This window comes from Dama dama, chromosome 5 (genome assembly GCF_033118175.1).
Source record: "Dama dama isolate Ldn47 chromosome 5, ASM3311817v1, whole genome shotgun sequence".
In the NCBI taxonomy this organism is placed as follows: Eukaryota; Metazoa; Chordata; class Mammalia; order Artiodactyla; family Cervidae; genus Dama; species Dama dama.
This window is the reverse complement of record NC_083685.1, coordinates 43556339-43628427: the sequence shown is the minus strand read 5'-3', so window position 1 is coordinate 43628427 and position 72089 is coordinate 43556339.

Here is a 72089-nt window from a genome sequence, read left to right as displayed (position 1 = left end):
ATATTCCTGACCCAGGGATAGAACCTGTGTCTCCTATATCGGCAGGCAGATTCTTTACCACTGAGTCACCAGGGAAGCCCTTGGGTGAACTTAGATAACTTTTAATATCTCTTAGGCCTCTACTCCTTCATGTTTTCCAAAGAGCCTTATGGGTAGAGACTGGCCATGCCCCCATGGCCCCTGAGGCCTCTCTCTACTCAGGGAGCAGACTTCTCTCTCTAGGACTGTGTAACTCCAGCAGATCTCTGCTGGACCTCTCTCCAGCTCTTAATTGTTCAAGACAATATAATCACATAAACATGCTGTTTATATTAGAAAGTCATTGTATTAGTTCTATATTGCTATGTAACAATTTATCCTGAAACTTAGTTTAAGCAAATATTTATAATCTCACATAGCTTCTGCAAGTCAGAAATTTAGAACTTCAGCCACACGTCTCTGATGGTGGGTTTCTTACAAGCCACTCATATGACTGCTGACAGTAGACCTTACTTCCTCACTGGCTTTTGGACAGTGGCCTCAGGTTCCTGCCACAAAAACCTCCCTCTAGGGCTCCTATGACATGGTAGAAGTGAACCAAGAGAAAAGGGCAAGAGAGAAGGCATGACCAAGATGGAAATTGTAGTGTCTTTTACAAATGAATCTCAGATGTGAAATACTACCAATTATGCTAAGTTGTATTTACCACTCAGGTTAGCCTAATACAACATTAGGAAAATTACACAAAAGCATGGCCCTGTCAGGAGGTGGAGATCATTGGGGGGCATCTTGGAAGGTGGCTATCACACCATTTAAATGTAAGTTTGTACTTTATTAATATGTCAGTGTTGTTACTATAGATAGATTTCTCCAGATATTCTAGAAGGATAGAAATTTCAAATACATTATAAACAAAAACAGGGAATCAAAAATGCATAGAATTTGATGAGGAAAAATAAGAAATATAAATCTAGAAGATAATGGAGATTTTGCATCCATGGATAGAGTTATGATGACATGAAAACATCAAGAAACTTGATATGGAGAGAAATCAATGAATTTTGTTCTGAGAATGTTAAGTGTCAGATGACAATAAGGTACTTAAATAATATATCTATAGTTGATATTTGGAAATTTGACACTACCCCTCCAGGGAGACTTCAGAGATAAAATGAAAGTCTGGGCATTATAGGCTTTATTGTGGAGGGAATATAATCTAGAAACTGAACTAGTAACCAAATAATTAACGAACAGGAAAAAAATTATGAGCAAGAAAGAAAAGAAAAAAGCTTTCATGGTGAAAAGGAAAAGGAGAAATTATTACATTTTAGTTGATGAAACAATGAGAAGAAAAAAAAATTCCAAGAATAGGTTTGCAAACATCAAGGACACACTCACATTCCCAAATAAGAAAACTGTTTCTTCTTGGGCTAAGATGTCAGGATCTAAGTACTACCCACCTCTGGCATCCTGGGTCCCTATATTATTATTAAATAAGATTAATTTTTATGAGATTTTTACTCCCAGTTTTAAAAGAAAACAATTCTACAAACTTTAGAGCAGCAAGTAGCAAATTAAATTGGAAACCAGCTTGTGTAGCATTCACCTTCTGTCAGCACAACACTGCCTTCAGCTGTAAAACTGATTGACGCGATTCCAAATGGAAAAGGTATGGGAGGCTGAATATAAAGGGAAACATTTGACTGTGGATTTAAAATATATGAGAGGAGAAAATATCTGAATAAATATACTTCTGCTTAACATTTATTGAAACAAGGTAAGATGCTAACATGTTGATTTAAATGTCTTGTGTCTTTTTATGCTACAAGACAAAGGGCTGCTATATATTATATTTATATATATATATATATATATATATATATTTTTTTTTTTTTTTTAACAAAGTCATTTCGTAGAGTCAGGGACTGAAACGGTCTCTCCTTTTGACCATGATTCTCAGTGAGTAGTAGCAGTGGGTGTCTTTAAGCATCTTGTTTTCCTAATTCCCAGACCCTCAGGAGACTTAGGGCTTCCCAAGTGGCTCAGTGGTAAAGAAACTGCCTGCCAATGGAGGATCTTCTGCAGGAGACGCGGGTTTGATCCCCATATCGGGAAGATCCCCTGGAGGAGTAAATGGCCACCCACTCCATTATTCTTGACTGGAGAATCCCATGGACAGAGAAGCCTGGTGGGCTATAGTCCATGGGGTTGCAAAAGAGTCAGACACGACTCATGAGCGATTAACACTTTCAGGAGACTTAAACCTACTCAGAAAAGTGAGGGGTTCCACTGAAAATATGGAACCAGGGGTCTGAGTAGTCCTCCTTCCTGGACAGTTGAGCATTTAAGTCATTCAGTATCTAGCTGAGCAGATATCTCAGAAGTCTTAGGCCATCTTACCCATATTATGAATATGAATGTGGAGAAGTAAGGAGAATGAATAACAGACAGGATGATTAGGGTGAAGGATTACTGCAGCAGCTATGCTGATGGCAGAGCTAGGCAATATGTGACTCTAGAGCCTGGGACCCAAACCCTACAGAGAAAGAAGAAAGGATGGCAGTTGTGAAAATCCAGGGCATGTTCACTCCCCATAGCCTAAGATGCAAGAGTGTTATGAGTTCAACTCTCCATTTTCGACTAATTTTTTTTCTGTAAGGTAGGAAAAAAATCTTCGCCTACCTTTCTGTATTCTTCTACTGGTCTAAGAATTACATTGACATGAGAAAAATTAAAAAGAGAAAATCAAACAAATGTTCAGTGACATGTACATGCGGGAGAGACCCAGAAAAACTGAGTTACTTGCCAAGAAAGCCAAAATTCTCACCTTGAACACTAGCTAAAGACAACAGAGGGTGCTTGCCAGAGTGGTTTGAGACTTCAGAGGGAAAGAAGGCAACTTACATGGAGATGGAAAAGCAAATGTTTGGTAAACATATATTTGTTAAGCCATTCAGGGATGGTGGGACACACAGTAGACTCTGATCTCTGAGCTCCTCTGAGTCTTCCCCATCACACCCAGCCCACGCTCTCTGTAGATGTCTCTGGTGATAGCTCTATTCTGAGAACTGGTCATTTATCTAAATTCTTTAGGTAGTTATGGGAATGTAACAAGAAAACTTCCTAAGTCTTCTGTTTGTTAAAATTAATCATCCTAATTTAATCCTCAGGCCAAGGAGACTCATTTTGTGTAGGCAAATTTTGCTCCCCTACACTTCCAATGAATGCAACTCTAGCAGTGGATGGTCATAAAATCAGCCACAGTATATTATACCAATTATGAACAGAGCCTCTGAGGTCAGATAAATAGAAGTTAAATCCTGACTCAACATCTTATTTGCAGCGTGACTGGGGTAGCTTCTTGACTCTATAAATCTCAGTTTCTTACATATCATGGAATTGTTGTAAGGTGTAAGTTGTTATAAGGTATAAGACAGTTGCCATTTACTGAATAATTCCCAAGTCCTTCACAAATATCATCTTTTGTAAATCTGTGAAACAAACCCCTGAGTGGGCCATTTACAGATGAGGTAACTGACAGAGAGGATGGGTAACATTCCCAACACTGCCAAATTAGTGAGCTAATAGAGCTTGTCTCAAACTCAGATATGCTTAATTCTGCAGTGTACACTTTTGACCCCTGCCTGACAAAGGGTAAGCACTTAGATATCTATTGCTATCATTATTAAAGTTAAAGACTGAAAACTAAAAAGCACAAAATCACTGAGGGTAATATTAATTATGTACTATCATTATTGCTCCAATAACAATTATATACACTGAGTAGCAGCATATGATCAAGGCCTTTGCATAACTAACCTCATTCAACAGTCAAACATCTTTTTGTGGCTAGAATTACTACATAGGGAAACAATAATCTTTACTAAAAGAATACTTAGAATTAACAAACTTTATTATCTCAGAATTGAGGAAGAACAGACTAAGGTACATGTGGATACAGAAAAATTAAGCTCCTCAAAACAAGCCAGTTCTACAGGATTTGAATCGTATCCACTGTAGCTGCCCACAGTACACTCTGAAAAGAATTTAGGATGAAAAACAGAATGAAGCACTGTTTGCTTTGGACAAGCAGACTCTTAGATAGTTAGATGCATGCCTCAGGAAGAATTTCAGTGACCCCAGATTCCTACATTTTCCCAGACATAGAAAAACACTAAAATCATTAAGTTGAGGTATCTATTCTTTGGGATTAGCAGTAACCTTTGACCAAGATGTATGCTGGATAAAGGAGCCTGGTGGGCTATAGTCCAAAGAGTCACAGAGTCAGACATGACTAAAGTGACTTAGCATGCATGCATGCTTGAACCTCATGTATTTCCTAGACAAAAAAGAAAAACAAATCATCTATAAACTGGCTTCTCCTCTACTTCATCAGAGCAGTTTACTCACAGCTCCTGAGTGGCTGGCTCCCAGGCTATATTCCTCAGTAAGACCCAGAATAAAACATAAAACATAAAATTCACAACTCACATGTTGCGAATTTTTCTTTAAGTTGACATACAGAATATTGAAGTAATTTAGTCATGGTCACACATCTAGTAAATGAAGGAGCCAAAATTCAAAACCATACCTGTGTGACTGCAGAACCTACGTGTGTAGTCTCTCAGTCATGTCTGACTCTTTGAGACCCACTGGACTGTAGCCCGCCAGACTTCTCTATCCATGGGATTCTCCAGGCAAGAATACTGGAGTGGGTTGCCATTTCCTTCTCCAGGGCATCTGCCTGACCCAGGGCTCAAACCCAAGCCTCCTGGATTACAAGTGGAATCTTAACCACTGAGCCAAGGGTGGAGCCCGTAAAATCTACATATTCTAGCACTTATCCATGGAATATACTGCCTACCACCACTTGAACACAACTGTTCTCCTTCTCAATCAAGGTCTTGCTATTTATTAAATTTGTTTTTATGTGTGTGTATATGTATTCAAACAGTTTTATTCATATTTCAGTATTCAAAAACTGAGTTCATAATGTACTTACCATTTCATGCTGTTGTTTTCTTCTAGAATTCCCTCATAACTTTTTTCTATATTCTCCTTCAATTGCCATAATTATATTTTATTTCATTCATGCATAATAGTCTATACAGTAATGTTTTAAAACTGAGAAAGTCATTCTTCTATGATTCAACATTTCTTTTAGCTTGTATTCAATTTTGCCTGACACAGACAGCTCTGCAACAAATTCCTATGTATATGTATATAACATTTTTAGCTATCAAATTATTTTTCAACCTAAATTTTCAGATGAGATTCTTCAAGTATGTGAACATGTGTATGACTTCTCATGGATAATACCAAAAATGTGTTCTTGAAATCACACCACGACATTCTCCAATGCTAACATCAAAGGAAAATGTAAATAAAACAATTATTAAGAAAAATAATTTTGTTTGTTCATGACTATATATATTCTAATGTTGCTATGATAGCCAGTAGAATGCACATGGCTTGAGAGCAGGCACTCAGTAGAAGGGATGGGTATACACAATTCCCATGATTGCTCTGTACCCTCAGCCCCAGCAGCACATGTAAATGTCTTGCCAAGCCTTCTAATTAGAGGCCACTGGAAAGCACACCTAACTGACCCTGAAGTCGACAGGGAACACTCATCCTTGGGCTCATTAGCATTACGCCACAACCAATAGAGCTAATTTTCCAACTAATGCATCACAGCAGGTACTTAATAAGTTCTTGTTTACCATCTAAGGTCTTTTGCTCACCCCATATGCCCACATTCTCTCCCCTGCTCCTCAGAGTCCCCAATAACCTCAGACTACAAGTTTTACAAACACAGTTTCATTTTTATCTAAGAGCTTCCCAAGACCTAACTCTGTGAAAGATCTTTTCATTTTGGAGAGGATAGAAAAGGATTTTATTTTACCAACACGAGCCATTATTTCAATGGTTCTATGATCTGTTTGTATCATTGTGCTTCATCTCTCTTGAACTTCTGAATTTAGCACTTATCTTGAATACTACAGGCTTGAATATCATGTTAATTAGTGATCATATGTAATAAAATAGAAGTATTTTTACACTCGGAAAACTTAGCTTAGTGTTGCACGTAATGATGGTTATTTTCTTAGGTAACAGTATTTTTTTCCCCTTAATTGATGCGTTGCAGCTCAACTGGGAGCACAAGGAACTTGCTCTCAACTAGAAGTTGGAAGAATGCTGCCTTCAACCTGCTAGTCAGAGAACAACCAATGAGGGAAGAGTCCAAGCAGGAGAACATAAGAGACTGTACTTGCCTTTGAGACAACATGTAAAATCCCAGAAATAACAGGTATTTTTTGCAGAAGGCTGCATTCCTACATTATGTGGATGAATTCTGGAGCCAATTAAATTTTGCTTATTGCTGCAAAAATGGCTATAGATTCATGAGACCCAAGGAAACTCTAGTGAGTTACAGATAGATGTAATATTAAGGCAGATGTCAATGTGCAGATGTAGATGCAAAGTATGTCAATATCAGTGAAGATGTAGGCAAATGTGTACATCCGGCAATAAGCTGACATCTGACCTCTACTTCTAAATTTGTATGGATTTATTTATAAAATGGAAACTATAATTTTTTTCTCATTGGAAATCAAATAAATTATTTTTATTTTTTGTGACACAGTAACTGAATATAAGCAGAATTTAATTATTGATGACTTGATATTTTAAATATATACCTGACAAAATACTTGTGATTTGAAATGATATTCTCAGACCAAATAATTCAGACTAGTTTAGAGTCTACTTTTCAAGAAAGAAAGCAAGGTAACAAGTTCAATGCTAAAACTTCCACACCATTGTGATTCTATAACATCAGCTCTTCGTTAGTCACAGATTAGACAGGTCATAAATAAGTTAGGACAACTTGGGGCTTAATCTTATCACTGAGTTCTGGCCTTGTTTAGCTTTTTACTTCCAAGGGACATCTCATGAGACAATGTTCTGTGAAATATCAAATTTTTAAACCTTATAAGAAGTCTATAGACTAGTTTTCAATCAGAATCCATGTGTAATATGTTTGCCTTAATTGCTGCTATAACCTTTCTTATTAAATGTTGATATTGTCATGAATACTTAGCAACTTTAACACAGCAAACCTATAAACTGATTTTAACCCATATGAAATCCCAGTAACTCAGTTATTTTAAGCTATTTATAAGCAATGTGAAAAAGAGAATGAATTTCATATACAAATTGATGTTTTATTTAGAGTTTTTTGTAATTCACTTAATGTAAAAAAAATTCAATTTATAGATTCTTTCATATTAATGAAACATATCTGCATTTTGAAAGGAAACTAAAGGCTGAAGTGAGAATTATATCTTTAATGTGATATTATCACCTTTTTTTATACTGCAGGTAAAATATATGCAATTGTTTAAATGTATGGAAAAACACCCCAGAGTAAATGTCATTTGGTTAGTCCATTTACAGATCCTTTTAGGTTTCAAATAAAACACATTTAATTTCTAGGTAAAGTTTTCATGACATAGTTATTCAAAAACACCCTGTTATCAAAGGTACTTTCTCTTTATTTCCAGTTCTTTTTACACTTATTAAGGAGGCAGATATTTGTTGTAGGTGCTAATGAGAAAGAAAGTACACCCTTCTTTTAGAGGTTTACTATACAGAAAATAAATCAAAATGTAAGCATATCATCACAGTTTAGTGTGGTAAGAGCTAAGACAGAGGTGTGGACAAAGGTTTTACAAGTGTATCATTGTGTACCTTTAATTACTTTTTATAGCACAGGCATATGCTTCTGTTTTCCTCAGTATATGAAACAATACAGTCTCCCACTTTTCTCTCTTTTAACAAGGCCCTCTTACTCTTCAGGGCAAGCATAAGAGAGGGCCAAGGTTAAATTTTGCTTCCCTATAATGATGTTGAAAGTAAAAGTGAAGTTGTTCAGTCGTGTCTGACTCTTTGCAACCCCATGGACTGAAGTTCACGGGATTTTCCAGGCAAAAATACTGGAGTGAGATGTCATTTCCTTCTCCAATAACGACGTTGAGGAGGTAACGTTTATTCACTTGCTTTGAACTAAGAGCTATGAAGAAGGCATTTCTTGTTTTGATCTAGGACCCTGCACTTCGATTGGCCCCCACTTTGAAAATGATTCTAAAAAGAAATTTCAGATATACTCAGGTAACAATATTTGCATAAAAACAAAGCCATCTTGATTGACAGGGATATCATTCCAGTACAAAACAATATATTTTACATGTATTCATGTTTTCACAGACAATGATGACAATCCAAGCTTCAAGTACCTTTCTGATGTGTAATTGATTGTTGTTTGGCAATTTATTAAGGTTTCAAACAGTTTTTTAAAAGTAAGTCAAGAGGCAATACTTATATGGATTTGCACACTTGACGGTTTTTCACTTTTATAACTTAGTGTGGACATTTCTGTATATTAAAAATACAGATTTTTAATTGTCAACTCAAATTTTCCCCTTACGAAACTATGCAGAATTAACTTGCTTGTGTCAAACAATAGTCAGTTTTGAGGCTGCAAAGAACAAAGAGCTTTATTTGGGGTCTTAGGAATTGCAATTCAAGAGACAGATTCAGGTAAATCACAAAGAGTGTTCTGGGGAAGACAAGAGTTTTGAAGGGGCTTATAAAGACAAAAGTCACAAGATTGTTAAAATTGTCTTTCAAGAATTATGACTGGCTTTGATGAGAAAAGGAAATATCTGTCCTGGGGGTAGGCTGTCATGAGTTATTTAGAGCAAGGGTCCAATAAGTATCTTGAGTTTCAATGTTTCTGGAACATTGTACAGACGTTCTGGATGCCTGTGTTAAGATAGTAAGTGGCCCACAGCTCAGATTGCATCTGAAGTGAAACTAACATCAATCCCACTTCCTCAGTGGCCTCTGGCTCCATTTCTGAGAGCTCTCTCTTAGCAATATCGACTCCATTTTGATTTTCCTTTCACACTTGAATATTTTGTATTGATTTCTGAAAAGTCCAGATATTGTCCCTGCTATATACTTTAACTATAAAAATCATTTTAAAAACATGATGTCTTCCCTTACCCATCAGGCAAAATGTTATCCAACTCTTAGACCACAGCTACTGGTTACAGAAGCTTACCTGAAATTATTCCCTAAAACAAAAACCCTCACAGAGAAAATAAAAATTCCCCATTGTTACATACTTTACATATATTTGTTGATAACCCTGCTCTTGAAGTTTGTAATAAGTGTTGGTTTAAATGGATGCTCATACCACTCAATTGGGCCTCAGTACCTTGCATAATACTGTAGCTAGATCATATTATGAATGAATAAATCACCAGATATTAAAATAACAAATTTAAAGATGAAATATTTCTTCATGTCCTCTTCAATACTTTTATGTAAACTATAGAGATTATAGTCAGAAAGTAAATTTTAAATCTAACTAGAATAACAAAGACCATATTTTTTCAAAAAAAGGAATAAGATCCTTTGTGCTTACTGTGATATCATTACATTAAAAAATAAGCCAGCAGGAATAAAGAGGAAGTTTTAGGATTTTTCTCATTAACTTTGCATGCTTATTAGTTTCTGAATTAGGACTCTGCTCTTGTCTTTTTTTTTTTTTTTAACAAAGATTTAGTTTTAGTTTATAGAAGTGAAGAGGAAGCAGGATATAGAAGGAATTGATGAGGGAGATTGCACTACTAAGAACCGTGGTTTATGGTGGTGATAAACATAAGTCAAAGCGTTCAACAAACTTGACATTGATTTTTATGCAATGAACAGATGGTGAAACACATAAAAATACTTAAAAGTAAATACTGTAACATGGGGAAATACTTAGGCTTTTATGTTAATTGCAAAAGGAGGATATACACTTTTATGATCATTACTCATATATGGAATAAATATTTATTAACCCTACTATGTGCACAACATTTTACTATTTGCTAGGAATACAGTGATACTAAGACAGAAAGAATGCTTTACTAATACCTTCCCATTTTTGTTGTTTATTTCTTACAGCAAACTTCCTAGAACTTACTTTCTCATACCACAATCTTGTGAACAAAACTTCTTTTCCAGGGCTATTTAAATCTATGCATGCATGTGTTTTATCAGTTCTAAAGTTTTCTAGTCCTTATTCTTAAAAATATTGCCTCAGTTTTGGGTTTTATCTTCTCTGAACTGTGCTTGGAACTGTGAAATAAATTGATGAATTATCACTTAGAATAACGAATAAAGAGAAGAATGATAGTCCATGCCTCTGAAGAAGTATAAGACAACGAGATTTTCTTGGGAAAAATAAGAGTTCTAAACTAAACTGCTGCCGCCACCCTGTAAGACCACATGGAAGGTTTTAGAATAATTAAAGTGTGTACATTCTATGGTGGCCCAAAGGCAAAAATGCAGATAAAACCAAGGAGGGTCTGGGAATGCAGGAACACAAAAACCAGACCCTTATTGTCCTTCCCTCCCCCATGTTGTAACTATTAACAGATTTCAGGTCCTCCTGAGCAGTATAACCTGTCTCCCCTCCTACTGCAAAGAGAGAAGGTATTTGCCTTACTCTCCCCTCCAACCAGTATCTGTGCCTCATCCAGTCAGCAAATGACTCACAAGACCCCTGTCCCACTCCTTGTACCCTGGGTATAAAAGTGGACTAAGGACCCCTGTTCACCGTTGGTTCTCCCTTGAGCTGGCCTGATGTTCTAACAGATCTCCCACTCTAATAAACTTTATTTCCCTCTCATTCTGTCTCATGTCTGGAAATTCTTTTCCAACCTGCGCCTGGACCACGACACATTCTATGACCTGGGGGTTGAACTCCAAGTCCACACATGGTTCTGCTGGGATATTTATGATGGTATTGCAGGTGGGTCAAGGAATCTGAGGATAACTCAGATGTTTATCCCTGAAGAAATGACAAGAACACTGAACTGATTGTTGCTAAAAAGTGTCTAGCAAACTATAGATACATCCTGTAATATTATCCAGACCTGCAAATTATAGTGTTGAATAAAGAGATTAAGAAACAGAATAAGGGACCAGTTAGTTAATTTAAAATAAATATAAACATATAAGACACTTAAAGAAAAATTTAAGGGTATCAAACATCTCAGCAAGCATAAGTGGGATGAGTAGAGATCAGGGGAGAGAGGAAAGTCAAAAAACAAGAGACTGGATTTCCACAAACTGAGAGAAACAATGAGCTGTGAATCGAAAATGGGATTAGCTCTACTCTGCACAGGGAGGCCAAGTGAAACAATCAATTGAGAAAATAAGACACCTAGGTGGGAGCTAATTACAAAATAAGAAATTTTTTTTTTTTCCTTCAGAATTTTACTGTGAAGTCAATGCTCTCTTTTTTGTCTGGATTCTTTTTGTTGTCTATTCCTCTTCCACAGTTTTAATCCACCCTAAAGGCTGAGAAGGTTAACACCATAGAAAATAATTTAAAGAGAAAGTGCCATTGAAATATAAAAAAGAAACATTCTGCATCACTCTGAGCATTTTTTATGGCAATGAAATTCTCTTCATTCAAAAAGCATCTTTTAATATTTTAATTAGGGTACTATGTTATCTGAAAAGAACATCTGATTTTAGAAATGCAAATGAGGGTATGCTATGAAACAAAGATGCAGAACTAAAAAGGTAATGTGCAGTTCAACAACTAGCAATGAAGAGAAAGAATATGGGGAAGGATCAAAGAAATAACATGATTTTTAAGTGAAAATTGTACTAACATTTTTCAAATTTAGCAATTTGACAAGGTTAATGACAGTCATAATACACTTTTTAGTTTAAAATGCAATAATTATTTTTTGGCTAATATACTAGAAATCAATCAAAGTGCATATATTTATTGACAGTAACCAGAACACTAACTGACCTGGTATACGGTCCCCATAGCGCCCCCTGCTGGGTGGATAAGTGCACAGGACTCCATTCAGTTGTGTGGGTTCTCCTCTTTTTACTTTTTCTTTTTTGCTCATTGCTACAAAGCAAAGAAGATAATAATTGTAGACTATGCTATAAAATACAGTTGAGTTTCACAGTTTTCCCATTTTAAACCTGTGGGAATTGAGCCTCTTAAAGGTTAAACCACTTGGCCCAGTGACAGAGCTGAGACTGAAATCCAGGTCTCCACTGAAAGCCCACATTTTCAACAGCTGGTCCACACCTCCTTGGGACTGTAACTTAGGGCTTCCTCATTCCTACAGGAGAATTTTGGTCACATCTTTTTTCCTTTTTGAATTAAATCTGTGCCGTTTCTTTTTTTCTAATAGGAAAGGAAACCTGACTAGAAGAAAAATTTCAATAGAGCCATGAGATTCTTCCTTAAGCAGGAGAATAATTATGATAGGACATAGTTCAGGAAAGAAACCTTAGTAAAAACTAACAGCAGAAGTGGAAGAAGAGAGAGGCATCCTGGAGGCATAATAAGTAAAAAAGCCATAAGGTGAAGGGGGAGCTACATGGATCAAGACAGAAAATTTTTCCTGAAATGGATTTATATTACCAACAGTGCTGAGCCCCCAGTCCTACAAGCCTGCAGATCAGGGCCTATGTTGCTTACTCATCAACAAATCCTTTATGCCCAGGACACATCCAATATTCAGGATCCACCAGCAGAGGAGGGCAAGGAAGAGTAGAATGGGAGAACAAAATCATGCAAGTTGGAAAAGGATGCACTCAGGTAAGGGATTAAGGAACTATACAGGTTTCACGAGGGGCTGTCTATCATCTCACATTTCAGGTTCAAATTCTGAGTTGCTTTCTCTCAGGACTACTGTTGAACTCCATGGTTAAGCTCCATTTTGGAGTTTGGATTAGTTATTAAGAGAAAAACAACCAACTTACAAAGAAGTTATGTGAAAGATGATAATGTTCTGTGTACATTTATGATTAATGTTTATGATGAGACTGAATAGGGTGATAGTTATATCTGCTCTTTAGGGTCATGCAGACCTTGGCAAAATACTTGACATGCTGAAAACTCATATTATTTGTGAAAGAAGAATAAAAGTGCCCATCTCACAGAAATTTTGTGAAGTTTAAGGTCGATGCGTATAAAGAAAGTGCTTTGCACAATCGTGGCGGGCTTCTCTGGTGGCTCAGACCCTAAAGAATCTGCCTGCAATGCAGGAGACCCAGGTTCAAGCCCTGGAATGGGAAGGTCCCCTGGAGAAGGGAATGGCTACCCACTGCAGTATTCTTGCCTGAAGAATTCCATGGACAGAGGAATCTGGCAGGCTACTGTCCATGGGGTCACAGAATTTTTGAGAAGTTGAATTTAGATGAAAACAAAGAAAGTGCTTTGCACAATTCTTGACCTATATAGCGAGTGGCCAATGAGCATTGCTATTAAAAGTAGTAGTAGTGATAATAGCGTAGCATTAAGTATTTGCAACAAGGGGAAAATTCTTTAGTGTGTGCTGATGATTCAAGAGTCTTTCTCAATAGTAAATAAAAGATATGTGTAAACAAAAATAGGTTCAAGTCACATGACGTTGGTTATTGCAGTCTTCAGAATGAATGACTTCCTCCAGTGAGAAAGGCCATAGAAAAGACTGAGTCCTACATCCTGAGTGCCTCTCCAAGTGCAAGGGGAGAAAACAAAACCTGGTCAAAGATATAGTGTGTCAAACTAGATGTCACCACATTATAGAGGCTTACAGGGAAGAAGTTTTAGATAGATAATACTAAACAGAGTCAGAAAAACACAGTCAAATGAAGATTGAGAAAACAGAGAAAAGAGCCTATGGTTTTAAAAGAAGGAAGCAAACTCATTTGTAAGTAACATAAAGAATCCTTTAGTATATTTTACATAAAACAAGGACTGTCTTTGCTGTGAAACCTAAAAACTATGTGGAATATGGTAAACTTTGAAAGAAGATAGTCTGTTAGTCTCTCCCATCAGAAAGCTTCCATAAGTCTCATCCTTCTCCATCATAGGGCAGAGAGAATGAAAACCACAATCACAGAAGACTAACCAAACTTATCACATGGACCACAGCCTTGTCTAACTCAATGAAACCATGAGCCATGTCGTATAGGGCCACCCAAGACAGATGGATCATGGTGGAGAGTTCTGACAAAACATGGTCCACTAGAGAAGGGAATGGCAAACCACTTCCGTATTCTTGCCTTGAGATCCCCATGAACAGTATGACAAGGCAAAAAGATAGGACACTGAAAGATGAACTCCCCAGGTCGGTAGGTCCCCAATATGCTCCTGGATATCAGTGGAGAAATAACTCTACAAAGAATGAAGAGATGGAGCCAAAGCAAAAGCAACACCCAGTTGCGGATGTGACTGCTGATGGAAGCAAAGTTCAATGCTGTAAAGAACAATATTGCATAGGAACATTGAATGTTAGGTCCATGAATCAAGGAAAATTGGAAGTGGTCAAACAGGAGATGGCAAGAGTTGAACATCGCCAATTTAGGAATCAGTGAACTAAAATGGACTGGATTGGGCGAATTTAACTCAGATGACCATTATATCTACTACTGTGGGCAAGAATCCCTTAGAAGAAGTGGAGTAGCCATCACAGTCAACAAAAGAGCCCAAAATGCAGTACTTGGGTGCAATCTCAAAAATGACAGAATGATCTCTGTTCATTTCCAAGGCAAACCATTCAATATCACAGTAATCCAAGTCTATGCCCCAACCAGCAATACTGAAGAAGCTGAAGTTGAACAGTTCTGTGAAGACCTACAAGACTTTCTAGAACTAACACCCAAAACAGATATCCTTTCCATCATAGGAGACTGTAATGCAAAAGAGAAACCTGAAGTAACAGGCAAATTTTGCCTTAGAGTACAAAATGAGGTAGGGCAAAGGCTAACCGAATTTTGCCAAGATAATACACTGGTCAGAGCAAAACCCTCTTCTTACAACACAAGAGAAGACCCTACACATGGACATCACCAGATGGTCAACACCGAAATCAGATTGATTATATTCTTTGCAGCCAAAGATAGAGAAGCTCTATACAGTCAGCAAAAAAGAGTGGGAGCTGACTGTGACTCAGATCATGAACTCCTTATTGCCAAATTCAGACTTAAATTGAATAAAGTAGGGAAAACCACTAGACCATTCAGGTATGACCTAAATAAAATTCCTTAAAATTATACAGTGGGAGTGAGACATAGATTCAAGGGATTAGATCTGATATACAGAGTGCCTAAAGAACTATGGATGGAGGTTTGTGACATTGTACAGGAGGCAGTGATCAAGACCATCCCAAACAAAAAGCAATGTAAAAAGGTAAAACAGCTGTCTGAGGAGTTCTTACAAATAGCTGAGAAAAGAAGAGAAGGCAAAGGCAAAGGAGAAAAGGAAAGATATACCCATTAAATGCAGAGTTCCAAAGGATAGCAAGGAGAGATAAGAAAGTCTTCTTCAGTGATCAATGCAAAGAAATAGATAAAAACAACAGAATGGGAAAGACTAGAGATCTCTTCAGGAAAATTAGAGATACCAAGGGATCATTTCATGCGAAGATGGGCTCAATAAAGGACAGAAATGGTGTGGACCTAACAGAAGGAGAAGATATTAAAAAGAGGTGGCAAGAGTACACAGAACAACTATACAAAAAGATCTTCTTGACCGAGATAACCATGATGGTGTGATCACTCACCTAAAGCCAGACATCCTGGCATGCAAAGTCAAGTGGGACTTAGGAAGCAGCACTATGAACAAAGGTAGTGGAGGTGATGGAATTCCAATTGAGCTCTTTCAAATTCTAAGAGATGATGCTGTGAAAATGCTGCACTCAATACGCCAGCAAATTTGGAAAACTCAGCAGTGGCCACAGGACTGAAAAGGTCAATTTTCATTCCAATCCCAAAGAAAGACAATGCAAAGAATGTTCAAGCTACCACACAATTGCACTCATCTAACACTAGCAAAGTAATGCTCAAAATTCTCCAAGCCATGCTTTAACAGTACAAGAATTGTGAACTTCCAGAAGTTTAAGCTGGATTTAGAAAAGGCATAGGAACCAGAAATCAAATTGCCAACATCTGTTGGATCATCAAAAAAGCAAGAGGGTTCCAGAAAAACATTGACTTCTGCTTTATTGACTATGGCAAAGTCTTTGACTGTGTGGACCACAAGTGTGGAAAATTCTTCAAGAGATGGGATACTAGACCACATTACCTGCCTCCTGAGAAATCTGTATGCAGGTCAATAAGCACCAGTTAGAGCAGGACAGGGAACAACAGACTGGTTCCAAATCAGGAAAGGAGCACCTCAAGGCCGTATATTGTCACCCTGCTTATTTAACTTCTATGCAGAGTACATCATGTGAAATGCAAGGCTGGATGAAGAACAAGCTGAAATCAAGATTGCTGGGAGAAATATCAATAACCTCAGATATGCAGATGACAACCCTTATGGCAGAAAGTGAAGAAGAACTAAAGAGCATCTTGATGAAAGTGAAAGAGCAGAGTGAAAAAGTTGGAATAAAACTCAACCTTCACTAAGATTGTGGAATCAGGTCCCATCACTTCATGGCAAATAGATGGGGAAACAATGGAAATAGTGACAGACTTTATTCTGGGGGGCTCCAAAATCACTGCAGATGGAGATCACAGCCACAAAATTAAAAGATGCTTGCTCCTTGGAAGAAAAGGTATGACCAACCTAGGCAACATATTAAAAAGCAGAGACATTACTTTGCTGACAAAAGTCTGTCTAAGCTATGTTTTTTCCAATAGTCATGTACGGATGTGAGAGTCGGACTATAAAGAAAGCTGAGCACTGAAGAATTAATGCTTTTGAACTGTGGTGTTGGAGAAAACCCTTGAGAGTCCCTTGGACTGCAAGAAGATTCACCAGTCCATCCTAAAGGAAATCAGTCCTAAATATTCATTGGAAGGACTGATGCTGAAGCTGAAACTCCAATACTTTGGCTACCTGATGTGAAGAACTGACTTACTGGAAAAGACCCTGATGCTAGGAAAGATGAAGGCAGGAGGAGAAGGGGACAACAGAGGATGAGATGGTTGGATGGCATCAACGACTCAATTGACATGAGTTTGAGCAAGCTCCAGGCATTGGTGATGGACAGTGAAGCCTCTCGTGCTGCAGTCCATGGGGTCACAAAGAGTTGGACACTAATGAGTGACTGACTAAAAGCTAATTTTCCTTAGAAGTTAATTACTCACAACTGAATCTATGATATTATAAACAGAAAAAAAATTTTGATACATAATAGAGAATGGATAAATGAATTAAAGTATGTCTAGCATTGGACTGTTAAGCAGCCATTAATGTAATGCTTTTTCACAATTAATGACATGGGAAAATTTCCAATGACAGGGTAACCTGAAAAATGCAAGATTTTGATAAATGCATATACACCTGCATGTATATACACATGTTTGTGTGTTTGTTAGATGCTCAGTCATATCCACCTTTTTATGAACCCAGGGACTGTAGCCAGCCAGGCTCTTCTGTTCATGGAATTCTCCAGGCAAGAATACTGGAGTGGGTAGCCATTACCTTCTCTAGGGGATCTTCCCAACTCAGGGATCAAACCTGAGTCTCCTACATTGCAGGCAGATTCTTAACTGTCTGAGCCACCATAGAAACCCATACACACACAGACACACACACATATATATACTGAACTGCAAGATTGAAAGCATACATACTGATATATGATTATATAAATAGTAAAAAGAATTTTTTAAAAAATAGTGCAATGTTATCAATAGGATTAGAAATAATTCCTTCTGTGCATTTGCAAAATATTCCCTGGGTTCTATATCCATGAATTACTTTCATTATAAGAAAAAGAGTATTTTTAAAAATACAAACTCTACATGAGTAGCAACACAACTCATATTAAACTCTGTGTCAATGGAAATGGCTCTATAGGAAATGTTTCCCAAATATCTGCTGCAGTTTTGTAACTGAAATTAGACAACAACGGGCAAAAACAATTCTTTAAGGATGACGTGACCCATACCTTGGGTGGCATACCCTTCCTGGTGGCTCTGTGGCAAAGAATGTGCCTGCCAATGCAGTAGACGCGGGTTCGATCCATGGGTCAGGAAGATCCTCTTGAGAAGGAATTGGCAACCTACTCTTGTATTCTTTTATTTTGTTTCCATTTATTTTTATTAGTTGGAGGCTATTTACTTTACAATATTGTAGTGGTTTTTGTCATACATTGACATGAATCAGCCATGGATTTACGTGTATTCCCCATCCCGATCCCCCCTCCCACCTCCCTCTCCACCCAATTCCTCTGGGTCTTCCCAGTGCACCAGGCCCGAGCACTTGTCTCATGCATCCAGCCTGGGCTGCTGATCTATTTCACCCTAGGTAATATACATGTTTCGATGCTGTTCTCTCAAAACATCCCACCCTCGCCTTCTCCCACAGAGTCCAAAATTCTGTTCTGTACATTTGTGTCTCTTTTTCTGTTTTGCATATAGGATTATCCTTACCATCTTTCTAAATTCCATATATATGCATTAGTATACTGTATTGGTCTTTATCTTTCTGGCTTACTTCACTCTGTATGATGGGCTCCAGTTTCATCCATCTCATTAGAACTGATTCAAATGAATTCTTTTTAATGGCTGAGTAATATTCCATGGTGTATATGTACCACAGCTTCCTTATCCATTTGTCTGCTGATGGGCATTCTTGCCTAGAAAATCCCATGGACAGAGGAGCCTGGTGGGCTGCAGTCATGGGGTTGCAACTGAGCAACTGAACATACATGCACAACCCATACCTTCTACATCCCCTGCAATAAGCAGCAATAAATGGCTTACACAGTCAGTAAAGCAAAGATGCAGGATGATCTCCTGAAAATCACGTCCTGCATGTGAGTGGGGTGTTTTGCCTCACTGTTGGTGTGAATGTAACATAGATAAAGTTACTTCCTGTTACCCAACCTACCTGTCCATACACTGCCTATTCACCAGTGACCATGTGTAAAGGTGCAGATTCTGACCTATATTACTGAAACCACAGAGACTTTATAATTTCCAAAGTAGCAATATGTATCTTATACATGCTAATTTTACTTCAGTTATTTAGCTTTATCTTCCACCTTATATCTACTACATTGAAAGAGAAAATAAATTACTCTCTGCCTCAATTTTATCACAATAAGAAGAACTGAATAACTTATAAACCCAGTCTTCTCCAGTGAGCTATGAACAAGTTCCTCTTTCTGAAAAGAAAATTAAATTCCTATTGCATCTGGAAACTCTTGCTAAAATATTTTATTACTGTTGTTAGGGGGTTTAGAATAATGGAGGCAGTGTTAAAGTAAATATACTCTCTCCATTTTCTGTCTCTTTAATTGCTGAATTGTCTATTTTAGCACCAAAGCTTCAGGGTTTATTTAACGTCAATTCGGGAAACAGAAGCCAAGGGAGAGCTTGTACTATTAGAATCATGCAATCCAAGAGATAGCCAAGAAAATATAAGATATCATCTCAAATGAACTACACTTATTTTTATTTTCATAGCAGATATTCTTGCAAGATTTAGCACATGTTCAACATTAGCTATCAAGAGAGAAAGAGTGCAAGTTGGTTTAGACAGCATAATAAAGAGAAATAGAAAACAGCAAATGTGAGTGATACCTAAGAATCATTGGCCATATAAATTATTTATCTCTCTATATTTTTCCTGAAAATTAAGATCTTCCTGAATTTGAATCCACACAGGAAGGCTTCATTTAATTTTACCTAAAATATACCATTTTCAATATCAGTAGCCATCCAAGTAAATTCATTTGAAAAGGCATCTTCTCAATGTAAGACCCTTATAGTCTGTGCATGGCAGACATTTCTGGTCCACTATTCTGGCTCTTGAATAAGAACAACCTCCAATATTTTAAACACACGCTTTATCCTAACAGAGGACTGTAAAATCTTCCTAGGTATAGGGTAAAAAAAAAAAGAAAAAGCTTTCCAATAAATCAAACCAAAATAATATCAATAGTTAATTGTGAGCATTTGTGTTCTTGGGTATGTATGTGACTCTAGGTAATTCTTCAATTGTATAACCACTAGAAGAAAAATGTGATACTTTTCTTTCTAAAAAATAAATATGAATTCACAGGGCCTGAATTGAGCAGCTGATTAAATTTTGTCAGCATTTACTGTTCATCTTTTACATGCAAATGATAACCTTGGATAGAAAGATAAGTAACTGTTCATTTTCAGCATCAGAAGACATACGATTCTGTGCCTGGTAGGAGAAAACGGAGAAACACAAAACTGATCACATTTTTAAAAGGATTAACCATGAGTGACAATATTTTAAGGGGTAAAATTTACAAGAAACTTCACATGATTGAGAAACTATATATGGTTATGCCACTGGAAGAAATCATAATGGAGTTAATGACATTTGAAGTGGACCCTCAACATAAAATTTGGAATAGCAGAGGGGTACATACCAGCGAAAATCATAAGCAGAGAGATATTATAGGTGAATTAAGAAGGCAAGAGGAGTGAGCTTGGGAATCACATTTGGAAGGATTTTTCAAAGATTTAAGAGTTAGGAGGCTCTACCATAGAGGAAATGGACTAAAAATGGAAATGTGGGGATAAAATATTGATGAATTGTAGATGTAGAATTTGCATTGATAAAATATAGAGAAAGTGGGAGAAGGATAATAGCTGCAAGTTTAATACACCAGACCTATTTACAGAAATGAAAACGTCAAGAGAAACAGAATGTTTTGGGAAATACTGAGGAAAGGAATGAATGGGTTTGCTTTTTAATCTGACATGTTTCAGCTCCTTGTAGGATATCCAAGGTAGATTGTCAAGGAGACTGTAATGCAGGTCTAGAGATACAATTTCAGGATTCATTGACGCTTAAAGCGTGGGAATAGATGAGATTCCTTAGAAAGAAAGTCCCAGAGAAAGAGTAAGTTTAAAGAAAGTTATTTGTGGAGTGAACCTAGGGGACATTGTCTGTTAAAGGATATTAAGCTATGATAATGTAAATCAATGCAATTCCCATTTTTGCTGGCCAGCACTTGCCAATAAAATTGTAGTTTTATTGATATTCAGCTCAGTGTGAGAGAATTCAATGAGGTTTACAATTTTACTGAGAATTTCACAGCCTGTGGAATGTCCCTCAGGTAATGAAAAGTATTGGAATACAATTCTATGGTACTGATGAGATAACTTTTAGCTTCCTCTAACTTGATAGCAATAAATAAATTCTAGCTCTTATGTAGCATATTATGGAATATAAAATCTTAGAAGAGCTAAGAAACTTTTTGTCCATTGGGTATAGTCTTAACCATATGTTGACATTTTTATATTGATCTGATAAGCTATCATTCATCCTTGTTTCCTTAAGATAGATCCAATTTTGGTTTTGTTATCTTAGCTTAAGCAAAGGGAACTATGAGCTGGGAAACCATATTCCTTTCATGAACAACAGAACTCTTAGAATTCACTGTCCGCTATCACCTCACTGAAGAAAAAACAATAATATATGGATCATAACAGTGTTCAATAATAGCAAAAACAACATAAGCTCTGAGGCCTTCAATCAACTATCTTGGACGAAAATAGCCTGCAGTAGCAGTAAAAGTTCTCCCCTGAATTTTCTTCTCAACTATTGTCTGTGCATGCACTAAAACTAGTTCATTCTCCCTCAAATGGAGTCTACCATTTTTCCTGCTCTCTTGATCTGTGTCCCATTATATCACCACACTTCAAAACTGGAGACAGCCTACTACTGCTTATAAAGCCCTCTCCTGCTTCTAGTTCACATGTTGAATGTTTCTGTTTCATCCTCCTACTGCTGGGTTTGGGGAGTGCCTGCAAAGTGGGAGGAAGGAATCTTCATCCAAGGTGTGAAATACTCTTTGCTATCTAAGCAACAAAGTAATGCAGTCTCGCATTTCACTCTATGTTTGGGAGAAACTTCTTCCCCACCCCTCACCCCCCAAAATGTTCTTCAGTTGTTCATGGGAAGAAAAATAAAACATTCCGATGAGACTAACATGTTAGGCCACTACCATTAAGGATAAAAATCTCAGGGTGAATATAGCTTAATGTCAGAAACGAGGGGGAAAGACAACTTCCTTCTACTATCATCATTTTATCACTATCACCACTATTATCATTATTTCCAACTGTAGCAAAATAGATTGTCCTGTTTTTTCACCGCCCCCCTCCCCAAAATAGGATTATACTTAAATCTTCTACATGTAACACTACAGGGCCTACCAGTGGAGTAGGGAGAATATCCATCCTTACCCTGCTAACTTTGGGTTGAGCCATGTGATTTGCTTCAGGTAAGGGGATGTTAATAAATGTGATGCCGGCAGAGGCACTGAATACACTTGAATAGTTTCACTCGCTGCTTGTAGCTTTGTCACTTGCCATGAGAAATAAACCAAGTTGAGCCACTAGTCCTGGAATGAGAAGAAACAATGAGTATACTTGAGCACAAGGTACAGTCTGGATCCAAGCCCAGCTAACCCCATCTGAGCCCAGCAGTGCCACAGCTGACCTGCAAGCCCAGGAACAAGAAATTGTGTTTTGAGTCACTGAGAATTTTAGAGTTGTTTACAATGCAGCATCCTCACAAAAGAAATGTGCTATATAGAATAATGAACAGTTGAATGGTTCTGTGTAGCTTTTCAAAACAAGACCATATGTCTTAGATCAATAAATAAGTATAAAAACACAAATATGTACCATAGAATGACAAATCTTGCTACTTTATTGCAATGAGTTAGGTTGGAAGTTGGAGCACAGCTGGGACATTTCTAGAAAGTGAAGCTAGATGAAACTCTTTCCTTATCTATTCCCCTGTAAACAACCTATTCAGGAAGTGTATGTGCAAATAATATTTGTTCAGCTGAAGACAGAAGAAAGGCACGTTTGTGCATTATCCTCAGAAAGTGGAGGGAGATGTAGAGGCCGGAACATCATTGTCACACGTCACACAGTTTCAGGGAGTAGCTCAGAGACAGGAGCCAGGCTAACTTTAAATATTAGCTCTTCCATTTACTACCTGGTGTGACCCAGCAGTGTTGTTTAGGCTTCAGGGAGAATCACAGAATACGGAGAGACAGTCATTCTCCCCACCTCTGTCCCCAATCACAGAACATCTTCAGCATCTGGTTGGGCAAGGTAGGGATTTCCCTGATGGCTCAGATGGTAAAGAATCTGCCTGCAATGCAGGAGACCCAGGTTTGATCCTTGGGTCAGGCTGATGCCTTGGAGAAGAGAATGGCCCCTCGCTTCAGTATTCTTGCCTGGAGAATTCCATGGGCGGAGGAGCCTGGCAGGCTATAGCCCATGGAGTCGCAAAGAGTTGGACATGGCTGAGTAACTAAACAAAAAAAGGGCAAGGTGGCCACTGTTACAGGATATCACTGCCCTACAGGGCAATATTCAAATGAGAGGTGCAGAGATATAAATAGGGCTCTTTGATTCAGAGCAAAGCAACACAAGATGACGTTTTCTGAGCACATGGGAGACTACTCGCTTTGGTGCATTTCAGAATTCAATTTTTAGGTAAAGAGCAGATAACTGCCATCAAGCAAGTGGAACTTCAGAGCAGGTGAAATTCATGAATTGATACTAACACAGTGAAGCTTTGGAAAGATGTGTTACACTTTATTTATACCTGAATTAATTTAATTTATTTCAACAAATATTTATCAAGCATTTACTATGTGTGAGGTGTTTTTATGAATAAGAATGAAAGCAGCATGCCTAAGGCAGCATAACTTATTAGTTCATGCTTGTTTTAAGTAAATTTCAGATGATGGAAGGTTGGGAAGCATATTTTTCTCTTATCACTTCATGCCTGGATTCAGCATTATTGGCAGAGCCCTGGATTAGTGGTGGGTGGGATGTCTGTATTTCAGTGATCTTCATTCAGTGGATCAGATGGTAAAGAATCTGCCTGAAATGCAGAAGACCAAGTTCGATCGCTGGGTGGGGAGGATCCCCTGGAGAAGGGAATGGTAACCTACTCTGATATTCTCCAGTATTCTTGCCTGGAGAATCCTGGGGACAGAGGAGCTTGAAGGGCTACAGCCCATGGGGTCACCAACAGCTGGACATGACTGAGCAACTGAGCACATTCACAACCAGCTATCCTACCTCCAGTCACCTGTTTGTTCTGTCTACATCATGTCCACTTTTTTTTAACCTGTAAAATGAATGACTCTCTTAAAGTATTCCTAAATTAATATTCTGTATATCTAAATTTCATAGTTGAACTTCAGGGTTGCAATCCTTTATCCTTATATTTCAAATAGCACTGCATTTGTAAATGCTATAAGGCCATTGAATTAAAGAAGGCTAAGTAATGAACTTGGAAAGTAAGTGGACTGGGATTTATTAGTTATACTAATCCAAATGTCAATACAAAACTCATTAAGTTGGATTATTATGATTCTGCATAGCATTAATTGAGGGAAATGCCTCAAATAAACCAGCAAGTGTATCACTTTTGCATCTATGGATTATATTAGGTGCATCCAAGGACTAATATGAAATTTAGGAAATGGAAGAGTTAGTTTGCATTTTCAACAAACATAATGTGAAATAGCCATTTAAGTAGGTCCCAAATTTGACTTTCTTGATTTTGTTAAAAACTTTTATTTCTCAAACAGTACAGCAGACACCAGGGCTTAAAACACACACACACACACAAAACTCAAAACAACTTTTAGCACACTATAAAACATGACTTGGCCAAAGTAAAACTCATTAGCACTGTATAGATAGCAGGGACCTAATGCCATGAGAAGGTTTTTAAGTATATTAAAGCTCTACATTACAGTTAGAATAAAAGCACCTTTATAAACAGGTAGTAAATTCTAAAATTGCAGTATTTTTTGCTTTATCCATCTAAGCCCTGAATCTGAACTCTTTTTCTAATTTTATTGCTAAGAGATTCATTTGGAAACAGAGATTTCCACCATAGCGTTACTAGTATTAAACTGTCAGATATTCTAAGCATAACAAAAATAAATAACTGATATTTAAAAAGAGAAACTTCATCTATTCTATGCTTAACATATTGTACAGAATACACTGGAATAAAAGAATCACTGTTTTATAAAAATGTACAGTTTTGTTAAAAAGTACAGCTTTTCTTTCTGGGAAAAATATATTCTTTTTTAAAAATTTTAGACCAATTCTAATTTATATTCATGAAATTCTTTAAAAGTTCAAAGTTTACCTACAAAAGGAAAAGAAATAAACAGATAATGTGCAAAGTAACATTATTTAGTTTCTGTCATGGGGAAGTAGTAGATTCTAATACATTTTGAGGAGTAAAAATTATCTTCTCATGTTACCTGTAACCCAGTCTTCTTGTCTTACCCCTTACTTTTTACTTTTCTAGGTCGTCGTTTGTCAATGTATATTCTTTTATCTTCATGACACTTCTGCTGTGGTATTTCTAAAAAGGGGTTTTAAATATGTATGTGTGTGTGTGTGTGTGTGTGTGTGTATAGTAATCATACCATTCAAACTATTTGATCCATCTGTTTTCAAGATACACTTACATTTTATAGAAAGCAAAAATGGGAAACTTTATTCCAACAGGAAAATCCAAACAAAACTGGATGAAATAGTTGAATCTTACTTGTCTCTTACCAGTTAAAAGACCACTATTTCTCCCTGAGGCATTTTTGCTCTTTTGTTTCAGATTAAGGCTAAATGCCAATGGCATGTATCATGGAATATGAAAGGCACTAGTCTCATAATTGGAGAAGGAAATGGGAACCCACTCCAGTATTCTTGCCTAGAGAATCCTGTGGACAGAGGAGCCTGGTGGGCTGCTGTCCATGAGGTCCCAGAGAGTCAGACATGACTGAAGTGAATTAGCAGCAGCAGCAGCAGCAGTCTCATAATATCTATATAACTAGGATTAGCATTGGTTAAGGAAAAATATATTGTCACCCTACTTATTTAACTTATATACAGAGTACATCATGCAAAATACCAGGCTGGATGAAGTACAAGCTGGAATCAAGATTGCGGGGAGAAATAGCAATAACCTCAGATAAACAAATGACACCACCCTTATGGCAGAAAGTGAAAGAAGAACTAAAGAGTCTCTTGATGAAAGTGAAAGAGGAGAGTGAAAAAGCTGGCTTAAAACTCAATATTCAAAAAACGAAGATCATGGCTTCCGGTTCCATCATTTCATCACAAATAGATGGGGAAACAATGGAAACAGAGACAAACTTTATTTTGGGGAGCTCCAAAATCACTGCAGATGGTGACTGAAGCCATGAAATTAAAAGAACGCTTGCTCCTTGGAAGAAAACCTATGACCAACCTAGGCAGCATATTAAAAAGCAGAGACATTAATTTGCCAACAGAAGGTCCATCTAGTCAAAGCTATGGTTTTTTCAGTAGTCATATATGGATGTGAGAGTTGGACTATAAAGAAAGCTGAGCACCAAAGAATTGATGCTTTTGAACTGTAGTGTTGGAGAAGACTCTTGAGAGTACCTTGGACTGTGAGGAGATCCAACCAGTGCATCCTAAAGGAAACCAGTCCTGAATATTCACTGGAAGGACTGATGCTAAAGTTGAAGCTCCAATACTTTGTCCACCTGATGCGAAGAACTGACTCATTAGAAAAGACCCTGATGCTGAGAAAGATGGAAGGCTGGAGGAGTAGGGGACAACAGAGGATGAGATGGTTGGATGGCATCACTGACTCAATGGACATGGGTTTGAGAATGCTCTGGGTATTAGTGATGGACAGGGAAGCCTGGTGTGCTGTATCCATGGGGTCACAAAGAGTTGGACATGACTGAGCGACTGAACTGAACTGAACTGAAGGAAAAATAGCTATAGACATTACAAACCTAAACCTTCACTCCCCTTTTAAACAGACAACTAAGTGTACCATGCTATAAATACAGGAATAACTACTACAAATAATAAATCTTGTTTGCTTACAGCACAAAGAGTAAAAGATGCTATACTGAAAATATCTAGGCTTCTAAAAAGTGTTTATTTCTTCATTTCTTATGTATGTTTTGAATAAAGTACTATAATGTCAAAAGAGATTTCAGGTGAATTTCTAGTGTAGGATAAATATATTTCAAAAAAGATGGTAGGAAACAAGACTTGTATAACCATTTACCAACACTGATGTGTTGGTAAATCAGAAAGGTAGCTTTTTTGTTTGTAGTAAGTAGCTGATTTGTTCATGAGTCCTAAGTCCCCCTACCCCATAAGAGAGAAGAATGTGGGGTGCTTCATTCACTTCCATGTGGAGAACTTCAACTGTGTCCTGGCTATTTGAGGATGCAGTAGTCTGGTTTCTGACTTCTACCTGAGAAATATATAAGGCAAAGGGGGCTGGCTTCCTGCCTTGAAACAGGACACAAAGAAGAACCATGGTGAGGAGGCAAGAGTCTATGGGGGTGAAGAATGTGGGATTGTTTCCCATGAACCAGGCTGTAAGGTCAGTGTAGGGGCATCTTAGATCCTTTTGATGTAGCTTCTCTGAAGGACAGGAGGGGAAAAAAAAAAAAAAGAGAGAGAAAAGAGATTGAGGGATGAATAAGGATGAGGAAGTAGGAAGCAATCAAGTGAGAGAGAGAGATTTGTTTATGTGGTCTAGAGAGAAATTCATTTACTTTGTCTCAAGCACATGTGAGAAAACCTCAGGAATGGGGAAGAAAGAACCACGGTCAGATCATTACACCAGTGTCCATCAGCTCAGAATATTTCTGCTCCCTTTGTCAATTCTCCTGCCTCCATCTTCAAATTTTGGAAGAGGTCAGATAATACACATGATGAGAGGCAGACAGAAACAGAGGATTTAAGTGAGGAAAGAAGAAATAAACTGGAACCCACCTTTGAAGTTTTTGTTTTACATAGGACTGGACATTTTAATTTATGACTCAAAGGAACAAGAGAACTTTTATCACCTCAGATTAATGAGAAAAGTCATAGAGTCTGCTTGAGTTTTGATGCAGGGGCAGAGGAACAAATTACTCCACACACTATATTTTAAGGACAATGGGAAATAAAAATAAAATTGCCTTGAAATTGTCCCTTCCAAGTGCAATGAGTTTGATTAAATTGAGAACCCAAGGACATATTATACAATACATAATATACAATACTCAATAGCAAATGAGTCCAAATAAAAAGAGAATTGGAGACCTACTGCGTCAAGTAACAAAGAACTGAAGAGGAAGTTTGGGCTATGATTGCTTAAAGTTTTCTTTTTTCTTCCCAGTCACTTGATTTTTTATTTCTTCATAGTTTGTCTAAAAACAGAAATCTTCTGCTTAATTTCAGCAGAATATTAACTTAATATTTTCTGGAAAATCAGACATTATGTGTCAAAATGCTAAGTGGGAACCTGTTTCCTATTATGTGAAGAGGGGAAAGATTATGATACATTACATATTTATCCCAAATCCCAGAGGTTGAGAAAGCGATGAAGCATAACCTTCTGAGTCCCTCACTTGTATGAGCCCCTTTCTAGATCTTGGAAGGAAACTTAGAAATAAATGCTTGCAACATTAATAAATGTAGGATAATTTTGTATTCTTTTAGTTAAAGAAGAGCCCTCCCAAATATTATAACCTGCAGCTACTTAAATCTTTAGTAAAACATCTACTAATTTATTTATTAAATGTAGATGAAACACAGAAAACCCCTGTATGAGTATGCTTGCATATAAAATGTTTTAAAAATCATTTCTGTTACCAAATAATTGGCAATGAGTTGTTTCTATGTATGGCAACATTTTTTCCACTCTACTACAGATTTTCATTTAGCTGTTTTCTTTTTCATTGTTTCTTTCTTTAATGCTTTCTTAATTTGGTGGTGGGGGGAGGACTTGTATGAATCTAGGTTTAGTACATAGGCAGAAGATGGTTCGCAAGGAGTAAGATGCCGGCTCTTAGAGCCTGAAATATCTGCAGTACATGCCTATCTCTTTTTTGACACACACTGTTCTTTTTAAAATATATACACATAGGGATGATGGAATTCACCACACACTTCTGATGGGAGTGCAAATCGTCACAAACTTTCTGAAGGGTGGTATAGCAATAGTTAGTAAAATTAAGTATGAAAATACTCAAGACACAAAAATCACATTCCTGGCTATAAATAATGGGGACTACGGATTGGTTAGAATAAATGAACCACAAATACCTAAATTCAAATGAACACATCTAAAAATGAGTATTGAAGGAAACAAGAAGATAAAACACAGCATAATATTAATATTACTTACATAATGTGGGTATTTGACCAAAAAAAGGCAAGAAGAGGAACATCAAAAATACTGAGCATTCTTTAAGGATACATGCAAATTAAAAGAACTAAATTGATCTCATTAGGTGGTTACCAAAGAAGGACTAGGAAGTTAAAACTGAACTAAATTAAACAAGGAAGAAGTCTCATGTGGAATTATAATGACTATGTTTCACAAATAAAGCAATATTATTAATTCTAATAATTTATCTTAAATCCTAAAGGAAAAATAATTAGATCACTATACTCTAACCCCCAAATTTTGATTCAATGTTCTGATTTGGACTAGCTTTCTCTAAGATCAGATGTTACTTAAGGATAAGGATGCAATGTAAAATAAGACTCAGCATTGCATTCTCAGAATCATCAATCACCCTAGACAGTACCCTCCAGTCACCAGCCATCACTGATCTCATTTCATCAGATAATTTGTTCAAGTAAGAAATGTTTAATTAAATTCTCACTTGAATGGCTAGAAGTGATAGAAAACAAATGTGTATCTATGGTAAACTAGTGTGTTGAAATATAATTTCTCTCATAATTTAGTTAAACTATAATTTCTTAAATGTGGTTTTCCATAAAATAGGATATAAAGTAGGATTCTTTGATAGATCTCCTAAATATTAATATCTGATATGGTGATGCTCAGGGAAGTCTGGCGTGCTACAGTTCATGGGGTCACAAAGAGTTGGACACAACTGAGTGACTGAACTGATATATAACTCTCTCCGTCTCTATTTCTGCTTCTCTAGATAAAAATATAGCTATAAATTCTTAATAATAATAATATATAAATAAAATATTTGATCACCTTCAATTAACAATAGTTACTGATTAATTACATGGAATGTTTACTATTGCTTTATGTCAGATGTTTCTGCATGCTGTATTAAGGAGTTCAAGTAGAATATTTAACCTTCACATTACTCAAGTTGATATTATACTTTCACAGAAATTGTTCTTGAAGGTTATTTCTGGTACATTTAAAAATAGAGAGGGAGGTGGGAGGGGGGATCGGGATGGGGAATACATGTAAATCCATGACTGATTCATGTCAGTGTACGACAAAAACCACTACAATATTGTAAAGTAATTAGCCTCCAATTAATAAAAAAAAAAAAGAAAAAACTACGTTATATAAGTTGATTATATAAACCAAGAGCTGAAATCACCTCAGATTGGTGATTCAACCCATTTTTTTTTTCTGTATGTAATTTCTTTAACCTTTTTCTTTGTTTTGAAAAAAATATCTCTCTCCTTTATATTACCCAGTGCAATATGTACCACTTTCATCACAGTTATGCACTCTACATTGTGCTTTTCTGTTTATTTCTCTGGTGTTCCCACTAGAGTGTGAAGTAGTCTGAGATGGAGGCTATCACTTGCACATCTATATCATCAGGAAATACAACAAGCTTATCATATAGTAAGGTTTTGTCTGCTGTATTATTTAAGAGGAGTAAGTAGGAAAATGGAGTCAATATCTTCAAACTTTATTTCTTTTCAGCTGAGAATATCTGAATGAGCAAGACATCACATATTTATAGAAGTCTATTAGTAAATGACACATTTCAGTAGCAGTCCTTGGTTCAAATTGGTTTTTTTAGATGCAAATAATCAGGGTCTGGCAGTCTCATCACTGCTAAATATTAGCCCTTGGTCATTTTGTTCTCTTGCACTCCTGGAATGGGAATACTTCTCAGGTTTGCAAACCCTATTTCAAAAAATCCAAGTGAATTGGTTGGGTGGAAAAGATAACCTTGCACCTGTTTAATTGGTGGTAATGCACCCATCATTCCTCTCAAAATACAAGGTATAATAAAAAGCTGCAAGTACAGAGTGAAATATCCAGCAAAAGCTTCATGAAGCAAAATTCCTACCATATTGATATCCAAACCCAGTTTCTGTTGGATACCTGGCATTGTAAAGATTGCCAATTCATTTCCTATTAGGAAAGGCATTATGGATACAGCAAGACAATAGCTTGTTTAGTCTCTGTCAGGACTAGCAATTACCTGCATCCTTGAAACACAGAAGGAAAGGCATGTGGTGGGTCATCAAGGGTGGACAGCTGGTCAATCCTCTGGGCTGGAACTACATAAAAGCTCAGCAATGCTGTTTAAATGTGGCGTGTCATTAAATCGGCATTTAATTGAACACTATAAACAATGTCACTAGTACAACCGTGTTGCTAACGATTAACCCTAAAGTAATCAGATGCTGTTATCTGTCTTCTGGTGGTTTCTTGAAATGTCACTTACCCAAGGGCTGTCTTGATGGCAATAAAAAAGAAAAAAAAAAAAAAAAGCTACCAATGCTGCAGAAGGAAACAAAATCTACCTATAATCTTACCTCTTACCTGTCTCCCTTAAATTGTATCAGCATAAGACCTATCTATGTGTCAGTATGTACAGAGTCTACATAAATTTATCTTTAAAAGTCTTGTTGAATCAGTGTTTAAGATAAAAACACAATTCAGATATTTGAGATTTTGCAGTCTCTCCTTTGAATTTAACGTACCTTTGGTAAAAAATGCATTGACACTTTGGGAGACCTGTTACATTGGAAGATATCCTGAAATGGCAGCTACAGACTTCCTGCAATCTGCCTGAAATTCTTATTGCCTAATCACACAGGACCTTTTTATATAACTGTCAATCCTGAGATCACATATCTTATCCCAAATAACATGTATGTATTTGCATAAACTCTTTTACTTTACATCTGTTTGTATTTATGTTACCCAAGTGGATTTATTGGGCTTCCCAGGTGGCTCAGTGGTAAAGAATCTGCTTGCCAATGCAGGAGTCACGGATTTGATCCCTAGGTCTGGAAGATCCCCTGGAGAAGAAAATGGCAACCCACTCTAGTATTCTTGCCTGCGGAATCCCTTGGACAGAGGAGTCTGACAGGCTACAGTCCAGTGGGTCGCAAAGAGTTGGACATGACTGAGCACACACACACACAAATGGATTTATATGTGGAATTTCTGAGCCCAGATTTTGATATAAACATTATTTAGAGAAAAAGTTTCAGTCCATGTGGATGTGGGTATTGAGCAAGAGGAAGCAAGATGAGTGAGAAGGTGAACCCCAAGGATAGGGGGAGCTAAACGCAAGAGAAAGACGGTTTAAAGATAGGCTGATTATCTCTGGATGGCTGCTTCAGGAAGATTTCTGAGTGAGTGAGAATCACACTGTAGACATTTAAGATAGGCAGAATGTCCCTGAAGAGCTGGATCAGGAAATTTTCTGATTGAGGGAGACACAGTAATCAGCTTAATATATCAGACATTCTCTGGGTTATTTCAGGGTAAACCCAGGTTTTATATCTAGAAAACCATCCAAAATTGATCCTGTGTGTCCTTTTTTATTGAGGAGAATTGAGAAAGATTGCTGTAGAATAATGTCAGACCACTTTCAATTTACTAAAAACACATAATCACCTACTCTGTGCCAAGCATTAAGCTCAAAATGAAATACAATCACAAATAAGATGTCACTGATCTCAAGGAGTTTATATTTCATTGAAAGTAGAAAGTGACTTCACAATCTTTGGGGCTTCTCTGATAGCTCAGTTGGTAAAAAATCCGCCTATAATATGGGAGACCTGGGTTCGATCCCTAGGTTGGGAAGATACTCTGGAGAAAGGAAAGGCTACCCACTCCAACATTCTGGCCTGGAGGATTCTGTGGACTGGATTGCAAAGAGTCAGACACGACTGAGCAACTTTCACTTTTCAAAATCTTTTGAACATTTTAAATAACAAAGAAATAAGTACCCAGTTCTTTGGAGCATAAAGGAGGAATACTTATAGTAGTCAAAAGGGAACCAGTCTTCTTATAGGAAGAGACATTCAAACTGAAATTGAAGGAGGAATCAGGAATTAGCCAGGTGGCAGGACTCAGGCTAGAGATGAACAGCAGGACAGTGTTCTAATTGAAATCCTAGAAACAAAGACACTGGTATTAAGATAGAAGACTAGAGAGATTTTTAAAAGTCTGGACTTTTTCACTAAGCCAAGTAGTGAAGAACAGAAAGATTTTAAACAGAGATACTGTATTTCAGCATAAGAAAGATGACATTATGTGCAATATGAGGAAAGACAGGGAAGGTAGATAAGAAGAAAAGTAGGGAGACCAGTTAAGAAGCTATCTCAAAAAAAAAAAAAAAAAAAAAAAAAGCTATCTCAGCATTTCAGACAAGGAACAGTAGTGACCTGAACAAATAGGGTGAACTGGAGATGGGGAGCAACAGAAGGTTTTGAGATATATTTAGGAGAGAGAAGTAGGAAGCCAAAATTCTTCTCAGTATCAAAACATGAGTCTGCTGGTAGTAAAGCAGCTGAAGTGAACCTGGGAACATCTTAGACTTTGTGTTTTGCATAGCTATTTTAATATAGCTTATACCCAGTGACTCCTTATGGTATATTCACAGAGGTTTTAAGTTATAAAAATTAGTAAAGAAGAATGCTGTTGAAGTAATGAAAGTGTGGGGATATAATCTATTTTTTTATTTTTAAAAAAATTTATCAATTATATATTTATTTTGGGGGGTGTTACAATTCAAAGAGGACAAAACTCCTCTTTCAGTCCTTGATTTTGGCAGAAGAATTCATAAAACAGAATGTAAAATGTAAAAACAGAAGCGTTATATTAGATTGATTTTGCCAATGTTTCCTGTATTTAAAATCTTATCGTAGGAAGCACTGTACAATTTTCACATCTATTTCAATTCAGAAATAATCCATTTTATCAGATAAGGATAGAAGATTACAACTAAATCCAGAGAAATATTAGTCGATAAGTCACTTCAAGTGCAAAGTCTGGAAGCATCTTTCAGGAAGAAGAGCATATTATCATAGTGGAAACTTGACCAACTGATCAAAAGGACCCCTATCAACTAACTCTTCTGGGTCCATATTCTGGCTAGAATCTGGGGGTAAAACCTTGGCTTCCCAAATCTGATATCTACACTATAAATTACACTTCCTTCTATAGAACCAATCTCCTTCAAGATTCAAACCAGTATAAAATTCTTGACTTTTTCCCCTATCCACAGACATGCTAGATCAGAAAACTAAGACTATACTCTCAATAGCTTTGAATCTTCCAGGATTTACATACATCACTCTAACTAAATATGAACCAAATGCCATCTTTCACACAGAGAAAAAAAAAGTCTCACTGTGATATTCTATTCCACATGTTGTTGTTGGTTGTGTATGTTCAGTCATGTCCAAATCTTTGTGACCCGTGGACTGTAGCCCACCAGGTTCCTCTTTCTATGGAATTTTCCATGTAAGAATACTAGAGTGGGTTCCCATTTCCTACTCCAGGGAATCTTCCTAAAGCAGGGATCAAATCTTCATCCATTGCATCTCCTGCATTGGCAGGTGGATTCTTCACCAACTGCACCACCTGAGAAGTGGGTCTTCCCTGGTGGTCTAGTGATTAAGACTCTAAACTTCCAATGCAGTGGTTATGGGTTCAATCCCTGGTCTGAGAACTGGGATCCTGCATGGCACATAGTGAGGGCAAAATGATTCCATTCCAATAGTCATCTCAAAGTTCTCTTTTATACTCACCGTGGATATCTGCTCACCTGAACCCCCTCCATCGATATCCTTACTCCCCTTTTTTCCCCAATAGAGCTTGTGGCTATCTGAGTGCTGATAGAAGAGAAAATCACATCAATGGTGAGTCTCTGAACAAACATTTGCCACTCCCCTCACATCTGTTTCATGATTTTCAGTCCTACTGAACCTTCTGCTATATTGGAATCATAGAAGTTATTGAGACCATTAGAAGGAAACTACCTCAATTTCTTGACCCGCAGTGATAAATCTGCCTTCAAATTTCTTAGTAATATAGCATGGTAGTTGAATGTGCAGACTTTAAACCCAAATTACCTGATTTTGAAATCTGGTTTTACCACCAGTTGGTGACTAAGTATAAAGTTATTCAATCTTTCTATATTTCAGTTCCCTTATCTGTAAAATGCTGATATTTATAGTAATTACTTCTATTGATGTTAAAAAATACTAGGTTAATTAATACATAAAATTTTTTTACAAATATGCCTCAGGAAGAAAAGAGACCATCTAGTTTATAGGATTAGGTCAGTAATGAGGACGACCATTCACAGGTCTAGTGAAATGTAACCCAGAGTCTAGGAAAACCGGAATATAACCTAAGAGTGTAAAGCTTGGTGAAGACTGTAGAACAGGCTACTTATGTATGAAGGTACCTCTAAGAGGAACTAGAAGGTCTCATTGGGCACCTAAGATGCCTACAGCTCCAACTGGGAAAGTGGGAAGGATTCTACTTTTGGAAGAATAGCACCATTTTAACAAATGTATAAGCAAAGCTTTGTTCAGGGAGATAAAAATATGTATCACCTGTAATGCTATGAACCTTCCCCTTAGCACTGCTTTTACAGTGTCCCATAGGTTTTGGGTTGTTGTGTTTTCATTTTCATTTGTTTCTATGCATATTTTGATTTCTTTTTTGATTTCTTCTATGATTTGTTGGTTATTCAGAAGCGTCTTATTTGGCCTCCATATGTTTGAATTTTTAATAATTTCTTTCCTGTAATTGAGATCTAATATTACTTCACCGTGGTCAGAAAAGATGACTGGAATGATTTCAATTTTTTTGAATTTTCCAAGGCTAGATTTATGGCCCAGGATGTGATCTATTCTGGAGAAGGTTCTGTGTGTGCTTGAGAAAAAGGTGAAATTGATTGTTTTGGGATGAAATGTCCTATAGGTATCAATTAGGTCTAGCTGGTCCATAGCATTACAGGCTTACCTCAAGAAACAAGAAAAAAAGTCAAATAAATAACCTAACTCTACACCTAAAGCAACTAGAGAAGGAAGAAATGAAGAACCCCAGGGTTAGTAGAAGGAAAGAAATCTTAAAAATTGGGGCAGAAATAAATGCAAAAGAAACAAAAGAGACCATAGCAAAAATCAACAAAGCTAAAAGCTGATTTTTTGAAAAAAATAAACAAAATTGACAAACTGTTAGCAAGACCCATTAAGAAACAAAGGGAGAAGAACCTAATCAACAAAATTAGAAATGAAAATGGAGAGATAACAGTAGACAACACTGAAATACAAAGATTCATAAGAGACTACTACCAGCAGCTCTATGCCAATAAAATGGACAGCTTGGAAGAAATGGACAAATTCTTAGAAAATTAAACTTTCCAAAACTGAAACAGAAAGAAATAGAAGATCTTAACAGACCCATCACAAGCAAGTAAATCGAAACTGTAATCAGAAATCTTCCAGCAAACAAAAGCCCAGGGCCAGATGGCTTCACAGCTGAATTCTACCAAAGATTTAGAGAAGAGCTAACAACTATCTTACTCAAACTCTTCCAGAAAATTTCAGAAGAAGGTAAACTTCTAAACTCATTCTATGAGGCTACCATCACCCTAATTTCAAAACCAGACAAAGATGCCACAAAAAAAGAACACTACAGGCCAATATCACTGATGAACATAGATGCAAAAATCCTTAACAAAATTCTAGCAAACCGAATCCAACAACATATTTAAAAAATCATACATCATGACCAAGTGGGCTTTATCCCAGGAATGCAAGGATTCTTTAATATCCACAAATCAATCAATGTAATATACTACATTAACAAATTGAAAGATAAAAACCATATGATTATCTCAATAGATGCAGAAAAAGCCTTTGACAAAATTCAACACTCATTTATGATTAAAATTCTACAGAAAGCAGGAATAGAAGGAACATACCTCAACATAATAAAAGCTATATATGACAAACCCACAGCAAGCATTACCCTCAATGGTGAAAAATTGAAAGCATTTCCCCTGAAATCAGGAACAAGACAAGGGTGCCCACTCTCACCACTACTATTCAACATAGTTTTGGAAGTTTTGGCCACAGCAATCAGAGCAGACAAAGAAGTAAAAGGAATCCAGATAGGAAAAGAAGAAGTGAAACTCTCACTGTTTGCAGATGACATGATCCTCTATATAGAAAACCCTAAAGACTCTACCAGAAAATTACTAGAGCTAATCAACAAATATAGTAAAGTTGCAGGATATAAAACTAACACACAGAAATCCCTTGCATTCCTATACACTAACAATGAGAAAACAGAAAGAGAAATTAAGGAAACAATACCATTCACCATTGCAACAAAAAGAATAAAATGCTTAGGAGTATATCTACCTAAAGAAACAAAAGACCTATACATAGAAAACTATAAAACACTGATAAAAGAAATCAAAAAGGACACAAACAGATGGAGAAATATACCGTGTTCATGGATTAGAAGAATCAATATTGTCAAAATGACTATACTACCCAAAGCAATCTATAGATTCAATGCAATCCCTATCAAGCTACCAGCGGTATTTTTCACAGAACTAGAACAAATAATTTCACAATTTGTATGGAAATACAAAAAACCTCGAATAGCCAAAGTAATCTTGAGAAAGAAGAATGGAGCTGGAGGAATCAGCCTGCCTGACTTCAGACTCTACTACAAAGCCACAGTCATCAAGACAGTATGGTACTGTCACAAAGACAGAAATATAGATCAGTGGAACAGAATAGAAAGCCCAGAGATAAATCCACGAACCTATGGACACCTTAGGTGTCTTGCCTCCTTAGGAGGCAAGAATATACAATGGAAAAAAGACAACCTCTTTAACAAGTGGTGCTGGGAAAACTGGTCAACCACTTGTAAAAGAATGAAACTAGAACACTTTCTAACACCATACACAAAAATAAACTCAAAATGGATTAAAGATCTAAATGTAAGACCAGAAACTATAAAACTCCTAGAGGAGAACATAGGCAAAACACTCTCTGACATAAATCGCAGCAGGATCCTCTATGACCCACCTCCCAGAATATTGGAAATAAAAGCAAAAATAAACAAATGGAACCTAATTAAACTTAAAAGCTTTTGCACAACAAAGGAAACTATAAGTAAGGTTAAAAGACAGCCCTCAGATTGGGAGAAAATAATAGCAAATGAAGAAACAGACAAAGGATTAATCTCAAAAATATACAACCAGCTGCTGCAGCTCAATTCCAGAAAAATAAATGACCCAATCAAAAAATGGGCCAAAGAACTAAACAGACATTTCTCCAAAGAAGACATACAGATGGCTAACAAACACATGAAAAGATGCTCAACATCACTCATCATCAGAGAAATGCAAATCAAAACCACAATGAGGTACCATTACACACCAGTCAGGATGGCTGCTATCCAAAGTCTACAAGCAATAAATGCTGGAGAGGGTGTGGAGAAAAGGGAACCCTCTTACACTGTTGGTGGGAATGCAAACTAGTACAGCCGCTATGGAAAACAGTGTGGAGATTTCTTAAAAAACTGGAAATAGAACTGCCATATGACCCAGCAATCCCACTTCTGGGCATACACACTGAGGAAACCAGATCTGAAAGAGACACGTGCACCCCAATGTTCATCGCAGCACTGTTTATAATAGCCAGGACATGGAAGCAACCTAGATGTCCCTCAGCAGACGAATGGATAAGGAAGCTGTGGTACATATACACCATGGAATATTACTCAGCCATTAAAAAGAATTCATTTGAATCAGTTCTAATGAGATGGATGAAACTGGAGCCCATTATACAGAGTGAAGTAAGCCAGAAAGATAAAGACCAATATAGTATACTAACACATATATATGGAATTTAGAAAGATGGTAACGATAACCCTATATGCAAAACAGAAAAAGAGACAGAGATGTACAGAACAGACCTTTGGACTCTGTGGGAGAAGGCGAGGGTGGGATGTTTAGAGAGAACAGCATTGAAACATGTATATTATCAAGGGTGAAACAGATCACCAGCCCAGGTTGGATGCATGAGACAAGTGCTCAGGGCTGGTGCACTGGGAAGACCCAGAGGAATTGGGGGGAGAGAGAGGTGGGAGGGGGGATTGGGATGGGGAATATATGTAAATCCATGGCTGATTCATGTCAATGTACGACAAAAACCACTCCAATATTGTAAAGTAATTAGCCTCCAACTAATAAAAATAAATGGAAAAATAAAAAAAAAGAAAGAAAATATGTATCACTTTTACTTAGAAATGAAAAAAAAAAAAAAACTACATGCAGCAACTGTAGCAGCCCAGAGCCTAGGGCTCTGCCTGGGATATTTTTTAGTGCAGCTCTGCCCAATTCACTCTTTGGGAGGAGGGACTAATCATATTGGATAGTCTTGTTATATATTCAGCCAGTTGAGCAAACACCAGGATGAGCAGGACCTCACTTGAAGGATGCAGTGTTTGGGACTTTTAGATGCATTGCAAAGTTGCATATAGAAGAATACTTTGAGGAAGACTGTGGTCACTGTCTCATGCCTTATGAAAGGCAAGATAAATACACTGTCGGAAGACACTGGTCACCAATGGGGCAGGGTGTACAGTACCTGTAACAGCAAGCCTGTGCTCTGGACAGTTAAAAGAGGATAGTTTGGTGGTTCTTGAAGTGGAGGAAAAAATATCCCTTGGGGATGGAAAAAATTGGACAAAAATAAATTTTCATAAGCTCAAGTTTTCAGTGGTCAATCTCAGGAAAGTTTCTATATCTCATCCTTGTTGCACTTCTTCCAAAATGATTTGGTCACAGTCATTGACAACCTCCTGCAAGCCAGCAACTCACTGACAGACTATTAGAATATGTGTCATTGACTGATTAGTGTTATTATGTTTTCTCATTTCCAAAACTTGCTTGTGTCTTGGATTCTGCGAGTTCCTAGTACCTCAGTTAAGCCCCATCAATGGCTAAAAATTGTTCTAAAATTGACAGTGGCTTTGAATTGAACAATTGCAGTAAGCCAGTTAAGAAAACATTCAAAGGAATGTTGGTGGGAGCTAGCGGAGGATCTCAAATTATGCTATTGAGATTAAATTTGTAATTAATATATGCAAAATTATATATTAAATATGTACAATTTATATTCATGGCTTAACAAGACTGAAGTTGTATCAAGCAACCAAAAATCTATGTCTGGTCTCTAGAGTCTTCTCTTTGGAGCTGAGTTACAACAAACACTGGAGGAAAACACATCTAAGACTGTGTTCATTCCTTGTATTTATTCCATAGCTATCTAAATCAAACCCATCCTACCCTATTATGTCAAAATTCTGCTCACAGAAATTTGTAACTGTTTTGCTCTGAGAGGGAAAATATTATGGTAATGAAGCTTATGGACTGTGGAGTCAGAATATATAGATTTAAATTCCTGTTCTACCGTGATCTTATAACTGTGTCTCAGTTCCCAAGTGCGTATAAAAAGGATAAAAACAAAGCCTACTCTAGAGTAACATGAGGGTTCAATTAATTAATATATATAAAAGTACTTACAATGATGTCTGGTACATATATATTTTGATTATCAATATTACATTGACTCCATGTTTGCTGTTCTACTGAAGTTTTGGTGTGTGCATTCTATAGAAAGGAATATAAAATTTTTTCTCCAAAATTGTTTTGAGCTTCTTGCTCACTGAAACATAATTTTTCACCAATATATTCATTTATTAGAATTCTGAAATTTGAAAATATATTACTTTATAAACATCTGAACTTTTATGAAATTGTTGTTATTCTTTGATTAGTTAGATTTAAGCAATGATATGGAAAAAGAGGAAATTTTCAAAGACTCCAATAATGGGAGAAAGGAGATGATCCCATGACAACCAACTAAAAAAAGGTAGTTTTCAACTACTGATTCCTGACAAAAAGTATTTGCTAAATTCAGAGATGCATCCAAACAGAAGCCTCAGTGACAACAACAAAACTTAAAAGCTAATTCTTTGCTTGGCAGTAAGGAATCATTTATGAATTATAAACTAAGACTTAATTGTCTGTTTACATAAATAATAGCAGACCAAAAACAAACTGTATTACCATACCACAAATATCCAACCCACCTGCTTCATTTGGCTCCATCATTTGTTCTGCACTTGATTTGATATTGGACTATAACTAACATGTAAAGATTATGTAGGAATTATCAAATAATTATATATTTTAAGTGTTTTATGTTAGTGTAAGACACAATGACTATGATTAATTTTATGACAAAGAATTTCAAGACCTAATAAAGTAATTGGTTCCTTTAAAAAATACATCGTGTTAAAAAAAAAGTGTCTTTCAGTGCAATGCATGAGCACATAAAAATGCCTCCTTATTTAAGGATAGTTAATACTGCTTTTAATTTCATCTCTGTCATTTTCTCTTATCATTCACAGACAGTCCTGACAGAGTTTGCCCTGGTAATAGCTGACTGTTCTTTTTGATATAATCACTCTTTTCTCCTATGGACAGGCCAATATCTTCTGTGATTAGCAAGGGACAGCCCTGTCCATCTCGATTAGTCATGGATACTTAGCAGTTCACTACATGCATCACCACTAATTACAGCAAAAGTATTCATCTGGACTCCTTTCCTTTTTATGTTTTCCTTTCTCCCCAAATAAAGCAGGCAAGTAAGTGTATCTCTATGAGGTGGGCCAGGATTGGTAAAATTTGCCACGTTTCCTCATTATAGTTAATTTTAAAAGCATATATTACTTTGAATTTTCTTAGATGTTTTTCATGAAAATCAGGTCTCATAAATTTATCAGTTCATGCAGTCCATAAATTTAAACTTCAAGCCGTTTTTAAGATATTGGCTATAGCAATAATGGAATAAGGAATACCATGTCATGGATGGGGATATATGGTCAAATAAATGTTTCAGAATTTTTTGTTTGAATTTGTAGCTAAAGCTTCATTTGCCCATTAAACATTTACAGTGAAACTAGGAGCTTATAGCAAATTATTGAATATATTGAACAATAATAACACATGCTATTAAATCAAATAATTATGATAATTTTTAGAGAATACTGACACATAAAGTTGAACTAATTTTCATTTTCAGGCTCTATTATATTTATTCCCAAATATTATCCTATGTAGCATACTAATGATAATCATTAAACTTAAAATCTCAATCAATAATTCAGGAATTAATGTAGTTTGTAGAATATACACGATGTTCTCTGAAGAACTGTTCAATCAATATTATCAATACTGGTCTCTCAGTTTCTAACTCCATTTTCTATCACTTGAACAAATATAACAGAAAGTTAATATTGAGATTCTAGCACATCAATTACATGTTAGAAATTCATTATATAATACTTGATTACTGCATCTGAATTTTTAAAAAAGTAGCAAAAGGACAAGATTAGGACTGTGACCTTTACTAGAGTCAACTTCACATGTGAATAATAAAATATTTGCACAGGTAAATGCAGAATAGCAAGCTAATCACAATTTAAGAACTGAGAGCATTTTTATGTCTAAAGGTCAGCCTCAAATCAGAAAGGGTGCCCTTTGGAATCACTGATAATGGATAAGTGATGCCATAAGGGTTAGAAGTTAGGGTCAGGGTAGCTGGGGAGAATATAGCATCAAACACAAGGAACCAGTACTTATTCTCCAGGCTCCTTGCCTGTAACAGGCTTCAGAACTACACAGTAATATAACTATTATTAGTCCACATGATGATGCACATGCATCGGCATAGCTGAAATAGCTCACCTATGCTCATTACTAGACACTAATACAGCCAGGTAATATTTGCCAGTCAAAAATCCTTCTTTTCCCTCCACTTCAGTGCCTCCCAACACAAAGCTAGAAGCCATACTGGATACAAGCTTGGTCAAGGAGAAAACAGTCCCATAAAAAGAAAGTCAAAATCATAACTGAGGCTGTGGAGATTGATTTTAAGAATTAAAAGCAAGCAATGAGGAAAGAGGAGTTAATAGAAACACAAGGTCTGGTTTGTTTGTTTGTTTTCCAGAATTCTAAGCTTACATACGTTTATCAAATCAGAAAATCAGAAAAATATCCTTTCTCAGATGTCTTGTTTAAAAAAAAAATTGCGAGGATAAAAACAAAAAGTCCTTGGTAAAACTCTTCAAACCCTTAAAGTGTTAATAGTTAACAAAAAATGCAACTCAGTCCTTTGTGGAAAACAGTTAAATTTAAACACTTGTAAATGCACATATAAATAAAACCAAGATACAAAAACACAAACTTCTGCAATAATGTGTATTGTAAATGTCTGGTGGAAAATTCAACACATGATACCTACGAATGTGTTCCTGGGATAATAGGCATCACCTTGTTTGTACTCTTCTGTCTTTAGCTGCATGAAAACTATGTTGCTTCATTTTTTCTCTGAAAGGGAAAGAATTGCTTTATAATTAAGCCCTAGTTCCAATGACTAAAATCAAATTATCACCTTTCACATTTTTAAATCATAACACAAATGGGAGCTTGAAAGAAAACCAACCACAACATTATACTTTAAAGGGCAAGTCTAAAAATAGATACACAACCAACAACCACATAAATTACTTCCTACAAGTTCAAAGATCTATTATCTCTAGAAAGATATAAACTAATTATATTTAACTAGACTATAATACAGTATAATAATATAATAGACTATACTATGTAAAAGAATGTTCTATAAAATAAGGAGCAAGGGACATGGGGAGACCCTAGTAGCATAAGATGTACATGACTTGGAATGATAAGAATAGAGAGTAGAGGGCAAAATGGCAATAGTCACTGAAATTAGTTTATTTTGTTTTCACACTTCATCATGAAATCTTGAATGGCTTATAGATAGGTACACAATAATGAAAATGAAAATATATTAAACAGCCTGGGATAATGTTAATCTTACATATTATCATGAAGTAAAAGTCCTAGGGGCTTCCCTGGTAGCTCAGCTGGTGAAGAATCTGCATGCAATGTGGGATTCAGTCCCCAGTTCAATCCCTGGATTGGGAAGATCCCCTGGAGGAGGGCATGGCAACCCACTCCAGTATTCTTGCCTGTTGTTGTTCAGTCGCTCAGTCGTGTCTGACTATTTGCAACTCCATGGACTGCAGCACGCCAGACTTCCCTGTCCATCACCAAATCCCGGAACGTGCGCAAACTCATGTCCATCGAGTTGGTGATGCCATGCAACCATCTCATCCTCCATCGTCCCCTTCCCTTACTACATTCAGTCTTTCCCAGCATCAGGGTCTTTTCCAATGAGTCAGTTCTTTGCATCAGGTGGCCAAAGTATTGGAGTTTCAGCTTCAGCATCAGTCCTTCCAATGAACACCCAGGACTGATTTCCTTTAGGATTGATTGATTGGATGTCCTCTCTGTTTTAGAGACTCTCAAGAGTCTTCCTCAACACCACAGTTCAAAAGTATCAATTCTTCGGCACTCAGCTTTCTTTATAGTCCAACTCTCACATCCATACATGACTACTGGAAAAACCATAGCTTTGAGTACTTTGTTGGCAAAATAATGTCTCTGCTTTTTAATATGCTGTCTAGATTGGTCATAGGTTTTCTTCCAAGGAGCAAGCATCTTTGAATTTCATGACTGCAGTCACCATCTGCAGTGATTTGGAGCACCCCAAAAATAAAGTCTGTCACTGTTTCCACTGTTTCCCCATCTATTTGCCATGGAGTATGGGACCGGATGCCATGATCTTAGTTTTCTGAATGTTGAGTTTTAAGCCTACTTTTTCACTCTCCTCTTTCATTTTCATCAAGAGGATATTTAATTCCTCTTCACTTTCTGCCATAAGGATGCCATAAGGTCATCTGAGTATCTGAGGTTATTCATATTTCTCCTGGCAATCTTGATTCCAGCTTGTGCTTCAGCCAGCCTGGCATTTCTCTGGTTGCTCTAAATCTTAGTCAATATTTGTTTTCTTTTTTCCCACTCTCTTTAATTTTTTTTATTATTATTATTATTTTTTTTTTCCAGTGGGTTTTGTCATACATTGATATGAATCAGCCATGGATTTACATGTATTCCCAATCCCGATCCCCCCTCCCACCTCCCTCTCCACCCGATTCCTCTGGGTCTTCCCAGTGCACCAGGCCGGAGCACTTGTCTCATGCATCCCACCTGGGCTGGTGATCTGTTTCACCATAGATAGTATACATGCTGTTCTTTTGAAATATCCCACCCTCACATTCTCCCACAGAGTTCAAAAGTCTGTTCTGTATTTCTGTGTCTCTATTTCTGTTTTGCATATAGGGTTATCGTTATCACCTTTCTAAATTCCATATATATGTGTTAGTATGCTGTAATGTTCTTTATCTTTCTGGCTTACTTCACTCTGTATAATGGGCTCCAGCTTCATCCATCTCATTAGGACTGGTTCAAATGAATTCTTTTTAATGGCTGAGTAATATTCCATGGTGTATATGTACCACAGCTTCCTTATCCATTCATCTGCTGATGGGCATCTAGGTTGCTTCCATGTCCTGGCTATTATAAACAGTGCTGTGATGAACATTGGGGTGCACGTGTCTCTTTCAGATCTGGTTTCCTCAGTGTGTATGCCCAGAAGTGGGATTGCTGGGTCATATGGCAGTTCTATTTCCAGTTTTTTAAGAAATCTCCACACTGTTTTCCATAGCGGCTGTACTAGTTTGCATTCCCACCAACAGTGTAAGAGGGTTCCCTTTTCTCCACACCCTCTCCAGCATTTATTGCTTGTAGACTTTTGGATAGCAGCCATCCTGACTGGCGTGTAATGGTACCTCATTGTGGTTTTGATTTGCATTTCTCTAATAATGAGTGATGTTGAGCATCTTTTCATGTGTTTGTTAGCCATCTGTATGTCTTCTTTGGAGAAATGTCTGTTTAGTTCTTTGGCCCATTTTTTGATTGGGTCATTTATTTTTCTGGAATTGAGCTGCAGGAGTTGCTTGTATATTTTTGAGATTAATCCTTTGTCTGTTTCTTCATTTGCTATTATTTTCTCCCAATCTGAGGGCTGCCTTTTCACCTTACTTATAGTTTCCTTTGTAGTGCAAAAGCTTTTAAGTTTCATTAGGTCCCATTTGTTTAGTTTTGCTTTTATTTCCAATATTCTGGGAGGTGGGTCATAGAGGATCTTGCTGTGATTTATGTCGGAGAGTGTTTTGCCTATGTTCTCCTCTAGGAGTTTTATAGTTTCTGGTCTTACATTTAGATCTTTAATCCATTTTGAGTTTATTTTTGTGTATGGTGTTAGAAAGTGTTCTAGTTTCATTCTTTTACAAGTGGTTGACCAGTTTTCCCAGCACCACTTGTTAAAGAGGTTGTCTTTTTTCCATTGTATATCCTTACCTCCTTTGTCAAAGATAAGGTGTCCATAGGTTCGTGGATTTATCTCTGGGCTTTCTATTCTGTTCCATTGATCTATATTTCTGTCTTTGTGCCAGTACCATACTGTCTTGATGACTGTGGCTTTGTAGTAGAGTCTGAAGTCAGGCAGGTTGATTCCTCCAGTTCCATTCTTCTTTCTCAAGATTACTTTGGCTATTCGAGGTTTTTTGTATTTCCATACAAATTGTGAAATTCTTTGGTCTAGTTCTGTGAAAAATACCGTTGGTAGCTTGATAGGGATTGCATTGAATCTATAGACTGCTTTGGGTAGAATAGCCATTTTGACAATATTAATTCTTCCAATCCATGAACACGGTATGTTTCTCCATCTGTTTGTGTCCTCTTTGATTTCTTTCATCAGTGTTTTATAGTTTTCTATGTATAGGTCCTTTGTTTCTTTAGGTAGATATACTCCTAAGTATTTTATTCTTTTTGTTGCAATGGTGAATGATATTGTTTCCTTAATTTCTCTTTCTGTTTTTTCATTGTTAGTATATAGGAATGCAAGGGATTTCTGTGTGTTAATTTTATTTCCTGCAACTTTACTATATTCATTGATTAGCTCTAGTAATTTTCTGGTAGAGTCTTTAGGGTTTTCTATATAGAGGATCATGTCATCTGCAAACAGTGAGAGTTTTACTTCTTCTTTTCCTATCTGGATTCCTTTTACTTCTTTGTCTGCTCTGATTGCTGTGGCCAGAACTTCCAACACTATGTTGAATAGTAGTGGTGAGAGTGGGCACCCTTGTCTTGTTCCTGATTTCAGGGGAAATGCCTTCAATTTTTCACCATTGAGGGTGATGCTTGCTGTAGGTTTGTCATATATAGCTTTTATTATGTTGAGGTATGTTCCTTCTATTCCTGCTTTTTGGAGAGTTTTAATCATAAATGAGTGTTGAATTTTGTCAAAGGCTTTCTCTGCATCTATTGAGAGAATCATATGGTTTTTATCTTTCAATTTGTTAATGTGGTGTATTACATTGATTGATTTGTGGATATTAAAGAATACTTGCATTCCTGGGATAAAGCCCACTTGGTCATGGTGTATGATTTTTTTAATATGTTGTTGGATTCTGTTTGCTAGAATTTTGTTAAGGATTTTTGCATCTATGTTCATCAGTGATATTGGCCTGTAGTGTTCTTTTTTTGTGGCATCTTTGTCTGGTTTTGGAATTAGGGTGATGGTGGCCTCATAGAATGAGTTTGGAAGCTTACTTTCTTCTGCAATTTTCTGGAAGAGTTTGAGTAAGATAGGTGTTAGCTCTTCTCTAAATTTTTGGTAGAATTCAGCTGTGAAGCCATCTGGTCCTGGGCTTTTGTTTGCTGGAAGATTTTTGGTGACAGTTTCTATTTCCTTGCTTGTGATGGGTCTGTTAAGATCTTCTATTTCTTCCTGGTTCAGTTTTGGTAAGTTATACTTTTCTAAGAATTTGTCCATTTCATCCAAGTTGTCCATTTTATTGGCATAGAGCTGCTGGTAGTAGTCTCTTATGATCCTTTGTATTTCAGTGTTGTCTGTTGTGATCTCTCCATTTTCATTTCTAATTTTGTTAATTTGGTTTTTCTCTCTTTGTTTCTTAATGAGTCTTGCTAATGGTTTGTCAATTTTGTTTATTTTTTTCAAAAAACCAGCTTTTAGCTTTGTTGATTTTTGCTATGGTCTCTTTAGTTTCTTTTGCATTTATTTCTGCCCTGATTTTTAAGATTTCTTTCCTTCTGCTAACTCTGGGGTTCTTCATTTCTTCCTTCTCTAATTGCTTTAGGTGTAGAGTTAGGTTATTTATTTGGTTTTTTTCTTGTTTCTTGATGTAAGCCTGTAATGCTATGAACCTTCCCCTTAGCACTGCTTTTACAGTGTCCCATAGGTTTTGGGTTGTTGTGTTTTCATTTTCATTCATTTCTATACATATTTTGATTTCTTTTTTGATTTCTTCTATGATTTGTTGGTTATTCAGAAGCGTGTTATTTAGCCTCCATATGTTTGAAGTTTTAACAACTTTTTTCCTGTCATTTAGATCTAATCTTACTGCACTGTGGTCAGAAAAGATGACTGGAATGATTTCAATTTTTTTGAATTTTCCAAGACCAGATTTGTGGCCCAGGATGTGATCTATTCTGGAGAATGTTCCGTGTGCACTTGAGGAAAAGGTGAATTTGATCGTTTTGGGGTGAAATGTCCTATAGATATCAATTAGGTCTAGCTGGTCCATTGTGTCATTTAAGGTTTGTGTTTCCTTGTTAATTTTCTGTTTAGTTGATCTATCCATAGTTGTGAGTGGGGTATTAAAGTCTCCCACTATTATTGTGTTACTATTAATTTCCTCTTTCATACTCGTAAGCGTTTGCCATACATATTGCGGTGCTCCTATGTTGGGTGCATATATATTTATAATTGTTATATCTTCTTCTTTGATTGATCCTTTGATCATTATGTAGTGTCCTTCTTTGTCTCTTTTCACATCCTTTATTTGAAAGTCTATTTTATCTGATATGAGTATTGCGACTCCTGCTTTCTTTTGGTCTCCTTTTGCATGAAATATTTTTTTCCAGCCCTTCACTTTTAGTCTGTATGTGTCTCTTGTTTTGAGGTGGGTCTCTTGTAGACAGCATATATAGGGGTCTTGTTTTTGTATCCATTCAGCGAATCTTTGTCTTTTGGTTGGGGCATTCAACACATTTACATTTAGGGTAATTATTGATAGGTGTGGTCCCGTTGCCATTTACTTTGTTGTTTTGGGTTCACGTTTATACAGCCTTTCTGCATTTCCTGTCTAGAGAAGATCCTTTAGCATTTGTTGAAGAGCTGGTTTGGTGGTGCTAAATTCTCTCAGCTTTTGCTTATCTGTAAAGCTTTTGAATTCTCCTTCATATCTGAATGAGATCCTTGCTGGATACAGTAATCTAGGTTGTAGGTTATTCTCTTTCATTACTTTAAGTACGTCCTGCCATTCCCTTCTGGCCTGGAGGGTTTCTATTGATAGATCAGCTGTTATCCTTATGGGAATCCCTTTGTGTGTTATTTGTTGTTTTCCCTTGCTGCTTTTAATATTTGTTCTTTGTGTTTGATCTTTGTTAATTTGATTAATATGTGTCTTGGGGTGTTTCGCCTTGGGTTTATCCTGTTTGGGACTCTCTGGGTTTCTTGGACTTGGGTGGCTATTTCCTTCCCCATTTTAGGGAAGTTTTCAGCTATTATCTCCTCGAGTATTTTCTCATGGCCTTTCTTTTTGTCTTCTTCTTCTGGAACTCCTATGATTCGAATGCTGGGGCGTTTCACAGTGTCCCAGAGGTCCCTGAGGTTGTCCTCATTTCTTTTGATCCTTTTTTCTTTTTTCCTCTCTGCTTCATTTATTTCCACCATTTTATCTTCTACCTCACTTATCCTATCTTCTGCCTCCATTATTCTACTCTTGGTTCCCTCCAAAGTGTTTTTGATCTCATTCATTGCATTATTCATTTTTAATTGACTCTTTTTTATTTCTTCTAGGTCTTTATTAAACAGTTCTTGAATCTTTTCAATCTTTGTTTCCAGGCTATTTATCTGTAACTCCATTTTGTTTTCAAGATTTTGGATCATTTTATTATCATTATTCTAAATTCTTTTTCAGGTAGATTCCCTATCTCCTCCTCTTTTGTTTGACTTGGTGGGCATTTTTCATGTTCCTTTACCTGTTGGGTATTTCTTTGCCTTTTCATCTTGTTTAGATTGCTGTATCTGGAGTGGGCTTTCTGTATTCTGGAGGTCTGTGGTTCCTTTTTGTTGTGGAGGATTAACCCAGTGGGTGGGGTTAGATGATTGGCTTGTCAAGATTTCCTGGTTAGGGAAGCTTGCGTCAGTGTTCTGGTGCGTGGAACTTGATTTCTTGTCTTTGGAGAGCAATGGAGTGCCCAGTAATGAGTTTTGAGATGGGTCTATGTGTTAGGTGTGACCTTGGGCAGCCTGTATGTTGATGTTCAGGGTTATGTTCCTGCGTTGCTGGAGAATTTGCGTAGTATGTCTTGCTCTAAAACTTATTGGCTGGGTTGTGGTTGGTTTCAGTGTAGGTATGGAGGCTTTTGGACAGTCACTTATTACTTAAAGTTCCATGTAGTCAGGAGTTTTCTGGTGTTCTCAGGTTTTGGGCTTAAGTCTCCTGCCTCTGGATTTCAGTTTTATTCTTCCTGTAGTCTCAGGACTTCTCCAACTATACAGCCCTGATAAGAAAACTTCTAGGTTAATGGCTAAAAGATTCTCCCCCGTTAGGGACACCCAGAGAGGTTCACAGAGTCACATGAAGAAGAGGAGAGGGAGGAGGGAGATAGAGATGAGCAGGAGGAGAAAAAGGGGGACTCAAGAGGAGAGAGACAGATCTACGCAGCTGTCTGTTCCCAGAGTGTTCTCCGTAGCCCAGTCACCTACAAAGATTCACAGAACTGGATTGGGAAGAGAAGGGGAAAGGAGGAAATAGAGGTGTTCTGAGGTAGAAAACAGAGAGTCAAGATTGGGAGAGAATAATCTTCGGTTTAAAAATAGGGCTTCTCTTCTTTTTTTTTTTTTTTTGTAAGGTTATAGTGTATTGAAAATGAAAATTAAGGAGTAGTAGAGGAGTACTAGAGGACTTTAAAAGAAATAAGAGAAAAAGAAAAATAGAAAATAGAAGAGAAAAAGGAAAGAAAAAAAAGAATAAAAAAGAAAAAAAAAAAGAAAAAAAAATTTTTTTTTCTTTTTTTTCTTCCCCCCCTAATTAAAAAATCGTAAAAGTCTATGGAAATGAAAGTTAAGGAGTAATGGGGGAGTAATAGGGGATTTTAAAGGAAAATAAAAGAGAAAAAATAAAAAAGAAAAAAAGAAAAAAAAAAAAGAAAAAAGTAAAATTATATCTAGGAGTTTCTCTGGAGCTGTTGTGGTCAGTGTGGGTTCGGCTCAGTTTCAGATAGCTCCTCGTACCAGCTTACGCTTCTCGATATCTACAGGCTCCTCTGGTGTAGTCAATGTTTCCTAGAGGGATTTTAATCTGTTGCACCAGTCCCTTCTGAAGCGGTTCCCTTTGTTTATTTGGCTTCTGTTTGCCGGTCTCTTCAGAGCCTCATTTCCGCCCTGACACAGGCGGGCGGAGGTGGACTCTTATTCAGGTAGCTAGTTCCGTCGCTCCGCGGGGAGGGGCTTGCACCGCCGGGACGGGCTGGCGCCGCGGGGACGGGCTGGCGCTGCCGGGAGGGGCTGTCGCTGTGGTGACGGGCTTGCGCCGCGGGGATGGGCTGGGGCTGCTCTCTCCATCTGCCCTGCTCAGGCTCCCGGCTGTTCTATATGGAGCGCGCCCCACGCTGCGCGAGGTTCCAGCCCTCGGGTGTTCCACAAAAGCGCGGAAGGAAAAGCTGCGCCTGCTCTCTGTGCCTTCCCCGTCAGAGCGGTCCAGGCAGTCAGGGGCTCGGTGGGCGCACTCTCCCCAGGTGTGGCGCGCCCACTCCCTTCCGCGGACCCAGTCTCAGTTTCCGCTGGCGCCAGTCGGGTGCGCGCGCCTTCTGCCCTCCGCGTCCCCAGCCCCAGTCCCCGCCCGCGCCGGTCGGGTGCCTGCGCCCTGTGTCTCGCCGCGACCTTCCCCTCCCCCCTGCCTCCTGCCTCTGGCGGAGCTGGGCCGGTCCGCAGCCTGCGAGCTCCTCTCTGGACCCTCTCGGTCTCTTTGTTCTGCGAACGGCCGGCAGTGTGTTCGGGCCGGTTAATTTACTCTCTCTCTTTTGGTCTCCCACAGTTCAAGTTGGCAACTCACAGAAGCTCCCTCCGATTGTCCTCAGGGCACTCAGGCCCGGACCCTACCCCAAGCAATGCTGCCTAAGAGCTCCCGGGACGGATCTCCGTCCTTAGCTCTTTTGTCTCACTTTTTATCTTTTATATTTTGTCCTACCTCCTTTCGAAGACAATGGGCTGCTTTTCTGGGCGCCTGATGACCTCAGCTAGCGATCAGAAGTTGTTTTGCGAAGTTTGCTCTGCGTTCAGTTATTCTTTTGATGAATTTGTAGGAGAGAAAGTGGTCTCCCCGTCCTACTCCTCCGCCATCTTGGCTCCTCCCCCCCCCACTCTCTTTAATTTTGACCAGTCGATGTGTTCATAGTTTCTTCTTGTGCTTTTAATTTTCATTTTCCTGAGGACAAATGATATTAAACTTTTTTCATACGTTTGTTGGTTATTTGTATACCCTCTGTTTTGAAATGTCTACTCAAATCTTTTGGGCCATTCTATAGGCTTTTTGTCTTTCTATTATAGAACTGTAAGAGTTATTAATGTATTCTAGAAATAAATCCTTTGGCAAATATATGTCTGGGGAATACATTTGAGGAATAAAATGTTTTGGGAGTATTTTCATGTAGCTTTCCTTTCAGTTTTCTTAATGTTGGCATTCAAGGAGTAAAAGATTTAAGTTTTGATTAAGTTAATGGATCAATTTCCTTTATCCTTTGTTTTTTTGTTTCCTATCTGAGAAGCCATTGCCTATTCCAAGGGAAATGATTTCTTCTATGATTTGTTCTGCAAGTTTTATTGCTTACCTTAATCTTCAGGTCTGTATTCCTTTCAAGTTAAATTTTTGGTTATGATGTAAGATATGTTAACATTTCCTTCCCCCCAGGAGTATGTACAGTTGGAATGGTTCTTAAATTTACCCACTGAATTGCCTTGATGCTTTTGCCAAAAATCAGTGTACCATTTTTATGTGGGTCTTTTTCTAGGCTTTCTGTCCTATTCCATTGATCTATTTGTCTTTCTTTATACCAATACCATGCTGTCTTGTGTTGTTCTCTGAGCCTTGAAAAAGGGTTGTTAAATTTTTTACTACTTTTGTTGAACTGTCTATATTTCCCTCTGATTCAAGTATTTTGAGATTTTTTTTTTTAATTAGGCATGTAAACATTTATAGTTGTTACATTTTATTATGAATTTTAATCAACAGAAACGTATCTTTGTCTTCAAAAACAATTTTTTTAGAAGCCCTGCTAACTTGTCAAATCCAAGAGGACAGGTTCTATTTTCTTGGAATAAGGATGAAGCATAATCTTTCATTTATCTTCTTATCTGTTAGCATCTAATGTTTGACAAAGTTATTTCACCTCTTAGAATATAGACCTGGTAGCAGGGGATGTGGACTGATTTGCATCAGTTCTCTTGAAAGAGAAGAAGCTGTGATATACCCAGCCTTTCTTTCCTGAATGAAGAAACAGAGGGTCATTTAGCATGGAAAAAGATTGCCATACATAAGGCCTAGATCAGGGAAAAGCCAGAAAAATTAAAAAAAAAGAAAAAATAAGTGATATATTTTGCTTGTTCTAGACCTGAGACAAAGGAAAAGGGAAATTAGTGATCATGCATCCCAGTCCACTTGACATTAACCTACACACTAGGAAATGGCCAAAGTTATAGATTAAAAGTACCAGTCACTAAGCATTATGACCTTTAGATTGGAGGCTTATTAAGGTAGTCATTTTAGGTCCCAAATTTATAATTTGAAAGTGATAAATTCAAATTACAGTATTACACTATATTGAAAGGGTTTTGTGTCTTAATAGACAAATCCAATTTAAGATGAATCACCCCTGAAACCAAAATTCACCTATTTGCCAAGTATGCTTTCAACTGGAGAGACTCAACTACTAATGAAGATCTTGATCCACCCCCACCATATACGCAGCATGTTGCTGATGGCAGTGTTCTATTGGAATTTGAATCTCCACCACCTGTGTTGACTCCATACACACCCTTTGTTGGCCATCCTGGAGGGATGTAGACATTACTGAGTAAGAAAATCGATATTATTTTAACCTAAATATCTTTGACTAAAATCCCATTTATTGAACCTAACATGAGGGGAGAGAAGTCTGCTTGTTTTCTAAGGTTCACTACCACTGGAGCAATAATATACTGTGTTAACACCCGGGGCTGCTACTTTGGCAAAAAATGCCATTATACACTGTGTGCTTCATACATGCAGTACTCAGTGTGGACCAGCAGCCAGGCTGACATTGCTGTAGGTAATGAACAGAAATTTGTAGCTGTTTTTGTTGTTTAACTGCTAAGTCATGTGTGACTCTTTTGCAATCCCGTGGACTATAGCCCACCAGGTTCCTCTGTCCATGGGATTTCCCAGTCAAGAATACTAGAGTGAGTTGCCATTTCCTTCTCCAAGAGATCTTCCCAATTTAGGGATCAAACCCACATCTCTTGCATTGGCAGGCAAATTCTTTACCACTGGGCCACCAGAGAAATCCAGTGAACAGAAATAGATCCAGGCAACAGTAGGTGCTTTGAGTTCAAAACATGTTTAAGTGAGTTGGGCGATCCTTATATCTTTCAGTGGCAAATGGTAAGACCCAATGGGAGAGACAAGACAGATTTTGAGATTAAATCTACTTTTACTTCTAGATGAAGACTTTGATCATTTCATTCTAGGAACTGATCAGGGATAATTATGTATATCCTAAAAGATGAAGAAGAACACTTTGGTTACACAGATGTAATAGATACATACATAGTTTCTCCCAACTATGAGATTTATATGACTTAGGAAAATATCATGAGAAACAGAATTGTCATTTGTAAAAATAGGTGACTGTGGGAAAATTAATGAAAATAAAGACCTAGATATGCATCATGAACTATAATAAATGTCTTCTAAAAAAGCATCTTCTTTCAAAACAGACCAAATTTATATGCATTAAAAACCTGCTTAGGCAAGTAAGTCTTATCCTGTATCCATTTCCTTAATTGTTCAGGAAATATTGCTTTGCTATCTACCTGCTGATTTAGTGATTTGTTTATTCAAACTATACCACTTTTTAAAGTTTGTACACAATACTTACTTGCTTGAATTTTAAGATGTTGTTCACTTGCCTGTGGTGTATTTTTTTTCCCAAGATACAGGAAATGTTTTTATTATTTGCCTCTTTCACAAGATATCACAGAATACAAAGCCATGTTATCAGGGTCTGGTTTTCTTTTCTGATACTAAGAGAGCAGTGTGCAAATCACATTCCTTTTGCTTCACACCCCATAAATACTTTCATGTGGTCTATGGAGAGGGAGTAATCATTCTTTTACTTATGTTACTTTAATCAATCCAAAACATTCATTTAATATTTCAACAGATATTTATTGAGCTCCTTCTATGAGCTAGACACTGAGCTATGTGTTGGGGAGATAGCAATGACTATAGACATGATCCATTTATGATTACATTCTCAAGGCAGAAGACAGATTGTGTATAATGGAAACTGGGGAAAGATAAAGTGGTCAGTGAAAATTTCCCCTGAGGAGTTGATCCCTGAGCCCAGATATAAAAGTTAAGAATCAATGAGGCCTGAAAAGTCTCCAAGGAGAAATTGTTGGGCAATAGCAATAGAAGAAACAAAGTGAAGAGGCAGGGAAGAGTTCATCATGTTCAAGTAAGAGATGGAGACAGGGTATCTTGAATGTACTGACTAAGTGCACAAGATAGTCTCAGAAAGGCAGAGACAGGACAACACAGGCTATATTCATGTGGAGATAGCAAGAGAGTAGGTCTTTGAGGTAGTGCCTAGAAATGAACATTTTGAAATCTTAGTTTATAGATGGTGTATGAATCATAGAACTGGAAGACATTATTGAAGGAGAGGATTTACTTGGAGGTTTCAAAGCATGCCCAGGAACAATACTTGGAGATCTTCAACATTTAGACCTTCTATCACTACATGTATGAACAGTTATCAGCAGCATCTTTGCTAAAGGATAAAAGTCACTAATCAATGCCACATTCATAAAATCTAAACTTTAATAATACATGTCTATTGAAATTTATAATCTCAATCCTCTCCTTTTGAGATGCGAGTAATTATCTCCATTTTTAAGGCATATTTAAATCCTGCCTAGGCTATTATAACTTAAAATATTGGAAAATAATAAAATATGAATAGCCATTTCAGTCAGTGTGATCTTGGGCAGTGAAACATTTTCATCTGTATTCCTAAACTTGTATTACTAAGTCACATTAACAGAAATCAGGTTTCATATTCTCTGACTTGATCTTTAGGACAAATAAATCTGTGAGAAGTAATACCCCTCCCAGTTCCTCCATTCTGATGTAAGAGCTTTGAGGGGAGGGGACCAGTGAAAAGCTGCCTTGCTCTGAGATGCTTGCTTTTGTTTAGTGTTCACATTGGAAGTGGTGTTCCAAAAGGCAGAGTTCCTAATAAGGAAGTGGCCTGCCACAGAATACGTGATTACTTTTCAGATGCTGAGAAATCCAACTTTAGCCTCCTAGCACGCACAGGGGAGATTTGTTTGGGCCATTTTTTTTTAAGCTTGGTGTACCAGTGTCATTAGTAACAGTATACATTTCACTCTCAAATATGTCTGGGTTTTGATGATAAATAATATAGTTCCTGACAATCTCCCCACTTAAGAACAAGCCAAGCCAGGCAAAAAGGTGTCTATCACTACCAGTTCCTGGTAAGGGGTCTTTAACATCTCATCCTTTGTTCAGTTCAGTTCAGTCACTCAGTCGTATCCGACGCTTTGCAACCCCATGGACTGCAGCATGCCAGGATTCCCTGTCCATCACCAATGCCCAGAGCTTGCTTAAACTCATGTCCATTGAGTTGATGATGCCATCCAACCATCTCATACTCCACCATCTCCTTTTCCTCCTGCCTTCAATCTTTCCTAGCATCAGGGTCTTTTCCAATGAGTCAGTTCTTCGCATCAGGTGGCCAAAGTATTGGAGTTTCAGCTTCAGTATCAGTCCTTCCAATGAATATTCAGAACTGATTTCCTTTAGGATTGACTGGTTGGATCTGCTTGCTGTCCAAGGGACTCTCAAAAGTCTTATCCAACACCACAGTTCAAAATAATTAATTCTTTGGCACTCAGCTTTCTTTATAGTCTAACTCTCACATCCATACATAACTACTGGAAAAACCATAGCTTTGAGTACACGGACTTTTGTTGGCAAAGTAAAGTCTCTGCTTTTTAATATGTTGTCTAGGTTGGTCATAGCTTTTCTTCCAAGGAGAAAGCATCTTTTAATTTCATGGCTGCATTCACCATCTGCAGTGATTTTGGAGCCCAAGAAAATAGTCCCTCACTTTTCCACTGTTTCCCCACCTATTACCATGAAGTGATGGGACTGGATGACATGATTTTGGTTTTCTGAATGTTGAATTTCAAGTCAAGTTTTTCACTCTCCTCTTTCACTTTCATCAAGAGGTTCTTCAGTTCTTCTTCACTTTCTGCCATAAGGGTGGTGTCATATGCATATCTGAGGTTATTGATATTTCTCCCAGCAATCTTGATTCCAGCTTTGCTTCATCTAGCCCGGCATTTTGCATGATGTACTCTGCATATAAGTTAAATAAGCAGGGTGACAATATACAGCCTTGACGTACTCCTTTCCCGATTTGGAACCAGTTTGTTGTTCCACGTACAGTGCTAACTGTTGCTTCTTGACCTGCATACAGATTTCTCAGGAGGCAGGAGCACATTCATTTAAAGGTTACCTCTTTCCCTTCCTTTTGATCACTACTCCCCACCCTAAAAGAAACTGGCTATAGTATTTTCAGTGTTTGGCACCCATGGTGCTAAGTTCATCTTCTGTGGATTTCTTCAGGGTGATCTGAAAATAAATGTGATTGCCAGTTGAATGATCCTGCCTAGAAGCTACTGTGCTCTGTCCCTGTATAAACAGGAATATTGAACTTTTAAGTCAACTTAACTTTAGGTCACACAACTGGTTAGTGTCAGAGTCACAGTGTGGACCATAATTCTTATGGGTCCCAAGTCTGTGCTTCTGGTCTCTCTGGAGTCACTGTGCCCTCCAGTTTTCTAGCTTGCTGTGGGGTGAGGAGGCTGACTTGACATCATCTATTGTAGAGGTACAATTTGCACTCCTGGGAGGAAAGGACTTCTGACAATTAAAAAAAAAAAATGACCTCAAGTAACAGACCACTGGTTAACTAGTCATAAAGGACAGACGGAAGTGGAGACAGAGGAGCATCTCAAACTAAGGAAATGGCACAGTGAGACTGGTGGAGGTGTAAGAGTGCAAGGCGGCTGAAGAAAATAGTGCCTGATTGTTGGAAAAATTTAACATAACTCATACATTAAAAAAAAAAAAAAAAAAAAAGCAAACCAGGAATAAAGGAGTGAGGTAACTTTGACAATCAAACTAAGGATTTTCTATTTTATTACTGAATGTCTATTTGACATCTTTGTAAACAAGTTTGGCAGCACTTTGAAGTGCCTCATGTAGATAGCTTCTCAGGTAGTAAATTGGGAATCTGCAATGTAAAGCTTGGATAGAACCTGACCTAGAGTTTAGATAGAACAAAACAGATTTGAAGGACATTTCATTGCAATATCTGAAAATAAAAGAAAAAATCAACAGGTACAAAATCAATGTATTAGTGTAAACATTTCACTTGGACAAAGTTCTATTGGGGTTTTAACCCTGCTCAAATATTTTTGGAAAGGCAGATGCCCTCTAGAGAGAAATGGACTTAAGGTAGTTGTCTTAGCTCCTTTTGCTGGAAAATTGTCTAGATATCCTCTGATTTTAAGGGAGATTCAGGAACTAGAGGAATAAAAGAAGATAGTAAAGTTGACTCTTGAGAGTCATAGGCGAAAACTATAAGGTCTGTATTTCCAAATGTGTGAACCCCTTTACTTGCCTGCCCTTTTCTGCTTTTTTTTTCACATCCTGCCTAGCATAGGTATTTGGCTTTATTTTTAGGGTCATAGTCTACCAGGAAAGACTTTCCGTCATTTATCAAGAAGCACTGCACGCTTAGAGATGAGTGGGGATGCAGTACTGGGCAGAGGTGTGGACGCACGCAGTCCAATGGGCACATTCACAATCTAAGAGGCTCTCTGATCCTGTTGCGAACCTCTACTTACTACCCTGAGGTTTCTTTATTTCTTCCTCTAACAGGAAGGAGATAAGAGAGAAATAAAGCTCCTTGAACTAACCCAGGTCTCAAAAAGGCCCTGGTATCTTAAAAGTAGGAAAAAAAATCATGAATTATAAACCCCAGGCAATCCAGAATGAAATCACCTCTATTCTCTTTTCTAGAAGTTCAGTCTACAAAGTCTAGATTCTTTAAATGCATTGATTTCCACGTGTTTGCATATGAACTTTAAACATCTTTCAATAGACCCCATAACATGTTGTAGAGAGGTACATATTGACAAAGATCCAAAACTTACACACTTAATAATGGTAGTATCTATTTGTATGTTGAGTCTTGGAACAATGTATTATATGTGTATATATAATACATATAACAGTTCATATGATTGTAGTCCATAGATTCTGTATGCACAGAATCAACCAATCTTGGAAAGGAAATAGCAAAAAAAAAAAAATAAAATTCCATAAATTTCCTAAAAGCAAAACTTGAATTAGGCACCCTGGCAACTATTAACATAGCATTTTGAATCATTAGGTATCATAAGTAATCTGGACATCATTTAAAGCATACAGGAAGATATGCATAGGTTATATGCAAATACTATATCATTTTATATCTGGAACCTGAATATCCTTGGAATTTGGTATCCCCAGGGTCCTAGAACCAATCCCTTCTGGGTACAAAGGGACAATTGTGTCATAGTAAGATAATAAATTATAAGTTTATCTATTGACATCTGGGGTAATCAAAAAAGCAACACACTTATTTATTTTAAGTAGATCATTATCGCAAAACTACAATGAGGTATCAACTCCCACACTGATGAGAATGGCCCTCATCAAAAAATATCTATAGACAATAAATGCTGGCAAGGGTGTAGAGAAAAGGGAACACTCCTACACTGCTGGTGGGAAAGTAAATTGTCACAGCCACAATGGAGAATAGTCTGGAGATTATTTTAAAAATTAAAAATGGAGCTACCATATGATTTGGCAATCCCACTCCTGGGTATAAACCCAGAGAAAACCATACTTTGAAAGGATACATACACCCCATCCAAGTTCATTGCCACACTGTTTACAATAGCCAGGACATGGAGGCAATATAAATGACCACTGACAGATGAACGGGCAAAGAAGATGTAGTACATAAACACAATGGAATATTACTCAGCCATAAGAATGTAATAAAGCCATTTGCAGTGACATGGATGGATCTAGAGATTGTTATACTGAGTCAAGTAAGTCAGACAGATATCATGTGATATCTCTTAAACGTGGAATTTAAAGAAATGGCACAAATAAACCTATTTATAAAGCAGAAGTTGAGTCACAGATGTAGAATACAAACATATGGTTACCAGTAGGGAAGGGGCGGGGGAGGGATAAACTTGGGGATTAGGTTTGACATAGACACACTAATATACATAAAACAGATAATTAAAAAAAAACTATTGACTAGCACAGGAAAATCTTTTCAATACTCTGTAATGACCTGTATGGGAAAAGAATCTAAAAAAAAAGGCAGATATATGTGTATGTTAAGTGACTCACTTTGCTGTGCAACACAGCTAACACAATATTGTAAATCAACTATAATCCAATAACAATAGTTTTTTAATGGATCATTGTCAGAATGAGATGCAGCTATAATGGGGAAAAATACTGATAATAGAGAAATGAGACTGTGAATACCATTAAGAAACATCTAAAATCTAGCAATTATTAAACTCTTGTTATGTATAAAACACATATCTAAGTGTTTTCTGGGTATTAATTTCTTTAATTTTTATTCTAACACAACAAATTAGGTATTATTAGCATCCTTGCTTTATAAAGGAGAAAAAAAGATACATAGTAGGGCTAAACAATCTGATCACAGTCACATAGATAGGAAGTAAAAAACCTAGGAGGTAAATCCAGGTATATCTTCTTCAGAGTCTGCCCTACTATCCATCACGCTATAAAGCCTTGCTAAGTAGGAGTTTGATCATTTGTTTTATTTCCAGATAGGCAAGAAGGCAATATGGGCATATATCACATAGATTCAGAAAAGAGAGTTTGGAATTGAAGAAGTCACAGTTATCACCAAGGATATTACTGTAAAAGCATTGAACCTGTGGCTGCTCCCCTGCTGCCTAGTTGTATAATATGTTCTGTAATATAGTTGACCTTTTCCTAATATGTGGTGACAGGTTTTGAGACAAGCTTGAAAGAAATTAAAGCCAGTAAGTAAATGTCACTACTGGTGGGGATGATTTAGTCACTAAGTTGTGTCAGACTCTTGTGACCCCATGGACTGTAGCCCACCAGGCTCCTCGGTCCATGCGCTTTACCAAGCAAGAATATTGGAGTGGGGTGCTATTTCCATCTCCAGGGAATGTTGTTACTACTTATGATAAAAAAAAGAAAATGCTAAGGTGACCTAAACAAAGTTTTCTGTCTTTACTAAAGGTTGACAATGAACGCCTTCCTCTGAGAAGCCTCTGTTCACCCCATGATGATTTAAGTGGTGTTACCACTGACACTCCTGGCTTCTTGAAAAGAAATTTATGCATTATGTCTTCATTTCCTGTCTTCTCATCTTCTACTCTTCTACCAGAATGGTTCTCAGACTTCAGAAAAGCACCAGAGTCACCTACAGGGCTTGCAGAAATTTCATATTTCTGTGTCTCACCCCTGGAGTTATGATTCAACAATCTGAGAATCTGCATTCTTAGTAGACTCCCATTTGCTACTGATGGGGAGCTGCTGATCTGGGAACTATATTTTGAAAATCACCACCCTACCCCACCATACTCCAAATCCTTCAGAGATGCTTTTAACGTGCTCATCAATGGATTTATTAGTTGCTCTAAACACACCTGGGCATATGTGTCAAAACCAAACCAAAACAAACAAAAAATTATAAACAGGATGAATAAACGAAAGATGTATTTTTGAAGATAAATCATACGACAATGGTATTTCTCCTTATTGTTTTCTTTAACAAAAAGCAACTTTTGACATACTTAGCTTCAGTTTAGGTATTTTAAAGGGATTTACCCAATTATTCATAGCAGCATGATTCATAGCGGCAGATACCTGGAAACAGGATAGATAAATTGTGGTATATTCCTAAAACAAATATCCCACAGTAATAAAAATGAGCTGTCACACACACACAAAGGATAAATCTTCTAAACATAATGTTGAATGAGTGAAGTAATATATCATGTTTATATAAAACTCAGAAACAAAACAGGACGAGGGTTAACTCTGGGGAGGAGTGAGCATACTGTCTGAAAGGGGACATAAAGGAGATGCTGAATTTCAGAATAATCTTTCTGTCAAAGATGTGTTTGTTTTTAATAATTAATCAAGCTGTACACGTATGGTTTACTCATATTTCTGCATGTATATAATACTTCAATGTAACATTTTATTAATAGAAAATGCTTTAGGTTTGAAAATAGATCAATTCTACTGATCTTCATTTGAGGATAGAAAGTAACCAGTCATTGAATATTTGCTAGATGTTATGGCCTGAACTGTACTCTTGCCTCCCAATTCATATGTGAAGTTCTACCAAGTACCTCAGAATATGACTATATTTGGAGATACAGCCTCTAAAAATAGAAGCTTCCCTGGTGGCTCAGATTGTAAAGAATCTGCCTGCAATGCAGGACACTCAGGTTTGATCCCTGGGTCAGGAAGTTCTCCTAGAGAAGGAAATGGCAACCCACTCCAGTATTCTTGCCCGGAGAATCCCACAGAGAGTAGAGCTTAGTGGGCTACAGTCCAGAGGGTCACAAAGAGTCAGACATGACTGAGCGGCTAACACTTTCACTTCAAAATGAATTCATACAAACGGGCCCTAATCCAATATGACTAGTGTCCTTACCAAAGCATTTCATATGCCTGGAAGGCAACAAGACTTTTCAAGAATGCTGCTCATTAATGACATTTTGAGCCTCAGCTTAGATCACAGACAACATATGGACCCAGGGACCCACCATGTGCAGAAACAGTGAGGAGTCCACCATCTGTAAGCCAAGGAGAAAGATCTCGGAAGAAACCAATCCTGTGGACACCTTTATCTTGGACTTCCAGACTCTGGAACTGCAATCAGATAAATTCTATTGTTTAAGTCAGTCTATCTTGGCAGTTCCTATAAGCCAATACACACAGGACAACTCTCGTATCTATTGTCATTGCATATTTGTAAGATAACAAAGGTCACACAGGAACATAGTCTTGAAACATGTGTATGTGTACGGTCCTGAAAAATGAAGGATAAATCTTTCCAAGCTCTTATTTTCGCTCTTATGTCTATGGAACAGTGGATTAGTTGTTGATCTAAATTATAAATTAAACGTAATTTCAAAATTTCCTTATTCCTACATAAATAATTTGTTTCTGTTTTTCCAGCTTGAAAATGGGACATGGCAATTCAGTTTACCTCTGCTTAAACAGAGAAACTATTCACAAGGCTCTCTGATAAGTACCTATACTGACCTCATTGGCATCATTCTAGAGTGTGGTAGTTTATGTCAACTCTGCTAGGCCTTGGCAGTCAGTGGTTTGAATAAATTCATATTTAGTGGTTTGACTAAACAATATCCACCAGTGTGGATGTTGCTGTGAACATATTTTTTAGATATGATTAACATTTATGTCAGTAGACATAAAGTAAAGCAGATCATCCTCCATATTGTGGGTGGGCCTCATTTAATCCATTGAAAGTCTTAAGAGAAAAGACTGAAGTCCTCTCAGAAGAAAAATAAAGGCATTCTACCTTCAGAATATCCTTATTCTGAAAATGACAGCATCAACTCTTCTGGAATTTCTAGCTTGTTAGCCTGGCCTGAAAATTGTATACATACTGGGTCCTCATGATTATGTGAACCAATTTTTAAACCTCCTTTTTCTCAATAGATAGATTGATTGATTGATTGCTAGATCTCATATTGGTTCTATTCCTCTGGAGAACACTGAATATTATTGTACAGAGTAATTTACAGTTTTTAAAAGAAAATTCAACTTTTTGCAATTTTCTTTCCTCATATACTCCCACAAACTTCATGTCCTCTCCTTCTATTTGAAAACTGACAAATATAGAAAGAAAAAAATTCCACATTAAACTTCAAGCCTCAAACTTATTCTTAAGTAATTTTTTCTCAGGTGTCCACAAACTTTTTTCTGTAAAGGGCCTGATAGTGAATATTTTAGCTTTGCTGCCCACGTGGTGCCTGTGGCAACTATTACACTCTGCCAGTGTAGGTTTATCACAAAAGCAGCTGCAGATAATACAGAAAGAGAAATTAATGGGTGTGATTGTATTCCAATAAAACTTTCTTTGCAGACATTGGAAGTTGAGTTTCATATAATTTTCACAGAACTGGAGTATTATTCTCATTTTATTTTTTTTCAGCCATCAAAAGTGTAAAAAAAAAAAAAAAAAATCTCAGCACTAGGGCCTTACCCAAGCAGGTGGCAGGCCAGATTTGGTGTCCTGGCCATAGCTGACTGGTTGCTGACCTAGCCAGTCACTTTGGTTTCCAGCTAAGAAAAGTATTTGTGTTATATGCAATGTTTTGGGCATACTGAGAAATTTCTTACAGAAACTAGATTTCGGAGATTGAACAGTACTGTCCATATGCCTGGAGGACAGCAAGACTTTTCAAGAATGCTGCTAATTAATGACATTTGAGCCGTGCAGAAGAGGAAAGGTCATTATTTCATTTTTAACACATTTTTGAGAGCATCACAAACAGTGCCTCTTATGTCAACGGTTGTACCCACCGGCTATGATCTTCTATCATTTTTCTTGGTTTGCTTTGTTTTCTATGCGTATGTTCAGCTGATTTTCTGGGAACGTACACTACTGAAATCAATTCAGTGATCAACCATTATTATCCTCTTCTTTACTCTTCCTGCCATCTTACAGCTCTCTGCTTTCTTGCAAGGAAGATGTCAGGGCATTTTTATTGTATTGCTATTTACTCTTCAGCTCAATAGTTTTTTCAAAGCAGACACATCATTGACATTTAGCAGTATTAATCTCTGCCAGTGCAATCTGCCTAATTGGCTTTAATGAATCAAAGAAGGAGAACTTTGTGAGAAAATTGGAAAAAAGCTGCAATGAACTAAGATCTCTGTTTTCAAATATTTTCTAGAGTCAATAGCATTGACCAGCAGAAAACAGAGTGTCTCTAAGCAGCATTTAGTCCTCTAAAATTGTCAAGGTTGATTGTTACAGAGAATAGAGATAACAGTCATTTCCATTTTTTTTTTTAATTTGGAAAGAATTTCAAATATCAAGCCCAGTCTTAAGGTAAGTGTTCTATTACAAATTTCTCTAATAGAAGCCTCTAGCATCAATATAAAGATGACCACTGACTCCCAATACAGACCCACCAAAAAATATGCATTGGCCAGAGGGAATCAGTCAACGATCTCAATGCCAATCAGACTATAAACCTTCAAGTCATGTACAAGGTGTATCTTACCCATCCATTTTCTTTCTTTGCTGTGAGATTTGTTTTTTTAGGGGCTTGTTAAGCTTTTATTTGGCAGATGTTTATTACATAATTTAAAAATCTTCTGGTTTTTAAAATGTGAAATTTCAGAAAGGGTAAGGTTATGTCCACATAAACCACCTTTATAGCTTCAGTTGGCAGATGTCTGAAATACTTGCAAGATACTTGGACAGATTCAGAACCACCTCAGAAGCCACACTGCTCAGGGAGCCAAACAATCAATGGAGCTCTGGTGAATCCACTTTCTAGTTCTGATTTTTCCTATTGCCTAAATGAATCTATGGAGAAGGAAATGACAATGCACGTTAACTATTCTTGCCTGGAGAATTGCATGGACAGAGGAGCCTAGCAGGCTATATATAGTTCATGGGGTCGTAAAAAGCTGGACATGACTGAGCAACTAACACACACAAATGCATCTAATTCCACCCTCTGTGCCTAGGGAGCAGGCTAACCCAGGGCACATAAATATCCTATCAGAATCACAGAAAAGATAATGCAGTTTATCAAATACACCTTACCTTTCCTCATTCCCTAGATTCTAACCCTTCAGCCAGGCAGACAGTATAAAGGCTATTGTCTCTCGCATCTCCAAAAAGTTTCAACCAAGCTTGGAATAATGGGCAAAAAGGGTGAGAACAAACAGTTTGATTCTTTGAAAAGTAAAGTAAAATGTGCTTTTATACAAACAACTAGAAGAGGAATCTAAAATAACTTTTGGAATAATATAGCTCATCAATAGAACATTCTTTTTTCTAATTTCATTTTATACTTTTATTCTCCATAATTTATGTACTTTTGTAGCACTCAACATTCATTGATTCACTGAGCATTGAACTTAACTTATATACTCATCCGGAGAAACAATTAGTTGTACGCCTGATAGGCTTTTTCACAAAAGAAGGATCTAAAATCTACTCAGTGCCAAGTTGCTGACTTTCCTTCTTGGCACTCTCAAGAACGGGCCTTCCCAAAGGAGACACATGGGGTGACTGAGAGTTCCCTTGCACATGTGCCTGAAGACAACAGGAGGCTGCTATGGAAGGTTGACAGGCATCCTGGGCAAGTTAGCAAACGTGTGGACTGCAGGTTCCCACCTGACTCAACACCCCGACCCTGCCCTGATATTGCTTAGGGGGTCTTCTCTTCGGAGGACTCAAACTCTGCCACTGGGGAGTCTGATCCAACTGAGTGACTGTGATTTGACAGAGCTTGCCCTCTGTTCTCCAGTGTGATTCTTTCGAATTCTCATGGCGTTATTCTCAGAATGGAAGCTCAGTCTCCACTTTTATCCTTTGTATTCTTGTGATGTCCCTGGTGGCTCAGACGGTAAAGGGTCTGCCTACAATACAGGAGACCCGGGTTCAATCCCTGGGTTGGGAAGATCTCCTGGAGAAGGAAATGGCAACCCACTCCAGTATTCTTGCCTGGAAGATCCCATGGACAGAGGAACCTGGTAGGCTACAGTCCATGGGGTCGCAAAGAGTCGGACGTGACTGAGTGACTTCACTTTCACTTTCACTCTTGTTAGCACAGGAATTTCATTATCCTGAATAAGAGGCCAACATTTCACCAAAAAGTGGCCTAGGAAGCCCACAAATGCTTATAACAGAAAAACTGGTCAGTTTTGCTATTCCTTAGCTTCAGTCAGCAGCTGTGAAGCATAAAGTGCTAACTTGAGTCAACCAAAATATGTAACAAGGATAAAAATAAAAGCATGACATCAAATTGGCCATTTTGACTTTTTAAAATTATCTAGAAACAATTAACACAATTTCAGTAGCTTTATTATACCTAATTGTTGTAATCTTTTATATGTATATAGCACTTTATTTTAAAATTTTTTTTCCACAAGTCTTATCTTATTTGATGTTACATTGTTTCTATTGCATTTGTTCTAGAAGAGATGGCTTCAAACATTACAAAGGTTTTAATCATGTAGTAAAAATATGTTAAGAATCTCTAATGAAATCTTTTGTGAATGTGAATATAAATGCATTTGCAAAATCAATTGGTTCAATAAAATATAGCTTACATTTCCCAGGCTTTTTTGCATTTAAGAATTTTTAATCTCCCAAGAGTATCATTCTTTTATAAAAATGGCCAGAGTATTCATGCCAACAACACTAAAGTCTACACCTCAATGCCTAAACCAAAAATAAATATACTTTTTGAAAGGAATAAAATGATTGTTAAATGTTTAGTATAAATATCCAAAAAAGGACTCAGTTTGTTCACTTAAAGTCTGATTACTCATGTACAGTCAATTCCAGACTATTTTATGAACATTTGGGCTGTTTGTGAACTAGAATAAAATTGTTGGAACTTGAAGGGGCCTTGGAGTTTATTTCAAGCTAACCAGTCCTTTAGCAGAAAGGGAAACAGTGAGATGAGGTGACTTGTCCAGATTTATATGGTCAGCATGCAGTAGATCTGAGATTTGAACACAGATCCTATGACTTATTGGACCCCAGTCAAGAACTATGGCAAAATTTTCACATGGTTCCTAACATAACAGCCCAAGCTATGCCACATAACAACTTCTTTTTCCAGAAGAACAAAAAGTTAAGTTATGTCCATGGTAACTGTTTATCTAGTTACTGGTTGGATGTTGTTATCTACATTTTAAAGGTATTACCTATTCTCTATTTGCTCCACTCTTACTGTTTCAGAAATCTGGGAAGTATAAGCATGTTTTATGAATTACCTATTTAACATGCTCATTGTGGAAGTTAAGTTTCAAATTTTTTACCAAGAAGACACTGCGGAGGATATAAAATCAAATTAGACCAAGGTCCTTTCTCTATAAAAACTCATTGTATTCCATGTATCTCCTCATGTCCCATAGAAATTACTCAGAGGTTCCAAGGACAGAAGGAGATGGGCAGTGATCCTGCTTCTTTCATCTTCCTAACCTCCAAGAACCCCCACTATATTAACACAAAGAAGTAGAAAAATACTGATCTATTTTTATTAGAGCTTATTTTCTTCTAACAGGAAAATGAAGTGACAAATGCCTTTCATTTGGAAAACAGGAACAGAAGGCAACCTGGGCAACAAGAATGAAATGTTTGGAATCATCTTATTGCACAGGCCTAAAATTTCAAGTCTGGGACTCCTATGTAGCTTCTAAATTTTAGTGTTTCTCACTTGACCTTGACGTGTTGAACCAGCGTCGCATGTGGGTTTCTGACTCAGGCCCTCCATCCAGCAGATTTAGTCCTCTGATGAGTGGGTCAGGAGTTGTGTGTTGGCCCTGGCCGGTCTGTCTCCACCACACCTTGTTCTTACAAAGGATCTTGTTTTGTCAGTTGTCAGCTGGGATCCCACCTTGAATAGTATGATTACCCAGAACAAAAATGGTGTCATCCTCTTTTCTTCCTGCCTGAACCTTACTACAAAATTAGATGTCTTTCCTATACCCAAATTGTTTGCAACACATCTAGGTTTAATGTGCCTTAGGGACATTGCCCGTGGGACCATTTAAACCAAGCAGACTTTCACAGAATACAGCTCTTCTAGGTATGTGGTCCCCAGAAGCAGAGTCAGAGATAAGAGTTTGGGTGCACATAGTTTACTTGATAGATGATCACCTGAAGCAGGAGGAAAGGAGAAGGTAGTCTGGACACGGGAGAAAGAAAAACCTACTATGAGACAGGTTGGCTTGATCTTCTGAAACCTTCTGAGAAGTATTAAAAATAATGTCCTCCAGCCTTGTTCACTTAAAAGATGGCAGAGTAGATTAGTATGACTCTTGTGGTGCCAGAGAATTCTCCAAGTCAGAGACTGGAAAGACACATGATCAGCTTTTGCTGGGTCAGTGCCCGGTAAATTGAAGATTACAGAAAACCATCTACCAGAATTATAGCTAAAGTCAGAGCTGAGCAGAGGCCATGTAGCAGGTCCCAGAACTGTTGCTGCACCATCTTTTCTGGGCTCAGTTTTCTTACTCCGTCCAGTGAATCTTATTAACAATGAGCCCATCACACCTTATATATACAGTTTCCCACATTGCTCAGCAGGTAAAGAATCTGTTTGCAGTTCAGGAGATGCAAAAGAAAAAAAAAATTAATTATTCTGAGATGAAAGAATGTTGATTTAAAAAATAAACCTAGCTAATTCAAAAAAGTTCATTCCATGAGGGAATTAATGTCTAGCTATTAGAGGAAAACAGTATCATCAGAGAAAAGGTTTACTGGATTACATATGTTTTATTTTAAAAGAAATAAAGAAAACCATCACAGTACTAAGCACCTGCTATTATTACCATTTATAATTAAAGCTACAGAATCATTGAAGGCAGGAGGAGAAGGGGATGACAGAGGATGAGATGATTGGATGGTATCACCGACTCAATTGATATGAGTTTGAAAAAGCTCCGGGAGTTGGTGATGGGCAGGGAAGCCTGGCATGCTACAGTCCATGGAGTTGCAAATAGTCAGACACGACTGACCGACTGAACTGAACTGAATTGAACTGAGGTTTATGAAGCTAAAGTGACACACCCAAGGTGACAGAGACAGAGTGTGGCAGAGAGCCTAAGCCCAACTTTGCTGAATTCTAAAGCCAATGTTCCTTCTTCCAGCACAGGTAGTCAGCTCAAACCTTCTAGTGATTGCATTTGTCACAGTGAAATCTATGGCTATGTGAAATATTAGGATTTAAAAAAATATATACAGTTTAATTGTTTTTAAATTACTAAATAATTTAAATGTTATATAGCTAAAGCTTAAAGTTTTCACCTTTGTATATATGATCTAAATAAAGGCAGGAATTATGCCTTAGTGATATACCTATTTTCCTCATCAAACCAATATGAAATGCAATTTTAAAGATGCAAAAACCATATTTGCATAAACTGGATGTTTAAATATTCTAAAAATATATGAAACCTTGTATATTATGGATACGTTCAACCATGCTACATCTAAAATAAACAACCTAAACTCAAATTATAATATTTGTAATATATATGAATTCTAGCATATTAACTTAATAAATAGCCTTACAAATAATGAGAGTGAATATTTTCAAGATGAGGTTAACTTCAAAGTTGTCAATAAGCTTTGAATGAGAAGAAAAACTTTGCGAGACTATCCAAAATGGGTCAAAGTGGAAAAGGAAATAAAAACAGAGAGCTATGATGATTTATAAAAACAGGTTCTGCCAAGTCTGAACACTTAATTAAGAGTGTGGGAAGAAGGGAAATCACAAATCTTATGGTGGTAAAGAAGTTAATTTGCGGGACTGTTTTTAGCCATAGGCAGAATACAACTTCATTCAAGCAGGGTGGAGGAATAATGAATCAAAGAAATTTCTCTTAACAATAAGAAATGTTAGAATGCAGGCAATTGTTGGTTGTAGTTCAGCTGCTTAAAGTTGCCATCTGTGACCAAAAACCTTCATCTTTTGCTTCATCATCCTCAGTATACAGCCTATTGCCCTGTGGTCACAGAAAGAATGCTGCATCTCCAGGTATCACATCCATGCTCACCCTCATTTGATCATTTTACCAAAAAAAAAAGACATCCCTTAGTCCCTTACCTACCACCATCACCACCAGATGGCTTTCCTCCCTTGGGAAATAGAACTGTGTCACAGGCCCATGTCAAGTTGCAAGAAAGGTTTCCACCCTTTGGTGGAAAGTGACAAGGGATAAGCTTTCGGCTAATTCACTTAATCACTTAGTCAACAATTTGTATTGACTGTGTGGCAGAGTTAGAACGTTTGGATTGTCTGAATATTCAAAGTGTGCTGCTTCATTTTCTTTATTTGTCATAATGGTAGAGTGAAACAAGAATGATTTCCTTTCTTCCCAAAGTTTGATTTCGAAACTCTCAAGGAAAGTTGAAGTCATTTTCAATTGCTAATGATTCAGATCTGGGTTTGATGAGCCTTCAAGGCTTTGATGAAAGAACCAGACCACAGCTGAGTTTGAAAAGAAACAAAAGGGAGATTTCTCTGAAGGAAACTAGACAGGAGAAAGAAGGGGTTCTCTAAAAGTAAACGGAGAGCAGAGAAGTTGGGCAGGGGCTAAGGGGGTTTGAAATGAGACCTGGGGAGGTCTCAGGACATTTCCAAGAAAAAGGGCCTATGCCTGGTAAATAATAGAAGAACAGACATTAAAAGGGCTTCCT